The 63893-nt window shown below is 38.4% G+C and overlaps 1 protein-coding gene across 1 annotated transcript; it reads right to left on the reverse strand.

Moving 5' to 3' along the window:
- Positions 1-20356: 20356 nt before the first annotated feature.
- Positions 20357-60638, reverse strand: Ccdc168 (coiled-coil domain containing 168). Its single transcript, XM_036172987.1, is given in 9 exon segments — positions 20357-22180; positions 22182-22694; positions 23061-26425; positions 26777-27925; positions 28886-34804; positions 35033-42447; positions 59588-59630; positions 60060-60093; positions 60408-60638. Coding segments are annotated over 9 exon segments (20493 nt in total).
- Between the last annotated feature and the right edge of the window lie 3255 nt (positions 60639-63893).

Genomic DNA, 63893 nt, shown 5'->3' on the forward strand with positions numbered 1-63893 from the left:
TGAGGACAGTTCAGGCCCATCTTCAAAGACAAAAAGAGGAATCAGAGCCTAAGTGGTAGAAGCTGAAGTTTCTTCTTATAACCTTCCTGAGGATGAGGGAGGCTTCACAGTAGAAGCCTGCAGCCAGGCTCTCTGATTTCCCAAGCAGGAGACAGAAAAGCATGTGTGGCCACCAATACTCCCTTTGATGTCAACTCAGTTTGCCAGGTGAGAGGAAGTCTGTGAGCTAGGAACTCACAGACAGTGTCTTAGTATGGCATCTGTGAGTATCTGTGAAAGGGGAAATGCTGCTTCAAAGATTGTGACCTGAACTGCAGCTGGATTCCAACATCACAGTCTCACAAAGTGAATATTAATGCCTATAACATTGTGAACATAACCACCTAAAGCAAAGACTTGTCTCAAGTGATTTTAGCACATATATCTTGACTGTACATCTTTATTCAAATGTACAATTGTGAATACTAGATTTAATTCTGCAGTCCAATTTTAAGTATGCATATTATTATATTTTAAAGCTTGTATGTGTTATAGGAAAATGTTGTAAGTCATTGGGTTGCTACTATTAGTTACCAAAACTTTTAGTTTGACAAAACACAGATAAACATAAAATCAGAGTTTGGGTACTAAAAAAACCAAATGATCCAATTAACTGAACAGAGAGAAGGAGAGAAGAGAAGAGTGTCATGTGGCAGCACAGAAAGTGTCAGAGCACCAATATTTCATTCTGGAAATGGACAATTAAAAGGAAAGAATGAAGCACTAGTTTGGCAATTCAAGGTACTAAAATAGCAAAAAACCACAAACAAATAAACAAAAAACAACCATTATTTACAGCTAGCTAATAACAGAACAAAGAGTGATAGAATCCACAAACTATAACTATGCTGATTAAATAATTGAGTCATGCACCAATCATCAAATGATAACATCACTAGGCAAAGGTGGCAAATTACAATGGAAGGATTGGGCTGTCACCACTTGGATCCTTTGATCAACCTTAGCACCACTGAAAATAGAAACCAGGCATTAGGTGTCTCCTGGTGTAATTCAACATGAAGCATAAAGCACCAACTATGATGTATTCTTGCCAAACAAAATGAACTTGAACTTTAACTATCTAGTTTCTACAGAGACACAAAAGGATAGAGAAGGAAATTACATTAAATCATAGGGAAGCAAAGAAACAAATATTTGGTCTTTTGTGTTGAGCAGACAATGTCAGGAAGAAGGCAGTGCTACAGGGGCTCACCAGAGGTGACTACTCAGACACTTTATAGCCAATTGAAGTCTTTATTCCAGCTGGCTGGGACCCAAATGTTTGGACAAGGTTATGGGTTTTTTGTTGTTGTTTTGTTGTTTTTTGTTTCATTTTGTTTTGTTTTTCAAAAAACACAGCCTTGCATCTCACTAGGCACCTGCAAGGGAGTGGGGAGTGGTGAGAAAGCAAATAGTTTAATAGAAGTCAAGATAAGCAGTTAGCTGTATGAGGTGATTTACACAAGCAGGCAGTTTAATAGAAGTTAAGCTAAGTTAGCTGAGGCATCTTGACCTTAGGTTCCTGGAATAAAGTTGAATAATTTTCCATGGTATTCTCAATCAAGGAGATCAAATTCTCAATCAAGTTAAACCTAAAATGGTCTCAGCAAGAACACAAGATAGAGGAAACTCTGCACTGTCCTGCCCTGTCACAGCAGTGGGGGGAGGTTTGGATTGAATAATAGAGATGTTCTTAATAACTAAATAGAATGAATAAACCTTAACTTAATCTAAATTTTTATTACAGTTAATTTTTTTATTTATTGGGGGGGCTATCTTATCAGATACTACAAACAATTTTGAATGAAAAATGAATAGTGAATGCCACCCTGTTTTTAAAAATGATAGTGTTTGGGGAGTATAGCTCAGTTACTGCTCAACCTGGTACTTGCTCAGTGTGGACCATGTCCTGAGTTCAGTCCTCAGCACCACATAAGACTAGGTATATGTAGTTGGCATTTTCTTTGGGCTGCCAACAAATAAAGACAAGGAGACATATTATTATGAATGCTCAGCCTTAGCTTAGGCTTGTCCCACTAGCTCCTTTAACTTAGTTTAACCTATTTTTATTCATCTACATTTTGCCTCAGGGATTTTTACCTTTCTTTCATTCTGTATGTCCTACTTTCATGCTTCCTCCATGTCTGGCTGGCTGGCCCCTAATGTTTCCCTGTCATCTCCTTTTCTTCTTTGGAGCCTAAATTCCTCCTCCTACTTACTCTCTCTACCCAGAAGTTCCACCTATACCTTGTCCCTTGCTACTGGCTATTCAGCTTTTTATTAGACCAATAAGGTGCCTTAGACAAGCAAGATAGAACAGCAACATATCTTTACATAATTAAGCAAATGCAACACAGTATTACATAGTTAAACAAATAATCCACAACATAGAAATGTAACAATTCTTTACATAGTTAAACAAATGCAATACATCTTTGCATAGTCAAACAAATATTCCACAACATTTCCATCTTTTTGTCTAAATAAAAAGAAAGGTTTTAACTCTAACATAATATGACTACATACTAATACAAACTTAAAGTTAATTTTGTTATACTTATATATATTTCTACTCCTGTTTGAGGTATTATGTTTATGCAACTCATTTAGATTTTAATGGATAATTAAGAAATACAGATCAATTAGTCTTCTATGATAGTCAAACTTATAGTCATGTTAAGTTTTCTAGGTATACATAGATATATTTCAGATAGATAGGTAATCTTCAAACACTTGAAAGACCTACAGAATATGTCATTTAAAATATTTTTAAAATTCAGACTTTCTGGACAGTGAGATATGTCTGCTCCTGGCAGCACCAGATTTACTTCAGAGAGGAGGATGGGCATTGAAGACACTTCATATTGAGTTTATCTTCACCTTGGCAAAAATAGCCATTTGGGCAAGAAACTGTTCTTGCCTGGACTGCTTCATCAACTGGACATGCAGGACCCATAGAAAGGTGACCATTAAACTTTGCTTGACAAAATGGTCCTTCAGGTTCCCGCTTCGCAGAGGAAACTGCCAGACATTCTACAGGACACTAAAAAATGAGCCATGAGACTCTAGCCCTAGACTCTAGTGGGCTGAAGACAAATGCCCCAACTTTACAAAGGAACATTAAGTGACTGTCCAGGCTGCCAGCTGTCTCTGTCTACTCTGCAAGACTCCCGAAAGTTGCTTGCATCCTTCTCCTGGTTCTCAGGTATTATTATATCCTTCTGAGGTCTTTGATGTAGTTGAAGACTAGATAGTTATAATTTCCTCAGTTATGATAAAAGATAAGTTAGATATAAAACCTTAAACTTACAAATATAAGATAGTTAGGATAACTTCTTTAATATTATAACTGTAATTCTTGCTTGATAATTGTTTTGTCATCTGTAATTTTACTATGTGAAAGTTAACCTTCCTTTTTAAACAAAAAAGAAAAGGGGAAGTGCTGTGGATATCACTCTGTATAAAAAAATATGCTGATTGGCCAGTAGCCAGGCAGGAAATATAGGCAGGACAAGCAGAGAAGAGAATTGTGGGAGGTAGAAGGCTGGGGAGGACAGACACCGCCAGCCGCTGCCATGAGAAGCAACATGTAAAGACACTGGTAAGCCACAAGCCATGTGGCAAAGTATAGACTAACAGAAATGGCTTAATTTAAGATAGACAAAGTAGATAACAAGAAGCCTGCCATGGCCATACAGTTTGTAAGCAATGCAAGTTTCTGTGTGTTTACTTGGTTGGTTCTGAGCATCTATGGGTCTGGCAGGTGAGAGAGATTTGTCTTGACTGTGGGCCAGGCAGGAAAACTCTAACTACAGACCTCAAAATAGTTTCTTAGATAAATAAGTTTCTTCTCTGAATTTGGTAACAAGGAAAACTATAACTATCTCATCTTCAACTCCATCAGAGACCCAAGAAGGATATAATTTTACCTGAGTAAACAGGAAGTGCAGAGCAAACAACTTCCAAAACTATTATGGTGGTATTGTGTTCCCCCAAATATTATGTGTTCCCCAAAATAAACTTATCTGGGGTCAGAGAACTGGACGGCCACAATATTAAACATGAGGATAGGCAGTGGTAGCACATGCCTTTAATCCTGCATTCCAGAGACAAAAATACCTCTGGATCTCTGAGTTCAAGGCCACATTAGAAACAGCCAGGCGTGGTGACACATGCCTTTAATCTCAGAAATCCAGCATTTAATCCCAGGGAGTGAGGCAGAAAGTAGAAAGATATATAAGGCATGAAGACCAGAAACTAGAAGCATTTGGCTGGTTTAGCATTTTGGCTGGTTAAGCTTTTAGGCTTTGGAGCAGCACAGTTCAGCTGAGATTCATTTGGATGAGGACTCAGAAGCTTGCAGTCTGAGGAAACAGGATCAGCTGAGGAACTGGCAAGGTGAGGAAGCTGTGGCTTATTCTGTGTCTCTGATCTTCCAGCATTCACCCTAATAACTGGCCTCAGGTTTATCTTATTAATACAACCTGTTAAGATTCCTGTTACACTATAGAAATGACAGAAGCAACTTGCTGCTTGGACAGTCAATCAAGGTTCCTCTGCAACATTGGGGCATCCATTTTCAGCCTACAAGCCTAGAGTATCTGGCAGTCTGTAGTGGATATCTGTGAACTTGCATCAATTCTGTTCTGTACAGTGAGTTTTTCTCCTTTATAAATTCCTTTGCCCTTTCAATAGACTCTGTTGATTTCTTACTATAGCAGTCTTTTCTGTGAAGCAGGAATTTTGAAGGACTGTCCCACCTTGTCTTGGCAAAGTTCAGCAGTTTTTTTTCCTTTGTGTCCTGCTTGTCCAGTTTGTACAGTATACTGTCAGCAGTTGAGGCAAGGGCAGTTTCCTGCCCAAATGGTTATTTTTGCCACAATGAAAGTGAATTCCATATTGAAGTTGTTCAACTCCCATCATCCTTTTATGAAGTAGATTGGTGCTGCCAGGAACAGATGCATTTCACTGACATGAAATCCTTAGGTCATTAAACATCTTAAATGTCATATTCTCTAGGTCTCTGAAATGTATGAAGATCACCTATCTATCTGAAATATATCAGTTTAGCCTTGAAAACATACTTAACATGACTACATGTTTGATTGTCATAGATGACTAACTACTAACCTGTTAATTATCCTAAATAGTTCATAATAATAACATTTAAGGACTAGAACTTTATATTACATTTTTAAATGAGCTGCACAGATATAGTACCTTAAACAAGACTAGAAACAAATACATGGTATAACAAAAATAACCTTGAATTTGTATCAATATACATAAATCCATGCCAATGTAAAATATTTTAGATAAATAGTTGTCTTTTTATCCTATATCCACACTAACTGATGACAAACATCCATAACCAACTGAATGACCAAAAACCACCCACCCCACCTCTTGGGAATGTAGGCACTATGTTCTCTAGACTGCTTTCTGGTATCTGTGGCAATACATCTCCAGGATATCTTGAGAAAATTGAGATAATGGTCAAGTCCTAAGAAAACTGGACAGCATTTGTTGTCCAGTCTCTGTGTAATGGGAAACTACAATGCTTATCTGAAGTCCTCACTAGAATAGTCTGTAAGGCTGGACCATCTCAGCTAGCAGCTTTGAAGTTGTTCTGGATGCAGAATTTTGAGGAAACTGCAACAGAGGCACCCTGAAAGGCTGGGTCACCTGGGCCACCACTTTTCATTAGTGTCTGGTTCCCTTGTTCTGAAAACACAGAAACTTTCAAAGGTAACATACATATCTGCATTAACATCAGTATGGACTATGTGTTGTACACAAACCAGTCAACAATAATTTTTTGTTTTATGTTTGAACAGGTAAAAGACATCTATCAACTTCATAAGTTTGTTTAGACTGTATAACCAAACCTTTATCCATGCCCTATAAAAGGATGGCATGTAATAATAAGTCATGAGAACCACCAAGATTTATCATGTCTCATCCAGTCTCAGAGCTGTTCCTACATCAAGAGACCAGAATATATGTCACCTGTCTTGTAGTTTTTCTGGGTTCATTTCTTTATGTCTGTAGCCAAGACTTTCAAGGAATCTCCCCCAATTAAATCTGGTCTGTATTAATTATGAAGGAATCCACAGCCTTTTGTTTCCTGTAGAAACAAAAGCATAACTTCTCCACCAGTGCAATACATTTTCTGAATTCTATTTTAAAGTTAAGATATCCCTAAAGTATCTAGGCTGGTTTAATTCAGCAATTCCTTTTAAAATCTCATGTCTCTCAGCACCTGTCATTTGCTCATCAATATTCAAACAATTTTAAAGTCAACAAAACACCATACAAGATCCAGACACTCTGTGCATTTCTCATTACCTATGCATATTGTAGCCTGCTTAAAGGTTTATTTGGTCTGGACCTATTTTACTATGTACCAGTAGTGATCTCTGACCAAGGGAGCCAAACCTAAAACTGCTAAGTGGAAGCTAGGTCCTTTGCTGTAAGGCTCTGGAGGTTGGCTCCACCCCCTCCTTTGGTGAGAGCCTAATCTTGAGCTGGTGGGCCTGGCAAAGAGCTGCATTTAACTGGGAGCTGCTTTTAACCAAGAGCCACCCAAGCTCTAGGAAGTTAATGCCCACACTGTGTCAGGCATTTTTACTTAGCTTGCTGTTTCCACTTATTGTGCTGGCTGCTCAATTGCTTTGCTGCACAGAAGCGCCTCTTAAAGGAACTGTATCCATTTATTTTTGTTGTTTGTTTGTTTCAGCTTTCTCAGGAAATTTGTTTTCTCAAGAAATATGTGGAAATTCGGGATCCATGTTGGGTACCACTTGTAGTTGGCATTTTCTTTGGGTTGCTAAACAGCTCCCAAATAAAGACACAAAGACCTATTATTAATTATGTGCTGGGGATGTCTTTCTGTATGCTGTGAATGTGTTGCTCTGATTGATTGATTGATTGATTGATAGATAAATAAAACACTGATTGGCCAGTAGCTTGGAAGGAAGTATAGTATAGGTCAGATAAGCAGAGAGGAGAATTCTGGGAAGTGGAAGGCTGAGTCAGAAGACACTGCCAACTGCTGCAAAGAGAAGCAAGATGTAAATTACTGGTAAGCCACAAGCCACATGCAACTTATAGATGAATAGAAAAGGGTTAATTTAAGATATAAGAACTAGATAGCAAGAAGCCTGCCATGGCCAAACAGTTTATAAGTAATGTAAGTTTCTGTGTGTTTACTTGGGTCAGAGGGCTGCATGCCCGTGTGGGACTGGAGAAATCTCCAGCTACAAATGGCACCCAACAGCTCGTTTTTCACCTCAAACCTGAAAATATTTAATAACCAATTCTAAATGGAGCCAAAACCAGGTTCCTGCTTCATATCTCATGCGGACAGTGAGACACTGCAATATGCGGGCTTGAGCTACTCTATGGTGGGTTCATGGTGTGTGTGCTTGACCTATACCATGGTGGGAATGAGGTGTCTGCAAGCCTCATATTACACTGTGTGGTGGATTTAGCCTTTGCTAGTACAGACACACACAAAAAGAAGTTTCTGGGCTACATGCTGCTTTGATAGAAGCATAGACCCACTGCTTCTGAGAGTTGATGGTATACATCCAGAGATGGCAGTAAACGTGCCACCACCATGTTGGGAAGCTGAGATGGGCAGAGAATCCTGCAGTTTAAAGCAATAGATTCACAATAAGACAGATTCAGATGGGATAAACCTCTAAACAGTTTATAATGTGTGTAAAAATGTACATAGGCTTAGAAGAGAGAAAGAAGTAATATATTCAGTTATATAAACAGTTTTAAAAAATAAATTCTTTAAAGAAAAAGTGAAAGTAATATAAAAAATAAGCCACGTAAAGATGGTTATTACACAGAGTCTGAATTATATTGTGTCTGGGATTTTTAATTTCAGAAAGACATTTGATTGTAAAGGCTGCTCAGGAAAGCCTTCAGCTACAATTATGAGTGTTCAGCCTCAGCTTAGGGTTATCCGACTAGCTCTTTTAACTTGTTTTTCATTAATCTACATTTTGCCTCAAGGCTTTTTACCATTTTTTCATTCTGTATGTCTTGCTTTCCTGCTTCCTCCATGTCTGTCTGTCTGGCCCCTGGTGTCTCCCTGGCATCTCCTTTTCTTTCTTCTTTGGAGCCTAAATTCCTCCTCCTACTTACTCTCTGTGCCCAGAAGGTCCACCTATATCTCCTCCCTCAATATTGGCTGTTTTTATTAGACCAATAAAATGCCTTAGGCCAGTAGGTAAAACAGCAACATATCTTTAAATAATTAAACAAATGCAACATGCCTTTGCATAGTTAAACAAATATTCTCCAAGTATATGCTCATGCCTAGCAACACAGCATTCCAGAATATAGGCAGGAAAGTCAGAAGTTGAAGGTTTTTCTTGACTACATAGCAAATACAAAGCCAGGCTGGGCTGCAAGAAGTTCTATCTGTAAAAAAATATGCATAATACCCACAAACATAGAAATTGTAAGTTACCTAAGTGGCAGGAAGGGTAAGAAGGAGGTTTTAAGTCTCAGAAGTAAGGTGGTTGGTGGCTCTCACTATTTCCCTGATCTCTAAGGCTTTCACCCCTATTTTGGCTCTTTGTTCTTTATTTAATAAGACTGCTTAGAAATTCGTCTATTTACTCACGTAGATATGATTGGGTCAAGAGTCAACACTGGCTATACTATTATCCCAACTTTGATAATTGTGCTTCAGGTATGTAAGACAGTGCCCATATATGCATAATGATCAAAGAGCATGTATTTAAGGCCAGCTTTGTCTTATACTAAGCTCCAAGCCACCCAGAGGTACCTAGTGAGGCAACATCTCGAAACAAAAAAATGATAATAACAACAAAAAAGGTTAGTAGTCTCTCAGATAAACACTAAACAGAGAGAAACTAAAAATATAATAATTCCAAGCTTCAATATAAGAGTAAATCAGCTGAGTGGTAGTGGCACATACCTTTAATTCAAGTACTGGGGAGGCAGAGGCAGACAGCCACAGCTGTTACACAGAGAAACCATGTCTGGGGTGTGGAGAGTAAATGTAAAGAAAGGGGAGTCAACAGGAGGGCTCAGCAAGTAAAGGCACTTGCTACCAAGTCTGGTAACTTGAGTTTGATCCCAGAAACTCACATAATAGAAGGATTGAAGCAGTTCCTGCAGGTTGTTCTCAGACCTGAATATGCCCCTTCCCCTCAAACACACACAAATGAACTAGTGAAAGGTGTGAAATCTAAGAGGCTGGAATGTAGCTCAATTGGTAGAGTGTTTGCCTGGCATGCATTTAATCCAAATTTGAATAAATAAGCTGTGCAGATATTTTTTATAAAATTGAAAGAATTCGCTGGACAGTGGTGGCACATGCCTTTAATCCCAGCACTCGGGAGGCAGAGGCAGGCAGATCTCTATGAGTTCAAGGCCAGCCTGGTCTACAAAGCCAGTCCCAGGAATGGCGCATAGCTACACAAAGAAACCCTATCTTGAAAACCAAAAAAGTAAATAAATAAATTAAAAAAAAAGAAAGAAAGAAAGAATTCAATCACAGTCTGTGTATAATAGTTTGAAAATCTATTAGGTGTGACAATGACATTCATTAACATTCTTGTATTTTGTAGAAGATAGTGTTCTCACAGTTTAAGGACAAGAGCATGAAAGAGAGAAAGTCTTCTATAAATTTTTAAAAACCATGTGTGTGTGTGTGTGTAATGTGTGTGTGTGTCTGTGTGTATGTCTGTGTGTCTACATATAGGCCACAGAAGGACATTTTCTTCCATCACTCTTGATCTTATTGACTTCATATAAAGTCTCTTACTGTACTGGAAGTTCACCATTTCTGCTGGGCTGCCTGGACAGCAAGTTTTCTGGTCCCTGCTGTCTTTGCCCTCCACTCAGTATAAGGCATGTGCAGCTATGCTCACCTTTTCATATGGGAGCTGGAGATTCAGACTCAGGTCCTCATGCCTACAGAGCATACACTCTGAGCTTTTGCCCAGCATGCTAAAAACAATTTAACAAAGAAAAAGAAAATAAATAGCTAAAAGAAATGTGGAGGAACAGGTAACTTTTGTTATTGAGAGAATGGTAGTGTTGGGTGATAGATAGCCTCAAGTCATGAGAAATTGAGTCAGGCTGTACTGAATAACAGTCCCTAGCCATAAAGAATTTCAGCTTGACCATTTCAGTTTCACTTGCAAAAACAATATGCTCAGATATAAAAAACAACTCACCTTGCTCCCAGTCAAAATCACACACACACACACACACACACACACACACACACACACACACACACCCAAGCTGCAATTTCCTGGTAGCTAGCTATGTGCCCAAGCCCCTCTAAATTCCCTCATCCTTCATCCTGAGGGATAATTGGGGCCCTCACTATTCCAATGGAGCAGTCTCAGCCTGTTGAAATCAAGTCTGTTTGGTTCTCTGCCTCATTTTTCTTGCACAGAGTTCACTATTATTTTTAATTTTGTGCCTGTTTAAAATACTTTATAATACATTTGGCTTAAAGTCTTTTATGATATGTTAATAAAATACAAATTAGAAACTATTGAAATGAGCAGTAAAGGAAACAAATACATTAATATAAGGAATACAGAAAAAAATTCCCAATAAATATGTAGACTTAAAGGCATTTATTATGAAAAAAGACTGAGAAAACTGTGTGATATTGTGTTCCCCAATATATCATGCATCCTAATAAATTTATCTGGGGTCAGAGAACAGAGCAGCCACTAGATACAGAGGTGAGAAAATGGTGGCACACACACCTTTAATTCCATCACTTGGGAGGCATCCAGATTCTCTGGATCTCTGTGAGTTCAAGGCCACACTGGAAACAGCCAGGCATGGTGACTCACACCTTTAATCCCAGGAAGTGATGACAGAAAGCAGAAAGGTATATAAGGCATGAGTACCAGGAACTAGGCTGGTTAAGCTTTTAGGCTTTGAGCAGCACAATTTAGCTGAGAGGCTTCCAGTCTGAGGAAACAGGATCAGCTGAGGAATTGGTGAGTTGAGGAAGCTGTGGCTTGTTCTGCTTCTCTGATTTTCCAGCGTTCACCCCAATACCTGGCTCCAGGTTTATTTTTATTAATAAGAACTTTTAAGATTCTTGCTATAGAAAACTAAATACTTAAACACAAAAGAAGTCATCAATGTCAAGTACACATATATTTAACTTAATTTCAACATTATACAATGTATATATGTATTGAATGGTACCCCACAAATACATCAATGTTCTATTTTTATATAACAGTTAAAATAATTTATTACACTTGAAGTAGTAAAAGTTGTGAAGACTGTTTTGATAAATTCATTTTCAACAAAACTAAATTCTTGTCTGCCTAGCACATTGTTAAGAAAATAAGTCAAGATGGGGATTTAGATCAGTTGTAGAATGTCTGTGTGTTGACTGTGAACTAGACAGGGTCTAAAATCCCTTAGGAGATTACCTTCCAGTATAACCACAAGGCAATGTATAGATTATGTTACCCTCTGTGCATGTGTTCTAACTTTATTCTGCTATTGGAATAAACACCATGACCAAAAGCAGCGTAAAGAAGGAACAAGTGACAGTTTTCAGGTTATAGCCATCACTGAGGGAAATCAAGAAGGAACCATGGAGAAATGATGTTTGCTGGTTTGATCCCAGGATTCATTCTTACCTAGTTTTCTTATAGGACCCAGAACTACCTGCTTATGTAATGGTGCTGCCTATCCTGGGCTGGCCCCTACTACATCAATTAACAATCAAGACAAGGTGATCCATATGCCTCTGCATATGGGAGAGAGATATGTAGCTGGGTCTGTTTGAGGGGCCCCTGGCAGTGTGTTCAGGATCTATCCCCAGTGCATGAGCTAGCTTTCTAGATTCCATTACCTATGGTTGGACACTTTGCTCACCCTTGATGCAGTGGGGAGGGGCTTGGTCCTGCCTTGACTGTTCTGGAGGAGGAGATGAGGGGTGGGTTGTGGGGGAGACTTGGGGGTGGGAGGAGGGACGAGAGGGGGATCTGTGGTTGGTATGTAAAATGAATTAAAAAATTAAAAATAAATAAATAAATCAAAGCAATCAAGACAATCCTCTACAAACAAGCCAATCTGATCTGGGCAGTCCCTCAGCTGATATTCCCTTCTCAGGTCACTCTAGGCTATGTCAAGTTGACAGTTTTAAAGTTAACCAGGGCAGCATACCTGTGAGAGATTGTCTTGTTTGGGTTAATTGAGGGGAGAAGACCCACCCTAGTGTGTAACCCCATTTCCAGGGGTTGGGTCCTTGACCATCTAAAGAGCAGGAAGTACTAGCACTAACAACTACTGCTCTGCTTACTTCCTACAGAAGGGTGCCATGACACCAGGTGCCTCAAGCTCCACTAGGATGCAGGCCTCTTTCCTCAAATGTGAGCCAAATGTAAACTTTGCCTTATTGCTTTTGTCAGTGTATTTTACTACATCAACAAGAAAGTAAGAAAGCCTGCCTAGCATACACAGGGCCTTGGGTTCAATGCCCAGAACTACATTAAATAAAATAAAAGTTGACTTAGTTTTCAAAACTTTTTACAAGGTTATTCAGGTCTGCTCTGTTCAGATGCTGGTGTGAATGCGACTACTTTATAACCCTTTGCTGTTAATTCTGACTGATTTCATGCAAAAGGTTTTTGAAGTCCCCTGAAAACACCAGGTAAGTAAAATATTTTCTTTCTCTAAGTAATCCTTTTTCTGCTTTTTACTAGGAAAAGCACTACATAGTTTCAATGATATGATGATGAGAGTCCTTGAGCCAACTCTGTAGATACTACACCCACAGACTTGCAGTGAGGAGAGATGTTTCACTCATCTCTCAGGAGTAGTTGAGAAATTAAGGACATAGAAATAGTAGTAGAGAAATTTCCAGTGGGGGGCATAGAGTCAATAGAGAAGAAAATGGATCTGGTTTGCTTGAAGTGATTGTGTGGAGTAGGGCACCCCCTGCCCAGAAGTATTCCAGTCTGCTCAGCTCCCCCTTTCCTGGCCCTTTGGCTAGAAAGAGTAGTCTTTTCTAGGGGCTTTCTTACTTTTGTTTTTGGAGCTATTTTCTGATCCTGGGGTTCACGACTCAAGGACTAGTGGATAAAAATGAAGAAAGAAATAGTGAACTTACTTCCATAATCTTTTAAGAATCTTAAAGTCCCTGCCTAATTTGCCTTATTTTACCACCTTTCTGAGTCTCCTGATATCTGTTTTACAGATTTTGCCTAGGTTATTTAGCTATTGCTAAAAGAAGTAGGGGGAAAGAGTAGGGAAAAGGCTCTGTGGGCAAAGATGCCCAACAATAGAGGAAAACACTCAACACTGACCTCTGGCTTCCACACACATGTGCCCACATATGAACACAATATGAACACACACATCCACATGCACCACACACATATATATGCAGGAGGAAGAAATGTGGCAGAACGTGCTTACTTCATCTTGTCTGGAACTAGAACACACAACCCTAGGTTTTTATTCTTAACTGCTAGAAAGATAAAGTTACCATCAAGTGAGATGGAGAGCACAATGGATAAATAGGACTGCACACAATGTTCATTAGTTCAGCTTTTGTTTGTTGAGTTTAAAATATCTACTAATCAAACAAATAGCAAAATTGACTAGGTAATTATACAAGCTTAGAATTTAGAGAAGATAACAGGGCTAGTGGTGTCAATTTGAGTGCAGTATAATATGCAAAATGTCATTGCAGCTGTGGTATTGAAACACTGGTGGGAGAAATAAAAGAACAAACAAATTCACCTAAGAAGCAGAAAGCAGTAGGATGGGAGTGAAGCCAAAAATCTGTAATGTCACAGACACCAGTAGAAGAAAAGGGTTTCAAGCAAAAGGAGGTGATTACCTGTGTTAAATACAGCTAATCAGTGATATTTGTTAGCTGAATACAGAATGGAATTTCACAATGTAGAGTGAGAAAAACCTGAGGATGGAGGCTTTATTTCAGCTGAGAGTTTCAGAGGTGCCTGTTCATCATGGGGGGAAGCATAGCAGAGTGGAGCAGTTCATTGACACAGCAGCCAAGGGGCAGAAAGGCTGTGTGCAGGAAGGGATCAGAACAAGACCCCACCTCCAAAGACTTGTTTCCACCAGCTCCTTCCAATGAGGCCCCCCACTCCCACAGGTCCCACCATTTCTTTTCTATTGTTTTCTTCTCTCATACAATACATCCCAATGGCAGTGTCCCCTCCCCACTCCCTCCTCTCCTCCAAGTTCCTCCCACCTCCTCTCTCTCCCAGATCTACTGCTACTCCATTTCCCTTCAGAAAAGAACAGGACTCCCAAGGATATCAACCAAACACAGCACCAGAAACAATAAGACTAGGCACCAACCTTCATATCAGTCCAGTAGATAGAAAAGGGTCCCAAGAGCAGGCAAAAGAGAGACAACCCTCACTCATACTATTAGGAGTCCCACAAAAACACCAAGATAACAACCATAACATACATGCAGAGTACCTTGCGCAGACCCATGCAGACTCCTGGAGTTCAGTCTCTGTGAGAACCCATGAGCCATGCTTAGTTATTCCACTGGCTGTGATCTCTTGGTGTCTTTCACCCCCTGAACTCCAAGGAGAGGGACAGGTCCCACCATTTCTGATTTTTCACTACCTCTAACATCAAGATTTATATATCCATTAAGGGATTAGCCCATGGATTAGGTCAGCAGACTTTTGTTGCAAAGAGGAGAGAATAAATATGGGAGTAGTTGGCTGGCGAAGAAAAGTGAAGTTTTTAATTTAGTTTTAGATGAAAGAAATGACAGTACAAATATTCCAAGGAATGATCTGCTAATGGATTTTTAAAATGATTGTGCTGTGGAAAGAAATGAGAAATGTTGTGATTCCTGGAGTAGATGAATGCTATGGTTTGAGTGTTTGTGTTTCCGGGATGTTTGTGTTGGAATTTAAGCTCAATGCACTAGTCCTGAGAGGAGGATTCTTCAGGAGGTGAAACACATGTTGAGATGATGTGCTCATGAGTGGATTAACTTTTTATTAGAGGGACAGAGGAAGCTTGTTAGCCTGCATGCTCTGTGTCCCATGAGGAAACAGCAAGATGACATTGTGTATGAGGAACAGGCAGCCATCCCATGCTGAACCTGCAAGTGCATTGATCTTGAATTTCACAGCCTCTAAAGCTGAAGGAAATAAGTTGCACAAGTCAAGGTATTGTTCTCTCGAAGCCTTAAGGGACTAATACAAAAAGGCCAAAATGTTTGTGATGTCGGGGTTAGGCCATTAAGTCACTTCACTTCTCTGTTAAATACAAAGCAGGCCATCTTTGTGTGTGGTGTTCAAAGTTTGAGGAAGGAAGTGAAGGTTGGAGATATTTAGGAGAACTGGGCAAGGAGTATACTGTGGTAATGTACTAAGGCCATCCAGAGTTAGTCATAATGAAAAATGATTACAGTTAAAGAGACTGTATGTATCCAAGAGAATCTGTTGGCAGAGAGCAGTGAGTTCAGGTCTACTCCTTCATCCTTTCACGTTTCTTTTTTACCCAATTTTATATGACCCTTCATTGTCTTATTTGCTATGGAAGATATGCTTGAACAAAGCACAGAAAGTGTGGTACTGAAGGAGACACAAGACAGAAGTTACAAGCATGTGCCCTAAGACAAATGGATCTATTTTAACTTGTGAGGGAAACGCAGTGCCCTCTGCTGGAAATGGGTTGTTCTCTTGTTTTCCTTTCTTTTTGCAATCAGATGCTGATACATTTTAGCATTTGCTGAAAGAGAATCAATGTGGAATTTCCAGACTGATTCCAAAGCACGTGGAATTGTATAGTACCTAATAGGTGCACATTCCACTAAGCTATTGCATTTAAGAGTAAAACTTTAAAGTTTGATCTACATTATCTTTTTCAATCTACTAAGATGTCAAGGCATGGGAAATTTAATAATGTTTGTCAGCTTAGAAACATGCCTGTAGGTTGGACATTTCCAGGAAGGATACATTGAGGGAAGAAGGTCTTCAGCTGGAGTGGGTGGCAGCTTCCAGAGACTGCTCAGGTAGCACAGGAAGTTCAAGAAAAAGCAGTGCTGCTTTGTCTGTGAGTCTCAGCTTCTTGCTGCCAAGTGCACCTATCCTGTTGCTGCTCCTACTATCCTCCACTGAAATCAGAGCCAGCTTCTTCAGCTTCACCATTTACTAAACACCAATAGCTCTCCTGGAATCCTCTGGGCCTTCAGTGCCAGACTGGGAGTGTGAAGGCACCAAGCTCATGGGTTAAGCAGATTTGTCCAGTATGTGGACAGCCATGGTTGGACTACATACTCCATACTGTTTAAACCAATCTAACAGACCTCTTTTCATAATATATATTATTTCTATCTGTTCTTCAGAAAACACTGAGTAGCATAAGATGTAGATTCTAATTAATTTGTTTGGACTGAGGTTACTTTAACATAAAATTGTTACTTATTTTGGCTTAGAAGTCCAATAGAAAACTAGAAAAGTTCATACTCTAAGTCAGAATAGTTCTCAACCTGTGGGTCATGGCACCTTTGGGATTGAATGACCCTTTCATAGGGGTCACCTAAGGCCATTGGAAAACACCGATTAATATATGAATATCATGATTCATAACAGTAGCAAACTTATGGTTATGAAGTAGCTATGAAAATAATTTTATGGTTGGGGTCACCACAACATGAGGAACTGTATTAAAGGTTCACAGCATTAGGAAGGTTGAGAACCACTCTCTAAATCATTATTAACTGAAAACATCCTTTTCCTTAGGGAAAGCTAAGGATGAGTTCCTCTTGCTTCCTCCATTTCTTCAAAGCAATAGATCGAGAGCTTTGGGGGATGCAGTAAGCAATAGAAATCCTCAGGCTAACATTAACTGAGGATCCATTCTGAAAACCACACTCTCCCCCACTCCCTTCAGCTTCACTAAGTATCTTTAAACTGGAACATCTTCACTTTCAATGGCCTACAGCTTTACCATCCACATATGTCACTATTTTAACATGTGCAAAGAAAAGCCATGTGTGTGCTAGCCAGCTATCTGGAGTCTTGTGTTTGTCAAAGAAGCCATATGAGTCATCAGAAGACTTGGTTTGGATCTTTTTATAACCATTCACCTTAAAAGGGTAATTCTATATAGATGTGGTAGTCCAAAGAATTGTGGTCTTAGCATAGATACCAGATACATGTGTTGAAATGAGGCTAGGTTTATGTATGTGTGTGTGTGTGTGTGTGTGTGTGTGTGTGTGTGTGTGTGTGTGTGGTAAGGTATTATTCTCTCGGCCAAACTGCCATCATCTTTTTGTGATCAGTGGTGCCTATTTTTGAGAGCCATCAGGCTAGTGTACTGTTATCATTCCCTTTCACAAGGAGGGTGCCTCTCAGACATCTGTATGAAATCTTACTCTAAGTAAATATGGCCTCAGAGTCTCAGAAAGGTGTTATAGTACATAGACTTAGGGATGACTTGGGGAAGGGGTCTCCATCTATGTGGCAATGGGGAAGTCATCATCCATGATAGGTGACGATTCTCCAGTGTGGCTGCTTTGGGGTCTCCCACGCTCATAACCTCTTATCCATGTTCTGTGTGTAAGCCCAGTAAACTCATTAGTTCTCCTGGGTGGACTGTGGTAAAATCATATTTTGGATTGTCATTCATGCCTTAAGAGGAAGAGGTAGATGCTTCTAGGAATGGTTTTGAGTGCATTTGTGTGTGTGTGTGTGTGTGTGTGTGTGTGTGTGTGTATGTGTGTGTGATTGGAGAGAGAGAGAGAGGAGAGAGGAGAGAGGAGAGAGGAGAGAGAGAGAGAGAGAGAGAGAGAGAGAGAGAGAGAGAGAGAAGCTTTTCAGGACATTGATTTTCTTCTTCAACCTGACACTGAGTTTCCTAATTCAAGATTGTACTTCACTGTGAATTTTCTAACTTGAGATTATGTTTACTAATTTTTATTAGGTTCATTATTCAGGATGAGGTCTAGCCCATGGGAAACCTTTAATAAATATTGTTGCTAAGATATGGAAATTGATAAACTGATGTTATTTTATTTACACAACAATACTTATACTTGTGTTTTAATATATTTATATTTATATATAATATGTATTTATATTACATAAACATATTTATAGTACGTATACTACAGATGCTAAAGAAGTTTGAGCTTTGGGGCCATGAAGATTTGTAATATAGTTTCAGTGTAGTTCAAAGTATTATTTATTTCCTCTCTGACCTATCCTTCAAATCTACCTTCATATCCAGTGAGACTGTAGAGGCTTCAAACGTTTCTGGGATTGGGATTAGAAGGGGTTGAGTTAGAATTCATTCTCTCTGAGATTAATGGGCCATCTATGTATTTATATGACTGACATTCACTTCCTATTTAGTTATGCTATTCTGGTGTAGAAATAGTTTCCAGAGATATATCTGTCCATCGTGAACACTTCCCTGTGGTGATACCAGCATCAAGACCAGAATCTATGTGACAATGTTAAAACCGTCTGTGGTGCATGGAACTGGGAGAACTGGAGTGATGAAGAACAAACAATGGAGAAAGCTGCAGTGTTAGAAAGTGGGTTGTGGATGAGGCTTTCACCCATCAAATGTGTAAACCACAAACTGAGAAATACAAAAGGGTATAGCCTTCTAATAAGACTATACTCAGAAGAATATATATTTACTGTAACTAATGGCATAGAGATTTCTCAGTTTCCTTTGCTGTTGTGGTGACAACAGGAACTAGGAAGAAGAGTTTGTTCCCACAGTTCCAGGTAATAGTCAAGAACTGTCAGTAAATCAAGGTAGCAGAAATTTGAAGCATTTGATCACATCACTTCCACAGTCAAAAATGAGGAACACATGTATGCATGATTGCCAGTATCAGCTCACTCTCCCCATTTAATTCAGTCCAGGGCCTACCCCTAGGGAATGTTGCCACCCATAGTAGGCTGGACTTCCCCACATCAACTAATGTGATCAAGACAATCCCACAAACTAACTTTATCTAGAAAATTTCCCACTGAGATTTTTGCCCTCCCCCGCCCAGTGATTCTAGATTGTGTCAGGGTGATGATTAAAACTAACCATCAATAACTATGGGAAAAAATACAATGAGCAGGTAACTTAGATGATATTCTTATGAATTTTTTCTTCAATCAGCTTTATAAAAATTAGAATGTAATTTTTTCTCTGACTAAATATATTCTTTTGTATCTAACTTTTCTTTTATTTTTGACTTTTACTTTTTGTAGTAGTTCTGCATCATGCATGTACTATAGAGTTCTATAGAGGAACAGAACTGTTAGAATGGATCTATCCATCTATCTATCTATCTATCTATCTATCTATCTATCTATCTATCTATCTATATTTAGAAAGGGGATTTATTAGAATAGCTTACAGGGCACAGTCCAGCTAGTCCAACAATGGCTGCCTACCAACAGAAGAATCCAGTAGTTTCTGCAGTCCCTAAGACTATATTTCTCAGCTGGTCTTCAGTATACACTGGAATCCCCAAGAAGTTAGGCTCTAATGTCAGTGAAGGAATGAACTTTAATCCTAGCATTCCAGAGGCAGAGATCTGCCTGGATCTCTGTGAGTTCAATGCCACACTGGAAACAGGTAGGCATGGTTGCTCATGCCTTTAATCCCAGGAACTAATGGCAGAAAGCAGAAAGGTATTTAAGGTGTGAGGATGAGGAACTAGATGCTGGTTAAGCTTTTAGGCTTCTAGTAGCAGTTCAGCTGATATTCATTCTGAATGAGAATTCAGAGGCTTCCAGTCTGAGGAAACAGGATCATCTGAGGTATTGATGAGGAGAGGAAGCTGTGGCTTATTCTGCTTCTCTAATCTTCCAGCATTCACCCCAATAACTGGCCTTGGGTTTGTTTTTATTAATAAGTACCTTTAAGATTCATGCTACAGTGGACTTCTTAGTGCCATCTCAAAGAGCCCCTCTTTATCTCCTTTCCATCTCAGCTACCTATTCTCAATCTTTTCTACAATTGAATGTTCCTCCCACTCACCCATAAGTCATAGGGTAGGGTGGGGAAAGGGCTTCTGGTCTGTGGACCTCTCCATCAAGATCAACTGAACAGAGAGCTCTTACCTGGTAGGATGGAACAGAGCCATGCCCTGCCCCCAGCCTCCAAGAACAACTGCCTGAATCTACCAATACATAAAGCAGACAAGCTGAGTAAACACATCTCAAGGAAATATGACATTCTATTATTTTATTTTCATAGAATATCACAGTAGCAAACAGAGTTCCAATTCAGAAGAATCCACATGCAGTTGATATCAACCATAATGGATTGTATTAAAGGCCCCTGAAAATGATCCCAACAGCTTTTTGGATGAACTACATAGATTCCACGATTTTGAAATATTTGCCACTTGAGGAACTTGGAAGTTTCTTTTCTGTAAGATTTTGGGAGGAATAACCCAGCGAATGGTTTGGGGGGTAACTTCCATTGAATCTGCTGGTATACAGGCATAAAAAAAGGGCTGATTTTCTCCTCTTTCTGAATAGAAATTTATATTCTGCCAATGAACATTTGACTCTGGCATCTGATTGGTTTGTGAATTTGATTCTTTTGATTTGTAATGATATAGTCTCCTCTTCCTTACGTGTTTCTCTTCATTGTGTGAGTGACTATAATTTGAACTCTGATCAACATTGGACTTTCTCCATAAATCAGATTTAGTCTTCCTTCTTTCTTTGACTTGTGGGTACATATGAGACTTGCTGTGTTTTTTTGAAATATTCAATTTAATATTTGATTCAGTTGTTGAGGAGGTTAGAGAGTAGCTTGTTCTGCTCCACGTGGTTGTGGTCCAGTGCTTCTCTTTCTTGAATGTTATGGAAGATGATGCAGACTCTATTTCCACAATATTGGGCAAATCATGAGACAACCAGTCAGGGGACTGCATTTTGGAGTTTGACCTATGTTTCCTACTATTTCGAGACTGATAGCAAGGTTGTGCCACAGGAGAGGTGTGTTTTTTAAGGGATACAGTATGATGGCCATTTGGATCTTCACGGTAAAATGGCTTCAAAACAGTTGCTTCATCCACTTTGTGAACATCTGCCAATGAAATGCCTTTAGGTACCTCACACAGAAACTTTTGTGAATCTTGAGTTAAGTAAAAATTGGTTTCTATAAATACACATTCCTCACTGTCAGTTTTTTCATGAGCTGGATATTCTGCTAAATCCATTGAAGTCTCAGTATTTAAGCGGACATCATTGTTCCAGCCATCAGAAATCAAAGATGAATGTGAATTGGCTGAATCAACAGTATTTTGCTGAGTTCCTGAAAAAGAATGCTTGTATGAATTGCTTCCTTGAAACCATATGTGACATTGTTTACCCTTTTCTGGTGTCATTTGTAATTTTAAATTCGAAAGAACTATTATGTCATTCTGTTCTGTGCCTTGTAGACCAGGGTAAAAAGCAGGTACCTTGGTTGGCTCCTGGAATTTTCTGGTGAGTAATGTGCTTTCTTGTGGATTTTTCTTTTGGAAAGAAGTATGTTGTAAAAGATCTTTGTCAAATGAAAGAGTATTACTTTTCTTGCTATCTTCTACTGTTTTACATTCTGAGCCTAAACCCATACTTAACTTTGAAGTATGTTTGGGAAGTACCTTTGGCTTAGAGACCGCAGGGACAGAAGGTCTAGGGATCGAGTAGAGGTATTTGTATTGCAAATCTCGGTCAATTTCACAGAAAGATTTTTCATCAAAAAGTACTAAAACTCTGTTTGTTTGTCGTGGTCTGTTGGTGGTGGAATGGATACACTTAAATAAGGGTTTTGATTTATTCTGAGTATTGGCCATTGCATAAGATTGTACCACAATTCTGGGAAGGCCTATTGTTTGTATCTCCAGTGTTTTTGTAGAAAAGTGCACAAGAAGGTTGTCGTTTTCTTTCTCTGAGAACTTGTGGAGAACATTAGTCAATGGGAGATTACTCCGAGTTTCTAGTGATGTTACACTTTCTTGCTTTTTGATGTCCTTTGCTTCTGTCATGACCTTGCTGCTACTTGAAACATTCATTGTTGGTGCCTTTACACACCTGAGAGGAGGGAAAACTTTTCGGTAATTGTTTTTTAAGTTAGCTTTTTATAGTACCAGCTTTTGGAGACCTAAAATTCATTTTTTTATGTTTTAGATAAAGCCTGCATTTGCAGTCTTCTGAAGTAGCCCTTCGGGGGTGAGAGTTACACTTCTGTAAGGATGCGTTCACCATCTCTGGTAACTGATTCAGTTTTATCTCAGTTGCTTTAGAAACTAAATGCATACTTAGCTTATTTTTTAATTCAGGAGTAAACTGTTTTAAAAGAGGTCTGCGAAGCAAAATGGTAGATACTTTTGATGATGTATCTGGACTATCCGGCAAAGGAGATACCTTTGCATCATCAGGCTTGTAGGCTCCTACTTCCCCTAGTTTGTCAGGAAGAACTTGGTTTTGGATCTTATTTTCAAGAGGGGCTTCAAAGATACTTTTAAGTGTTTCATAAATGGGAAACAAATGTTCTACAAGTGTTTTGTTTTTGTTGTTTTTATCTTGAAGTGCTATGGGCACAGTTCCTGGAGCAGCTTCCCCTTGCTTGGAAAGCAAGAAACATTCTCTCATCTTACCAAATACTGGGGTCCCAGGTAGTGGGTGTAGTCCTGGTGGTGGAAAATTTATACTCAGTGTTTTTCTCAAATGAGTTTCTATAGTGTCCTTTATATCTTCAAATGGGCATTCTTGGGGTGTCATGGTGTCTTTCTGTATTTTCTCTTGCTCAGTGGTATTCATGTCAGGTTTATGTGAAATATTTAAGTCCTCACTCCCTGCAACAGCCTCTTCTCTTCTTTGTAGACACAAATTCTTTTCCATTTCACATTCAAGGTTTACTTCTGGCTCCACATCAGGAAGTTTCCATGTTTCTTGATCACTGACCACAAAGGGCTGAGAATCCTGCAGCAATGGGATTGTAAAATTCAATCCTTTTACAATTGTGAAGATGTCCTTAATGTCTCCAGCATCTGGTAATTTCTCCTGGAATTTAGTATGACAGACTTGCTTTCCCCTTCTTGGACTTGTTTTAGATTCTACTGTTCCTTCAGTGTGAGGTGGACTTACCATGGAAACACAAAGACTTCTGATAATGATCCCTGAGACATATTTACTACTTGGAATCATGGTTTTTGGTTTATTGAAGGCATATTCTAATTTCCTCCTACTGCTTGGACTACCACATCCTATTATACCAAGTATCTTTGAAATTGGGTGCTTTGGAATTCTCACAGTTAAATATTTGGGTTTCAGTTCTCTTTTCAGATTTGTTACTGTGAATCTGCTTTTTTGGCTCTTAGGACAAATAGGAATATAGGGATACAACGAATCGAGAATGTTTGTTTGAAGCAATTTTAGTCCTTGAAGGTTTTGCTTTACAGTAGATAACTCTAGTTCCTTTTTAAGCTTTTCCTGGCATGGGTAGTTGTTCTCTCTGGAAGTGACTACCCTAGTCTTGATCTCAGACTCCTCTGTTCCTAGAAGAAGAGCATAGTTTGTAGTGCTGCTGGTGTTCCCCCTGGCTTTATTCTCCAGATTGACACTGCAGCTCTTTTGCATTTCTCTATTGACCTCTTCTAGGTCTATGCCCCTGCTTCCATCTGTTTGTAACTTTCCTCCTTTCTGACTCACAGTACAGTTGCTGTCCATTTCTAGTTTCTTTTGCTTCAGATTTACATTGGAGACTATGTTCATTTCATCCCTTTCTTCCAGATGTTCAAATTTCAGTAGAGAATCGTGGGACTTCTGAGGCAATGCCAAATCACACTGTTCTTGTTCCAGAACAATTGATAGTGGATCTTCTTTACTTCTTGTGGCATCAAACTCTGCAGTACTCATGTGTACCCCTAACTGTATTTGTGGGTTGACTGTCACTACAGTTTTCTCATCCACATCTGTTTGTAAAGGCATTCTCTGACTTTTGCTGTGAACTGGAACATTAAGAAGAGGGAAAGACTTTGGCTTTATCTGGTGTCTACTCTTGGACTGAGGTGTGGTTTGCTCTTTCATGTTAACATTGTGCTCTTCCTTATTTTGAGACTTATTCAAATGGGCAATCCTTGGTTTTTCAAGTGATGCCTTTTCTGGAGTTAACATTTTGCTTATAGTGGCATTACTCTGTCTATCTTTCTTTGGCTTATCAGATTTACTTGAACCGGTTTCCTGTTCTCTCTCTGTCACAGATCCTTTTGCTAGAAGGGTGTTATTTGTCATCAGTACTTCCCTGAGTGATTTCTTTAGTGGAGAAACTGGAAACTTAGGACTTGTTTTGTGTCTTAAATTATCTTTGATTTCATTTTCCTTCTTCCAATTTCCAATTTTAGTTGAAGATTCTTTTTCATACTTTTCTGGCTGACCCTTTTGCCCTTTGAAGAGCATGTCCAGCATTTTTTCCCTTTTAATGGTACCTAATCTTGTGAGATCAGTTTTATGATCTGAGGAGACTGACTCACACTCTAATTCAACTTGTGGATGCTCACCTATTCGATGGGCACTGGTCACAGACTTCTGTGGCCTGGCTTGTTTCTGTAGCATATTATGTTCTGTTGCCTCAGCTGACTGTCTGGTTGCTGTTTCCTGGGCATCTGCTGGTTCTTGGAAATTTCCCTGTGGGTAACAGTGTGCTGTAACTCTTGCTGTGCCTTTCTGTGTTTTGTCCTGTGAATACCTACATGGTAGTGATGGCATGGACAAGAAAGACCGTGTTGCAACCACAGCCAGTTCACTTTTATCTTTGTGTACTTTTTTCTCCAGAACCTTCATATTCAGGACAAATTCCTTTGTATTAAGGAGATGTGAAATTGGTGAGATCTTTGTCCTTTTGCAATGCATCCCAGTTGTCAAGTCTACTGTTTTTTCTATCTGTTTTGTATATTGTTTTTCTTTTCTGACATGATCACACATGGTCTCTTTGTCTGCCATTTCCTCTGTATCTGATAATGCTGGAAACATTTGTTGGAGTGGGGAAGATAGTTTACTTTCTAGTCGTTCTTCATCTACTTTGACACTTTTACATAAGATAATGGTTGGAGAGGGTTTAGAAGTATAGATTTTCCTAAAGACTCGAGGTTCACTTTTACTGTTTTGTCCCTTTGATTTGGATGCATTAATATGCATCTGTAGTTCTGTTCTGTGGAGCTTCTGGGACAAAAGTGATTTCTGTGATTTCAAAGTTACATCTGTGCCTCGCCTGTCTATTGTTTCTTTTCTATATGTCTCTTCTCTCCAAGGTATATGTTCTTTTTTAACATCTTTCATGGTATCACCAAAAATGGCCTCTCTAGGTACTGTTTCTCCTTTAGTTGGTAGTCTCTGCAAAGTAGAATTACTAAATTTTGTGTCATTGAATTCTATTTTCTCATGTAATTTGGGATGAGGCAGATCTGGTAACAAAGGAAAGGATTTAGTCGGAACTAAGTCTTGTTCATCTTTAAGTCCCTGCACCTTTGTTTCTTGATAGTTGTGAGTTGTTATGATCTTTGCTATTTGCATTCCAGCTTCTTCCTTTCCCTCTGACATACATTGTTTTTCATTTTGTAGACTAATTGAAATATCTCCAGTAATTTGCTGTATGTAAATGCCTCCTTCAGGATCTGATGGTTTCTGGAAGTATCCCATGGAAACAGAGGATCTTGTTAACATTGATGTGCATTCTTCCTTGATTCCAGTGTTCATAGTAAGGATAGGTTGGTGAGACATTGCAGTGGATGACTTAGTCAACTTCTTAGTTAATGTTACTCCTGGCTTACTTCCATCTTCTTCAACCTTTCCCCCTTGCTCTCTGGTTTTCCACTGAAGGTCACTCAAATTCTGCATAGGTAAAGCAGGTGATTTCTTTGTCTTCAAATATATATCCTTGGCATGCATTATACTGTTGACACCCATATGCTTTTCTTTCCCTGGTACATGTTCTTTCAGTAATTTTATCTCATTGTAAACTTCCCTATCAGCCATCTGTGCACCTGAAAATTTCTCGAGTTGCAACTGGGAGATGGAAAATTTTACAATTGTATTTACAAGTTTTTCTTCCTGGATTTTCCTGTGAAACTCCTTGATACTGAGTGTATGTGATCGTGATAATTTCTTTCCCTTTTTATCCATTGATTTGGGGATCTTTTTGTCTGTCATGTCTTTTCCGAGTCTATTCTTTTTTTCTTCCTGTGTTGGTTCTCTTCTGTTGTTTAACAAATAACCTGTTGACTCCATGCATGCTCGTTTCTCTGAGTGTGATATATCTTGGCTTTTTGGTGGTAGAAAAGAAATTTGTGTATCTCCTAGTACATCTTCCTCTTTACTCACTCTAGTGTCTGACACCAGGAAAGATGGAGAAGGCAAAGAAGCAGTTTCCTTTGGGACCATCATCATCAGTTCACTTTTGCTTTGCTCAGCTTCTTTTCTTTGTTCTTTACTATTAACAGGTAACATTGTATCATTCAAATGTACAAGGGGGGATATTCTTGCTCTCAAAGTTATTGTATCTTTGGTGTCTTTATCTCTTATGCTGACCTTTGCCTCATCACATAACTCTTGTTGATTGGCTTTAATTATCACATTAGGTAGGGTAATGCCTTCATTTGAACCTGCATGTGTGAGTTCCCCTGTACATAATGTCATAAGATACTCATCCTGTAGAGACAATCCATGATGAGGAACAGAAGGCATGGAAGTATCATTCTTTGTTGCAAAAACATTAAACTCTCTGTTTTTTTCCTGTTTCTGTCCTATCTTTTCTTTGCTGCTCCTCCAGGGAGTCTTCATCTTCCTGGGAATACTGTTCTCATTGACACTCAACACATGAGGAGGTGCAGATACCTTTAAAACTAGGCCACTGGAGTGTGTCGAACCATCTATGGCTGAGGTTTTGACTTCTTCCTGTACTTGATATTGTTTCCTCTTTTTTGCACATTCAGCAACTTGCTTTGCAGGTGCTACTTGCCCTACAGGCAGTGATACAGAAGCATCACCTTTTGTTACAGCCACATTAGGGCGTCTCGCTCTTTCCTGTTTCTGTCCTGTTTTTTTATTGCCACTCCACCCATCAGTCTTTTTCTTACTCAAGGTGCTGTGTTCATTGACACTGGACACAAGAGAGAGTGCAGTTTTCTCTGTCTTGAAAATTGGGTCATTGGGGTGTGCCAAGTCATCCATGGCTGAAGTTTTTACTTCCTCTTCTTCCCATGATAAATGCAGTTTTCTTTTCTTTGCATGGCTACCAATGGCTTTGGTAGGTGCTACTTGCCTGACAGGCAGTGACTCTTGTGGCATAGGGCATGGCACATGGCTTTGCAATACATCTGTTTCAACTTCCTCTGCTTGGTCTAATTTAGAGGTATCTGAAGAAGTGATGACAGAATGAGTTTCTCTCGGGAGCATGACTTTTTCCTTTCTGCTTTCTTGCTTCTTTTTAATTTGTTTTTCAAGATTCAGTTTAAGTCTCTTTATTTTGGGTACGTATGAAAGGGGCGATTTATTTATGTTCACATGTTTGGTCTTGGGATGCATCATGCTTCTCTCAAAAGTATTCACTCCATTCTCTTCTTTATATGACATGTATCTTGATCTTTTTGAATCACTTATGATATCATTCAAAGAAGATGCTGTATAATTTATTTTTTCTGCATCTGAAGATATCATGCTTTGTGAGTGTAGAGAAAAGGATCTTGTTTCTATCCATGTTTCTTCCTTGGCTTTTATTTCTATATCTAACTTACTGTGAGGTAAAGATGCCAAAGTCAAACCCTTTTCTAGTTTGCATTTTCTTTCCTGCACATGTCCCAAGTTTTCATTTACATTTGTCTCTTCATCTGTTGTGTTTGGGCCATAATTGGCAGTGATACTGGGTACATGTGAAAGTGGTAACTGATTTTTATTGTAACTTTTGTCTTTGGGATGCATTACATCTTTCATATGCACATTTTCCCCTCTATCCATCCATGTCTGTGATTCACATGGTTTCCTGATTTTTACGTTTGACTTACCATCATCCTCAGTTGACTCTGTATATTCAGTTTTTCCTGTTTCAAGCAATTTCTGGTGCTGTAGTTGTGAGTTAGCTGATTTTGCGGTTCCTTGCATGTCTTCTTCTCCTGCTGTTCCAATGTCTAGTTTATGAGAAGACTTAGAAGGAAGATACTCAGGAGATACTTTCTCTTTGCTTTTCCCTTCTTGGTCTGCTTTCCTTGGCTCCATACTGTTGGGGTTCACTTTCCCTTGAGTGTCACATTTATGATTCCATGTCTCTTGCTCTCCATCTTCTGGATACCCTTCCTCTTGTTCTTGACCATCTCCACCTGCTTCTCCCTGCTCTTTACCCTCTAGATCCATTTTCTTTTGCTCTTTATCATCTTGACTGCATTTCCCTGGTTTTGTGTAGTTTAGATCCATTTTCTTTTCGTCTTTGACATCATTATTACAATTCTGTTGTTCTCTGTCCTTTCCATCCACTCTTTCATGTTCTTCATTTTGTGGATCTATTTTCCCTTGCTCTTTAAGACTTGATAATAAATCCTGGGAGAATGTTTTATTTTCTTTGCAGTCCGTATCTTTTGTATGCATTGTGACTTTCTCACCAAATATTTTTACTTCATGCTCTGTTTTCTGTGGCATATGGTCTTCTCCTCTCTGCATGTCAGTAGTGCTATGACCTTTGGCCCACTCTTTACTTACTTCACACAGTGTAGCTGATGATTTCTGGAGTGGCAGTTCTGGAAGAGAGTGTAGTGTTATACCATCTGCCTTTTCTATCCTTGTATCTGCTTTTAAACAAGAAGAAGGCGTCCATGTGCTGGTACTGGTTTCAACCACATTTAGTTCATCTTTAATTTTTTGTAGCTCTTGCCCTGGTTCTGTAATGACTAACTGAATTGTCTGTGAAACTGATGGTTTTTCTTTCAACTGCATACTTTTTTTTGTTTTTGTACTCTCCTCTTCTTTCTGGAATGCATATTTAGTGGCATGTTTTACACTGTTCAAGGCAGGTTCAAAGTTAGACTTTGTATAAATGATTTCTTCTATATCTGATGGTCTTTGGAGCTTTGGGTGATGAGTAGAAAATTGGGTTCTTATTTGCATAGCTTCCTCTCCATTTATCCTTGTGACCACTTCAGAGTAAGGAAGAGAATATATGGAACGTTTGCTCCAATTCTTAATTTGTTTATCTTCCTGCGTCTTTTTTGCCTTTTCTTCAATATTAAATTTTAACTCCTGTGATGCAGAAAACAGTTTCTGTCTCAGAGGGAGTCCCCTGGAATGCCTCACTTCCTTGGGAGCTTTTTGCAATCTATGTTTCAATGATATATGTTTTTCTTTTTCAGCACTGCTTGAAATACCATCAGTTGGCTCCTGATACTTTCCCACTGTAGATGATAATTCTGACAGTGCTGGTGATTCAAGGCAAAACTTTATTATTCCTTGTAAGTATACCTCCATTATTTTAGGATCCAATTTCAGATAAGGTGAAGAAGGAACAGAATCCCAAGATTTATTCTGAACTACATCTAGATTATTTTTATTGCCCTGGATAATTTTTTGTGTTTTATTATTCCACCATTGTTCCTTTTGACGTAGTAAACCCTTAAAAGGTGACTTCTTTCTCTTTTGAGCAATACATATGAGGCCTATTAGATCTTTCAAATCTGGTATATTATTCCTGTATTCTTTCTTATGTGGAAGATACTTTAATTCTATTAACTTGCATAAATTATCTGTACTAAATGTCTTTGAAAATGGCATTTTTCTGCCTTTCAATGACAGCAGGGGCTTTAGAGGTGGGAGGCAGCTCTCTAGTAGTCTTGATTTATCTTTTCCTACTTTTATTCTTGAATTCAAATTAGGTTGCAATAGAGGTGGTAATGAAATAAAAGATTTCTTCAGTTTCATGTCTGATTTACTCAACCCTTCTTGTAACTTACCCTGTTGTTCTGTAGTGTCAAACAGTAAAGTTAATTTCTTACTACTGGAAGGATAAGACAGAGATAATTTCTCTGTCTTTAAGGTAGTATTAGAGTCTATTATTCCTTTAAACTCCATCCCTTTTAGGCCATTCTTCTCTTCCTGTGATTTATGTTTTTCTTGTCTTACATTACTTGAGATAAGCACACCAATTTTCTCTTTATTCAATTTGAAGTGAGGCAAAGGGATGGGTTCACATGCTTTTATTACAACTGAACCTGGTTTATCCTTTCCATGTTTTATGCATATCATTTTCTCTTTTTTATAAAACTGTAGTTCTTCTTTATTGCTTGCAGTATATTCAGTGGAACTAATTTGTGGAAGTACTAATTTCTTCAAGTTTAGGGCTTTTCTTTCAGGGCATATTATGTCTTTCATAACTCGGTATTCTGTGTTACTCTTCTGTTTTTCATGTTCATGCAAAAACTGCATGCATAGTGAAAAGCAATGTAAGAACATCTTAGGCAGACACACTTCTTGCTTCTTTTCACTTGCTCTATCTGACAGTTCCTTTTTGCTGCATCTTGGTGTGGTTGAGCTATCATTTGACACTGACTTACTTATCTGTACTCCATCAGATAACTGCTTTCTTTCAGATGACAAAAGGCTTGAACATTTTATAGTTCCTGATTCCAAAGGCAGCACTGTATCTTGTTCTTTTGTTTGCTCTAGAATAATTGAGGGGAAAATCCACTCTGGTCTACATTCACACACAGTACTTAGTTCATCTTTAGATGATAAATCTAGTCCTTTTGTCCTACTTGACACATTGCCTACTTTTGACAATGCTTCCTTTGTGTGAAACTCTAAATATTGCTGGACATGAGAATAATTTTGGGAGCATGATATATGTTCCTCCAAATTCTCGAGGGAAAATGACAGGTGGTACTGGTTTTGTTCTTTTATCATGTTGTTCTGTTCTTCCTTTTCTGTATTTAAAGCATGATAGTCCAGATTAGCTAGGGATTTTAATGCTTTCTTTATCTGTGGTGTTGTAATTCGATGTATATCCATCAAACAGTGAGTATTAGACATTGGAACAGCCTCACACACACTCTCTTGATGATCTGTTCCTCCTTTAGTATGCAAGTTAACTCTCTCTGAACTTGGAGATTGATCTTCTAGAATCTTAAATTCACTTGATGCTTTTTCTACCATTGGGTTAAAAATATTTGAATTTAGTGATGCTTTTACTGAGATTTGTTTCTGTGTATTTTCAGCCTGAAGATAAAATATACAAGATAAAAAAATTTCCAAAAGTTTTTCTTTGGTCTGGGTAAAAATATTCAGTTGTTTTGCCCTCAAGTTTTTTGAAATGTCTACTTTCTGTCTGTTTAATTTTAATGGGCTGTTAGCAGATTTGGCCTTTTCTTTTCCCTTGGGGTTCATTTTAGCAACTATGGCACTGGCACCATGGTCCTTCCTTGCTGCACTCAAGCTTGGTTTTAGGTGAAGAGGAGCCCTCTTGTGGCAAGGTACAGAGTTCAGAATGATTTGAGGCCTGTGACCTGACTTTGCATGGCCTTTCTGAGCAGTGCCTGTTTTGTGTAGATCCTCTAGATCTGTGCAGAGAAATTCCTGTGCTTTGAAATCTAGTACTGTGTCAGTTTTTCTTAATCCAAATAGATGGGAAATATTTTTTATGTTATGATACATACCCACTTCCTTAGTTACCTTTGTGTTTTCCAAGTGAAAGGACTCCCTAATTGGGCAGACAACAGGCTCCAAGCCTATACTTGAAGTGTTTTCTTGTTTAGGCAGTTCTTGCACATTACCTGTCTTTTTCTGGAAAGTATCCAGCTTCATGAGAGATATGTCATGTCCTCTGGAACTTGAAATATTCATCTTCTTAGGTTCTCCTCTTCTGGGTGGAACTAAAAGTGCATGCCTGCTGGAGTCTTTCATAACTCCTTTCTTTACTCTTTGTGCAGTTGAGAATTCAAATTCTGTGCCCGATCTGGGTCTTTGAGCCTCAAGCCTACTGTAATTGGTGTCTCTAGTCTCTGGAAACATGACATGGTATGCTTCTTTTTCCAAATGGGCATTGAAGTTGATATGTCTAGGCTCCTCCACCTGTTGGTCAGTCATTAATTGATCTTTGTTTTGTGGAGTAATATCTAGTAAAACCACTTGGTGTTCATTTTGCTTTGTGGTAAATTGTGTTGATTTTCTGATAGTGCTTGATATTGAACTGTTATCAAGGGGCTGCACAGATAACATTTTAGTTTCATTCAATGTTTTCTTCTGCTTCAGCTGTGGAAGAATATATGGGCTTTGTGCTTCACCTTTCTCCTCTTTTACTTCTATACGCTTTTTAATTTGAGATGCAATGTAGCCAGAAGCACAAGAACCTTTCCAAAGTAAGTCTGCCACATCTTTTCCTTGGGGCAGCTCCTTCTGTGTCTTAATGCTGTGTCTTAGTTCCTTTCTGTAGCTATGGGCTCTATACCCTGTAATGTTGAGCAGCTTCCCAGAAGTTGTCTTCCTCACCTTCATTTTTATCCTTTTGTGACACATAATGCTTTCCATGAAATCTATTCTTCTGTTTTGACATATAACTTTAGAAGTAAGCTCATCTGTATAAACATAGTCTAGGCTGATCCCTTGTACACACAAACTTTGCTGTCTCCACAATGTGGCCACACTCCTGTTTGGCTCTGTCTCCTCTCTTTTCCTGAACACACCACTGTTCTTTATTGTGTCGACAAACTGTGTTCCAGGTGGAGAGTAATTAAGAAATGGAATGGGATTCTTTGTTGCTGTTTTAATGTCTTCCACTATTTCATTTTTTTTAGCCCCTCTACTCTTTTTTCTCCTCTTTTCCTGCTCTTTAATAAGCAAGAGTAGCTTTTCAATACTTCTTGGAATGTGATCCATATCTGAAATATATTCTTCATTTGAGACTTCCTTCAGCTGTTGAGTTGAAGTCTTTAAGGTTTTTCCACTTATTTTCATGTTTTCCTTTAGCTCTTTAGTATGAAGTTGGTGTGGTACATGAGAGGGAATGGATCCCAGAAGAGGATTTGTAAAAGGATTTTGTTTCTGTATGATAAGCCTGGGAACAAGCAATGATTCCTTTGAATCTAATGGGTTATCCATCACTTTCAGTTCTCCTATCCTCTGTGGACTTGATGGTTTGATGTCTTGTTTGGTTATGAATTCATTTGCCATTCCAAAGTGAGGAAATCCCTTCGTAGGCTGAAGAATCATTCCTGGTCTCTGCATCTCTTGCTTCAGGTGATATTCCTGTTGCAGGCTGTCTTGTGAGTCGGTATAGACTTTTGTTCCTCCTCTACTTCTTAAGGTAGCTAGCCCAAAGTTATCAGTTTCATCTTTCTGTGAAGTTAACTCAGAATTCATCTTTCTTTGTAAATTTTCTGATTTGTAAGAGTGATGCTCTTTAATTTCTTCTGACTTAACCCTAAATTGTTGTATAAATTGCTGGTGAATGTCCTTGAAAGTGCAGTGATCATGCACCTCTTTAATATTTTCTTCTAGTTTCCTAGATACATCAATACATCCTGACCATGACATTTGCCTTTGGCTGAATGGTTTCTCCAGAATTATCTGTGGAAGAACATTTTTTCTCTCTTCCAACTTGCCTTTCTTTAGTTTTATGCTGGTAAGCTTTTTAACTGGGGATATAAAGTATCCCAAGTCAAAATTACCTTTTAGAATCAGGTTTTGTATATTTCTCCTCCGTTCTAATGTGTTCTGGTGCAGCATGCTACGTCCCAGTTCTTTTTTATTGCTTCTGTCCCCATGTCCAAGAAGTAGAGGAACCGGTATTTTCTTTGCCTTCAGCTTTATTTGCTTGGCGCACACAGTACTTTTCACATTTGATGTTTTTGCTTTACCTTTCTGTCTTAAAGTTTCAGGATAGGTAGTGTCACAGGCATAAGAACTCCATGTAGGTCCCAAGAAACTAGGCTTTTCCTGTTTCTTTTGCAGGGTAAAAGACTTAGACTTTGTTTTCCAACCTGTCATAAATTCATTGTTCTGCCTTTCAATTTGAAGAGTATGTGTATTAGAGAAAAGAATAACTTCTTTGCCAAACTCTTGTCTAACTTTTGCATTTCCTTCTTGATAAATAGCTGTTTTCTGAAGCATGCTATCTTTGCAGTGCACTGTGTTAGTGGAAAGTACTTCTGATGTGAGAGGATCGGGTTGTCTCTTTTGATCTGTTCCAATTGGCAGCTGTCCACACTCTTCTTTCCTCTTCACTTTTGGATTGTCCAGGAAATTTCTTTTTGTAGATTCCTCATACATATCCCATATGCTATGTGATGACTCCGTTTTTATATGTTGAATTGGCGTACACATATAGATGGATGTCATATCTGTGTTTATCTCACCATTATCTACTTTTATCTCTAAGGTTCTCAGATTCTGTGTCTCATTTATGTTTACAGCAGCATGGTCTCCATCATGGGATGACTGTAAATCTGTTGACTCCTTCATCTGTGAAGGTATACCTTTATGAGCTGGCAGGTCAGGTACTCTCATGTTACCAATCTGCTTTTTAAATTCTTTGGAAGCAACTAAATGCCTGGCAATGGAAGTGATAATTCCTGTCAAATAAAATGAAGACTTTTCTTTTAAAAAAGACTTGCCAGTTTCCTTTACTCCATGTTTGGTAGTGTTACTGGTTGGTTCACTGACTTCTGGACAATTGTGCGGTTTATCCATATTTGAGAGTGCATCTTTGAGGCTTACGTGCATGCTGTTATTTTCTATTTTTACATTAATTTCTGGATTAGCCTCATAAATTTTACTTCTTTGGGGTAAATATTCTCTTAAAAGTATTCTCTCTGACTCCTCAAGACTGGGTTTCTTTATGAGATGTGCATTTGCTGCTAAGTTTTTTGTATAAAATGGACCCGATTCTATTAGCAGTTCTTGCTTCTCTTCCAAGCATTGCCCAGCATGTAGTTTAGCTTCCTTTGAAAAGTTGGAACCACTTTTGTCCACAGAATCATCATACTTTATTGTGCCTTCAACTGGTGACTTCCCATGTGTTGGCTGTGTATGGGTCAAGTTTGATACTCCCAAACCTACCTCTGTTTTGAACGTATCTTTCTTGTTAGAGTTAGTTAATATGAAGTGAACGGTGTTTTGAAGTACACCATTTATGATTTCACTGATCCATATTGCTTTCATTTTGGCTCTTAATTTAAATTTCTTCTTATGGTTTGTGATAAAGTATCCATTTATTTTAATTATCTTTGAAGTTGATGGCTTCATTTTCTTCATAGTTGAAAACCTCTTATTCAACATAATTTCATTTTCTGATAATTTTACTGTGTTTACCTGGCTTTTAAAGTCAGATAAAAGAGGTATGAGAAAATTATAAGGTCCCAAGAAAGTTGTGGCTAAGTTTGCTTGTAACTTTGCTTTTTCTTCTGCCATAGATCTTTGAGGTATTCTGTTAGAAAAAGCAGACCTTGCTGCTTTATCAAGTGACAGTTCATCAGTTATGAATTTGAGTGGACAACTCTTAGCATCTGCAATAGCATAAAGCAGTACCTCTTCCATGCATTCAACCTTTCTCAACCAGTGTTTACTATTATGGTGCTTTTTCTTTCTATGGACTCTCACAAAATGCCTTGCAATATTAAGCAGCCTTGAAGCTTGCCTTGCCTTGGGAGTCATATCTCTTTTGCCTGCAAACTCTAATGTGCAGCTTTCACATTTGTATTCAAATGACACAAGGCTGGGCTCCTGAAAAGGTTCCAAAGATGTTAAGTCTTTTTGTGTCCATGCTTTTTGTTCAGAAATGGGATAGTCATATTTTCTCCTGGGGTTTTCATCCCAGGTGTTATCACATGGTATGAAGCCAATCTCAGATTCTTCTGTATTTAAAAATGGAGACATTACACCCACCATGCTGCTTTGCAGGTTATTCACATTGACTGTCTGTGCTTGGCCATAGTATAGAGCTCTCTCTAACTCTGTATAAGTTGCTGAATTAATCAGTTGTAAACCAGATTGCACAGAATTAGGCCCTGTCATATTCTGAGCACTGAAACTGAAGTGCTGGGAAATCAGTGAGCCCTCTTCACCACCTTGACCTTTTACATCTTTAGTTTCATTTGAGGTAGTATCCTTGTCCATGTAGTGTATATACCAAGGTCTCTCTTTATGTTCTAACTGGTCATGAAGCTCATGACTAAATCTCGTTGTCCACATTGTATCTCTATCTTTTATTCCATCACATGTATTAAGAGACACAGGCATAGGAGAGAAGATGGCATGTAGGGATGAACCTGCCATGGGTTTACCTTGTTTTGGTGTTCTACATTCTGAAGTAATAAGTGTCTGGGAGATTGCTGCCTTCCTGGTTTTGACAGTTAGAGAGTTCTTACTCATTTCATTTCCCTTTTCCATGAGTTTTAAATTTTCTCTCTCTTTTGATGTAGGTGTAGAGAAACCCAAAGACTCTAACGTTGTTGTTGCCAGTTCCTGGGTTAATAGTCCCTTTTTTCCCTCTGCTGTTGGATCTTTCAATATTATTATATTAAGACTATCAGGTAAGACACAAGAATGTATTAATAATTCAAAAATCTGTGATTTTAAAGTTTTTGGAAGTAGATTGTTTCTATGACTACACTGTGGAATAGTCAATAACTTTGAAACAGATGTTTTCCTTCCTTTCATAGTTATACCAGTTAAACACATTTTACCTTGTAAGGCTTTGCATATAGATACCTTGCTCTTCCTTTTGGATCTTGGTACATCAGGGGTTGAGAGATTCAAAGACTCTGTGATAGTTGCTTGTAGATCATTTTGAAGCCCTTTTCTTTCCAGTCTATTCCAACTATTCAGTTTCTGTGCAAGAGTACCATTATCAGGGATGTCATATTTTGTTCTATCATTCTTAACTTTATCTATTTGTAATTCTCCTGATTGTATGGGAGGAATCTTTGAACTTGATGTACACATGGCATGCTCTCTTCGTGTTAGATCTGCTGACTGACTCTGCTGTGGAATGTCCTGATCCACCATGAACAGAATGTTCCTCCCTTTTAATTTTCTTAATTTGTGAGAGTTAGGATCCCTGCTTTGATGTGAACAAAATACAAAATGTTGGCTATACTGTGGGAATGGCTTTAGTAATGTGTCATTATCATTTTTCTTTTCTTCTTTATCTTGGAGATCAATTTCTTTGATGTCATCTGAAGTAACCTTCCCTTCATGAAGCAGTATCTTTGGCTTCCTTTGTATAGAATAGGGTGTTTTTTTGCTTGGAGTGCCTTTTTCTGTTTCTATCTTGCTACTCATATTAATATCCAGTGCAACCTTTGTCAAAGAGGATGTTTCATCTGCAATTTTTTTCTCTTGATACATGTCTTTAATTTTGGTTGAGTTACATTTTATTTCCCTGATAAGGTTTGTATTAGTGTATGAGGCTGATAATTCCTTTGCCTCCTTTTCACTGTCAGCAGCCTGTTCCTTGTATTGCCTTTCATCAGATAAATCACTTTCTCTTTCAGATAATGCATTGTCTTTGGCTTCCCCAAGCTTTAGAGGGGAAACACTGAAACAGCCCTCCAGCTTTTCTATTTGTAATTCATCTGGGATGGGGCATAAGGTAGAACAGGAAATAACTTCTGTAGGTGTTTGTGGTTGTACCTGAGTAATTGTTCTCCCTAGCTGGTTCAGTTGTTTATCTGATCTAACAAGGCCATGGTTTTTTTCTTGATACATATCAAATATAAGGCTAGGGCTATTTTCTGAGATCAGGAAATATTCTGGTTCCTCTTCTCCTTCCTCTTCATATTTCTTCATGCTAGAGGAACTACTCAAATCAGCAGGACCTGGACAGCATGTGTTTCTTCCATTTGGTGACTCTTCTTGCATTTGTTGCACTCGACCAAGTCTTCTTACTCTCTGTTTATCTGTCCATGGTTTTGAATTTATAATTGTTTTGTTGGGCAAAATATGTACCTTGTAATGAACAATGTCCAAACAGGCACCTGCTATATTACCCATTTGCTGTGGATCTTTCATTTCTTTGTGTCGTTTTAGTGTTTTGCTATACCTGAAGTTACCTGTCTGTGAAACTGGTGGTTTTATTTCCCTCATAGCTCTACATTTTTGACTCACTGTTATCTGCTTCTTTGACCTTAGTGCTTTTCTCTTCCCTTTAGGTCTAGAAACAAAGGATCTTGTAACAGAATCAGAAGACTGCAGGAATGTCACCTGCAGACTTGTTGATGTCTCTGAATCTTTTTCTGCAGGATACAGATCTAGTTCATGTTCAGAGTTTTCATCAGATTCTAAACTGTCATCTGTCATGTTTGTAAATTCACCAGGTGAAGAGTTCCCTGTTTCAGGAGATAAAATTTTAGGAACCACAGGGAAGTTTATGTCATTTTCTGTTTTGGTAGTTTTCTGTAATCCTTCAGCTTGAATGGGAGCTATTTGTAGGTTGGTCTCCAGAGCACTTTGCAGGGAATCTTCCTGGAACTTTATACTCTGACTGTTAGCAAGTTGTTCTTGACTTAAAGAGATGTGTGGTGGGTCTGGCTCATCTGGGAGAGTGTCCTTCCTTTGATCTGCATCAGCCCACTGGTGTTGGCCATGCTGTGGAGCTGCCTGTACAAAAGGGTTTTGTTTCTCTTCTTGAAGTTTCTTCTCTCTTTTGTAGAATGCTCTACTCTCAACAACACAATCAACACATATTTTGTTTACTAGTCCTCTTTGCTTTAGTAGAGCATGACAGAACACTCCCTGCAATCTTCTATGGATGGATAAGCAAAGAGAGTTTTGACATTCATGTAAAAATGCTTTAGCTTGGTTTATTCTTTTTAAGTTGGTCTTGATGTCCAGTTTTGACTTCTTTTTATTGCCTGTGATATTGAAGGTCTTTGAAGCTGGTAGTTTCACCTTATTCATATAATTGAGCCTTACTGTACTTGTATTCGTGAATCTTGTTCGTTCTTTCTTCTTTTTAGAATGAGTCAAAAGAGGCGTACAGTAATTTAAAGACCATGAGAAAACTTTTTGGGTAAAACCACAATTGATTTCCCTTGTATCATTCCCACTACTTGGAACATTGCTTTCTCTTGATTGGCTCAGAGATTTTCCCATCCATAATTTTCCTGATGTTGGAAGACCCAACTCTAATTCTGCACAATATTGGAGCTCTGTCTGTATAGATGTGCTGTTTTTTATATTTGCAACACAAAATGAATCCTTTCTTGGTGAGTCAACTGACTCCCTAGTTGCTTCTGTGAAAGATACTGCTTGACAAATTTCTTTCTCCATTTTAATCTCCTTTGCTGGACATGCATCAAATCTGAAGCTCTTCTTAACATGAGCCACTGTCTCTGGCAGCACTTGCTCCACCGCTTTCACACCACAGCACAAGTGAACTTCTAGAGTATCTCCAGCTTCACTTTCTTTATTAAGGGAATCTAAATTCTCTTTCTTTTCAACTTGGGTTTTTGGGGGTGTTATCTTGATATTTGTTTTATTATTGTGAATGATAAACCTCTGAGAGTGAATATTCAGAAGCCCAGGTGCCAATGTTACATCATGTAGCATTTGTTTAGTGATGTTTTCAAAGCTGTTTCCCACTTTTCTCCTGTGGTGCAGAATGTCACGTGCAGTGATAGAAAGCCTCAGGGAAAATTCAGTCTTTTTCACTTTCATAATTTTGTGCTTGACACCTCGTACATTTTTTGGTCCTGATGATCTTTTTCTGACTTTCAAAGGTACTGTGGCAACTGAACATATGTTCTTTTTCAAGTTTTCTTTGTCTTCTATAATATGACCATCCAATGTTTTTGTGGGATTTCCACCAAGTGGGACCCTACATTCTGTTGTTTCAATTATATACTCACTAGCAGGCAAGTTCTCTGGCATTAAAGGTGAATGCATGGGACCTGCAGCCTCTTTTCTGTCTATCAGTTTGTCTGTCCTTTGCTTCACTTCCTCAACTTGTGGATTTGTCAAGGAACGTGGACTAGTCTCCCATACTGTCTGTGTAGAAATAATCTGTGACTGTACTTCTTTCTCTTTACTTTGATTTTTTCTGTTTCCCAAATGGATCTGTCCCATTTCAAATTGGGCACATTTGTCCTTTTGCTTCAGACAGACGCTGACTTCTGCCAGTAGTCGAACTGTTTCTCTATGTTTTTCTTCTTCTTCCTCACTGTCCCACTCGCTTGGTTTTCTAACCATAGGGCTATCAGCATTCTTTACTTCCTGTCTTTTCTTTTCATCTAGTAGTTTTTCTTGTTTTAGTGCAGTGTGACTACAATTTACTGTTGGTGTGCCTGCATTAGCTTTTAATTTGTTACACATTTCCATATCAAAGGGTTCAGAAATGGCAGCCTCCATGGCATTAGGAGAGGTACCTGACATCCTTTCATCATGATGTCTATTTTTCTTATTGCTTCTAGTGCCACATTCCATCTTCTCACGACCACTTGGGTTACCGTACTCTGTAATATTAACTGTTAATGGCTTCTCTTCCTTCAGATTTATGCTTCTTGTAATCACTTTAACATTTATGTCTTTTAATTCACTTTTCTCATGCTTTTCAGGCCCCAGGGAAATAAACAAATTGGTACCCAGGAAGTTCAGAGTGATCTCCACTGAATTTTTGGCATTCTGTACACTATCTTTCGAAAAGCTCCTTCGCACGTTTGATGTACTGACTGTTAACTCCTCTACGTTCTCTGTACTTTGTATGTCCTTCTGTACTTTCATTCCTTTGTTTGATTCTATGTGGGGAAATGAAACATCTTTCTGTGCAGATTCTGATGACACTTCTGAAAGCCCCTCATGCTTTGGAATGTTCAGGTCAAATGTCTGCTGAACTGAGTCTTCACTAGACTCCTTACTCTCTCTCTTTGTTTCAAATAATGAACAAGGAGCTGCCATTCCATAAGTGTTGACAATGAATGAGTGTTCTATGTTTTCAATAATGCCCGAGCTTACTCTATCAGTAGAACTTGCGTAGTTTACTTTCTCTGTATCTAGTGACTTATTTTGCCCCTTCAGAAAATGTTCACATTTCATTAAGTCTGGTATGACTGCTACTAGATTTTTAAAGAAATACTTTTTAACATGGAGATTGATAAGCTTAGAGGCAGAAATAAGATACAAAGCTATATCTGACATTACTTTCCTTTGATGTGCTATTTTCTTTTTCTTGCACCTTAACTCTGTCTTATTTTCTGAAGTATGACATACTATAATTGGAAACACCCGTGAACAAGAGATTTTCTTTGCTTTTAGAGATGGAACTTTAAGACTGCGTTTTCTTTCATTGTCTGGTATTTTTCTCCTGTTTTTCTGCCTTTTAATGGTAGATGAAAGAGACATTATACTGTATGCATAAAACTGGTTTGATTCCAATGAAGGCATTGGCTCTTGGCCCAGTGTTACCGTTTGTTGTGGCATAGGTTCAGCAAATGAATTTGAACTTAAAGATAGAAATTCATTCTGGAAAACACTATTTTGCCCTTTAAATAAATGGTTACTCTTGTTTTGGTCATTTAAATAAACAGAATACTGGGTCTCACTGAAATGTTCATCAGACTCCGTGCCCTTGGTTGAACCTTCTGCTTCAACACTACATGGGATATGGATGAAATGTTGGCTCTTATCTTTATGGTCTATTTGTTGGGCCTGGAAGGAGTCTTGTAAGCTGTTAGAAAATGGCAGTCTCATAAAATATAGAGGCTGAACAAAACCAGGCTGGCTGCTGACTGACTCTTGGTTGTAAATAAATGGTTGAGTTTGGTTAGTAAATTGTGCTTCCTGAATCATTTGATTCTGCATAGCACTTTGGTCTGAGAAAGTATCTTGTGCTTCAGCAGGAATAACCACTTCTTCATTAGAATGTTGATAATGAATCAATGGTTCCTGATAGCTGTGGTGCAGACAATCAGCTTCCCTCACTGATATAGCTTTGGGGTTCACAGTGATTTTCCTTCTTACATTTTCTTCCACATGTCTAATTTGGTCACTAGAAAGAAATAAATGGACAGGAGGGCATGGCGTTACGTTGAGATCCTTATCTCTTGTAAATTTGAATGTGCTTTGAAAACTAAGAGCATCAGGAAATTTGTTTTTTGTCCTGTTGGTTTTCATTATTGGAAATAAATTATTAGAGGAAAATTGTATTGTTTGATATTCACTTTGTGGATCTTTTCTGTGAAAGGATCTCATGAAAATTTTATTTACTTCTGAGTAAAACATTGACAAAGATGTACTGGTCCCACCTGAAGATGACCGACTTTCACAAAAATTACTTCTTTGATATTCACATTCATAGGGTGAAAAGGTTCTTTCGCTAGTGTTATCTCCATTCTCCTCAGATGGAGAACTAGTTGTTATTCTTCCTGAAAAGGTTTCAACTCTGGAGATTAAAAAAGAAACAGTGCATGTGAGTTGTAACTTAACATAAGCATATTATAGGGTTTCACTCTAGACTTAAGGAAAATCTGTCACAGGTGAAAACAGGTCTGTTTACAAACACAAACACGGTGAAGCTACCATCCACATTTTCAAGGAAGTCATCACCTCATCATTTCCCTTAGACCAATCAGTTGATAAAACGAAGAAAAACATTTATTTAAGAGACTGAGATAAATTCTCCCTCAGTCTCTCTAAAAGTATTTTTAACAGCAGTGAGCCAAAGAGTGAAGATTATATGCTTTTATTAAATAATACATTTCTATTCTTCACATAAAATTTTTTTATAAGAAACAGTGTTATGGAAATTTAATATGTATAACAGAAGAATATCCCATAATATCAAGTGTAGTTTTCTATAGTTAATCTTGCCAGCTATTGTGAGGAAGAGAAAAGGGGTAAGTACTTCTCAGTGGACTGCTGGGTCAGAGTAATGATCTGTAGTAGTGAACATATTGTGGTGGTATTGTGTTCCCCAAAATATTGTGTGCTCCCCGAAATAAATTTATCTGGGGTCAGAGAACAGACAGCCACTAGAACAAAGCCAAAAATGGTGGCTAGAAAATGGGTCAGAGCAAGCCATAACAGAAGTTGGGCGATGGTAGTGCATACCTTTAATCCCAGCACTTGGGAGGCAGAGCCAGGTGGATCTCTATGTGTTCAAGGCCACTTTAGAAACAGCTAAGCATGGTGACCCATGCCTTTAATACCAGAAACCCAAACTTTAATCCCAGGGAGTGGGGGCAGAAAGAGAAAAGTATATAAGGCATGAGGACAAAGAACTAAAGGAGTAAAGAATGTAGTTAGTTAAGCATTTGGTTGGTTAAGCGTTCAGGCTTTGGAGCAACACAGTTCAGCTGAGATTCATGTGGAGGAGGACTCAGAAGCTTCCAGCCTGAGGAAAAAGGATCACCTGAGGAACTAGCAAGGTGAGATAGCTGTAGCTTGTTCTGTTTCTCTGATCTTCCAGCAATCATCCCAATAACCTGCCTCAGGTTTGAGTTTCATTAATAAGAACACAACAACAAAGATGTTGCAGTTTTCTTCTACTGTGGATGACTACGCAGTCAAACAAGTACTCAGACTAGCAGCATCAGCATTACCTGAGTATGGGTGGTTAATTCATATGTTGCCTTAGCTGAGCTGTGGTGCTCAGATACAAGATCCAAAATTATAAATGAATATTTCAGTGAGGGTATTTTAGGGATGAGATTAACATATGAATTAGTAAATTATAAAGGAGTCTGTTCTCCCTAATGTGGGAGGAGTCATCTAATCGGCCTTAGGCATAAAAAGCAAGAATAACTTCTCCACAGCAAGAAGAAATTTTGTCAAGCTAATCCTTAGATTTTAGGCTTGCTATTAACCATAACTTCACAGACCAATATCCTAAAGCTAATTGTCTAATGCCAGGCCAACCAACAAAAAGCAAAACCATGATACAAAATGAAACCTTAGCAAGGTGTGGTAGCCTACACTTCAGGAGCCTGAAGCAGAAGAGTCCAGAATTGAAGTTCAATCTGGGTTACACAGCAAGACCTTGTCTCAACAAAACTTATTGTCTCAAAAAAATTGATGAGCTAATTAACTAAAGTTTGGCTTGTGTAAACCCCAAATGGTGGGTTTTCACTGCAGTATGTGTCCACTGGAGCATGTCCTCTTTAAGCCTGCTCCTCCAAAACCACTGTTCTACCACCCTTCTGTTACAGTGCTTCCCTACTCAGGGATCCATTCCGAACTCCTTGCAATGCTTGAATCTGTAGACGTCACCAAATGCTGGGTACATATGATTTTTCTTCTTACTCACAATAATGCTTAACTATCAAATTGTGAACTGATTTTTGCAGTACTAGGGATTAAACCCAAGGCCTAGAACACACAAGGCAAGGGCAAGCACTCTACTACTGAGTTCCCTTAAGTTTAATTTATGTCAGGAAAAGGATCAAAAGCAACAAGTAATAGAACATTATATCACACCATAATGAAAGTTATGTAGTCTTTCTTTGTCTCAAAAGTCCTATCTTATTTTCACTTTTCATTTAAAGCACTTTGCATCTTCTCTTTTTATGTCTGAATTGCCAGCACTGACATTGGCATTCTTTGGAGCCATAGTTAAGTAAATAAAGATTATTTATTTAAAAATAAATAAAGATGTATTTATTTATTGAATACAAGTACATCAATATGAAACAATCAATCTGAAACAAAGATGGCCACTAAATTATATAGGATAATACAGCATGGATATGCTGGAGAAAGAAACAGAGCAGATTGGCATCTGTCTTAGGGAGATACCATGACAAGACACCAGTTTCAGAGGGTTAGTCCATGGTAAGAGCATGACAGCAGGCAGATAAGCACAGCACTGGAGCAGCAGCTGAGAGTTTACATCTGATCCACAGGCTCCTGGCAGGGAGAGATTGTGACTGGGGCTGGTGTGGGCTTTTGAAACCTCAAAGCCTATCCCCAGTGACACATCTCCTCCAAGAAAGACACTTTTTTTTGTTGTTGTTTGTTTTTTGACACAGGGTTTCTCTGTGTAGTTTGGTGCCTATCCTGGATCTCGCTCTGTAGACCAGGCTGGCTTCAAACGCACAGAGATTCGCCTGGCTCTGCCTACCGAGTGCTGGGATTAAAGGTATGTGCTGCCTGGCAAAAGACACCTTCCAATCCTTCCTAAACACTCTAACAATTGGAAACCAAACACTTAAATATCTGAGCCTATGAGGGACATTCTTATTCAAACCACCCCAGCACATTTCATCACACTCCTCAGAATGGCATGAAATTTAAAAGTCATGAATTGTTTGTTTCTAGATTTTTCTATTGCATATTTCCAACTATAGTTGGTCTCAAGTACCTGAAACCATGAAAAGTGAAACTTTAGAGGTGACTGCTGTATCTTTCCTTAAAACCAACCTAAGGATTAGCTCATGCCTAGGCAGGAAGGAGTAAGCACACAGAGGGGGAAGCTGAAAATCCATGTCCTCGGTTTTTTGTTTGTTTGTTTGTTTTTTTAAGATTTCCTCTTTCCTGTGAATCCTCTGGTGGGCTTTGGAGACAGTGAACCCCTTGTGCTAAAAGCTGCAGTGTCTCAAACAGTCCCATGAGTATCTAACAGCACTATGGACTTTCCCCAGTTTGCAATGGCAATCCTACTGCCAGCCACTCTTGACAAGGATTCTACTAACCTGGGACCTCCAGACAGTTTTTCTGCTTCTTGAGGCACTTATCTTAGTACTAAAATTCCTAGGACCAATAGAATAACAAAGCAACTAGACTTTAAATTTTAGTACATTTGAAGTATGAAAGAAATTAGACTATTAATCTCCAGGCTCATTCTGCACCAAGAAATGAGTGATCTCACAGAAAAACAAAACAGTTCTCTTTGTGTTTGTATGTTGTATGCATGCTGTATGTCTATGCATGTTAACATGTGTGTGGTCACACGTGTATGTAGGTACACAAACACATTTGCATACATGCATATGGAGGGCAGAGGTTGAGGTCAGGTGTCTTTCTCCTCCTCTCTCTGTCTTATGTCTTAGATCCAAAGCTGGATTGCATTTTGGTTATTTTACCCTCCAGGCATTCTCCTATAGGAATTTTAATGCAGAGGGAAAATATTATGTTGAAATGGATATCTCTACCAAATAAACAGTAAAAAAATTAAAAACTTATGTGGAAAAGATCTCTGAGTTGATTTTAAAAGGAAAATTAAGATTTCATCAATTAGCAGGAATAGACCAGCAGAAATTGTACTACCTTCAACTAATGATGAATTGACAAAATATGGGCAGAAAGTAAACCTTGGCAAAGAGCTTGCAGTAGTTTTTTGGGGGGAGAGATTAACAACAAATATAGTGTATTTTATTTGTATTGAAATGTGATTTTATTTGTATGTCAATAAAGTTGCCTTGGGGTCAGAGCAAGCCAGAGCAGAAGACCAGCAGTAGTGGGGCACGCCTTTAATCCCAGCACTTGGGAGGCAGAGCTAGGCAGATCTCTGTGTGTTCAAGGATACCGCCAGCATGGCAGATACACGCCTTTAATCTCAATACCAACCATAGAAGACCTGGAGGTCTGTACAAACAGGCAGTGACAAGGAGGTCATATGGCTGGGTTTACAACCATTGAGAAAACAGAACAGAAAGTCTTTAAATAGACAGGACACACAGAAGTAGGTCTCTTGCAGAGAGGAAGAACCGCAGAAGCAGTGAAGGGTAAGGTTTTCCGCTCTTGCTCTGACCTCGTGGTTTTTAACTCTGCAATCGGTTCTGTGTTCCTTATTTAACAAGCCGGATACATCTACATTTGGTGCCCAACGTGGCAAGAATTCATTAAAAAACCATTTGCCTTGGCAGTGGGTCCAGCTTCCCGCCTGGGCGGGCCTGGCTCCCTAGCTCCGGCTTAGCCCCAGCCTAACCCGGGCCTAGCTCAGCTTAGGACTCAGGCCCAACCTACCTTAGCTACAAGCAGTCACTGCTGCAGCTGGAGTTACTTGCTTAAAAAGCTGGTGCTACAAACAATTCAGGCCTGCGGGAGCTACCGCTAATTGCAGGAGCTAAACACAACTGCAGATAGGCTGCTTTTGGCTGAAATGCCAGCGCACGTGGTCAGTTGGAGCTTAAGGAAGCCAGAGCCCAGGCTCAACTCAGCTCAGACCAGAACATTGAAGCGGTTGGATTCAAACTTTTAGCCAGAACGTGGCTACGCTTTCTTGCTTTCTCTCTCTCTCTCTCTCTCTCTCTCTCTCTCTCTCTCTCTTCCCACCTCGGACACTAGGTAGCTGTTTGGAGATTCCCTCGGATTTCTACTGTTCTACGCAGAATTGGTAAGTCATTTATATCAGATATTTTAAAGGAAACTATTTAAAAGAGATTTTTTTCCACATTAAAAAAATGGGTTTTATGTGTACATTGGAAGAAAATTGGGCTTTGTTTGAAATTTTAGGCAGTATGGTAATGGAACAATGATATGAGAAGATTAATGTTGATCGAATTATGTACATTGTTATTCTTCTTATCCTTATTTTACACTTTAAAAAGACAGTCAATTTAAGTGCCAGGATAAAAATTTTAGAAAAACTTGTTAAACCTGTTAAAATGAATTATAGAGAAATTCAGATTCAGACAGAAGAAATTAACAGTAAAGTTGTTTCAGGATTGGATTATAAGGTTACAGAAAGAAAGCCTGTTTTCACACAATCACCCTTAATTTATCCGGTAACCATACAACAGCAACCTGGTCAAGTGACTACACAAAATATTTGGACTCCAGTTGAAATGTTAGACTTACGAAGGTTTAAGGAAGCAATAGTATCTTATGGAATGCATTCTCCATATGTAAAACAAATGTTAAACTCCTGGTCAACTTATAATAGGATTATACCACAGGACTGGCGGGAGCTGGCACAGGCGGTTCTGGAACCCGGACAGCAGCTCCAGTGGCAAATGTGGTTCAAACAGGAAGCTAAAAACATAGCAAAACAATGTAGGGATAGAGGTATACAAATCTTCCAGGATCAGCTTGTTGGAGAAGGCCAATATGCTGCAGTACAAACACAATGTTTATATGATATGCGAACTCTAATTCTATGTCGAATGGCAGCCTTGAATGCATGGGACAGAGTTGAGGAACCAGGGAAGAAAACTGAGTCATTTACAAAGGTTATACATGGCCCAAAAGAATCTTTCACAGATTTTTTACAAAGACTGACTTCAGCAGTAAAGAGAATGGTCCCAAATTCAGAAGCTAGCCAGATAATAATTGAATCTTTGGCTTTTGAGAACACAAATGAAGCATGCAAGAGAATAATCAGGCCGTTAAAGGCGAGATCTGCACCCTTGGAAGATTGGATTAGAGATACAGTTAATGTTGAGGCTCATGATCATGATAATATGTGGGTAGGAGGAGCAATTTCAAGAGGTTTGAGGAATGTTAGATGTTTTGGATGTGGAAAGCAAGGACATTTGAAAAGGGACTGTAAACAGGGCACTTCTAGAAACAATGTTTCTTCAAGGAACAATGGCAACAGAATGCCCCTTCCTTCAAGAGTATGTAGAAGGTGTGGTAAGGGAAGACATTGGACCAATGAATGTAGATCAACAAGGGACAGACAAGGTAATACTTTGCCTCAGTCTTTGGGAAACTACCAGAGGGGCCTCAGGCAGGCCCCTACAGTGAATCCAGTTCAGACCTTTCCTGCAATCGTAGAGGAGACCCCTACTCAGAGCAGTTAAATAACCAAATGCCTATTGGAATAAACCAGGCAACTCAGAGTAATGGAACAACTGAGATAGAGAGAACAGAAAGTTCAGGAGAAACCATAAAGAAAATTTTTTGGCAAACTTCTATAAATGAACAAAGACCAAAATTAACAATAAAAATAAATGGTGTTTTGTTGTCTGGTCTGGTAGACACAGGTGCTGATGTTACCATAATTGCACCAGAATTTTGGCATCCATCTTGGCCTCTTCAGGAGGTAAATGTTCAACTGTTAGGAATTGGAACATTATCTCAAGTTAAACAGAGTGCAAGATGGCTCGAATGTATGGGCCCAGAAGGACAGAAAGGCAGATTAAAACCATATGTGGCTAACATAGCCATGAACCTGTGGGGTCGAGACTGTTACAACAATGGAATACTCAGATTAACATCCCTCCAACCTCAGAAATAAATCATAAACTAGCACATGTTTCTGAGAGAAATATTAGAAGGTATTATTCTAATGAGTGGTCACCAGCCATCCATATTATACAAGAACAGGGCACAAAAACTGATGATCTTCCAAAGACACCAACAGCTCTACCTTTAAAATGGTTAACAGACAAGCCTGTATGGGTTCATCAATGGCCTTTAACAACAGAGAAACTCCAGGCTTTAGAAGAGCTGGTAGAAGAACAGTTAAATGCTCAGCATATTGAAGAATCTACCAGCCCATGGAATTCTCCTGTATTTGTTATTAAAAAGAAATCTGGTAAATGGAGAATGGTAATAGACCTTAGAGCAATTAACAAAGTAATTCAGCCAATGGGCTCTCTACAATCTGTAATTCCTTTGCCTACTCTGTTACCTAAAGGATGGCCTCTCATAGTTATTGATTTAAAAGACTGTTTCTTTTCAATACCCCTACAAGAAAAAGACAGAGAAAGATTTGCTTTCACAGTGCCTACTTACAATAATTCTCAACCGGTTAGAAGATTTCAATGGAGAGTCCTCCCACAGGGAATGTTGAATAGTCCAACCCTGTGCCAATATTTTGTACAACAGCCCTTGGAAGTGATCTGTAAAAAATTTCCTAAATCTATAATTTATCATTATATGGATGATATTTTACTAGCTGACTCAAGTGCAGATACTTTAGAATGTTTGAAGAAGTAAAGAAAATATTGCCTTGCTGGGGATTACAAATTGCTCCTGAAAAGATACAAAGAGGAGATTCTATTAATTATTTAGGATATAAAATACAGCTACAAAAAATTAGACCTCAAAAGGTACAAATTAGGGGAGATCACCTACAGACTCTTAATGACTTTCAAAGATTACTTGGGGACATTTCTCATCTCTGAACTATTGTTGGGGTAAAAAAATGATGAACTGAATAATTTGTTCAAAACCTTAGAAGGTGACAAGGACTTAAATAGTCCAAGAGAATTATCACCTGAAGCTGAGAAAGAATTGGCCTTGGTAGAAAAAAAAGTACATGAAGGACATGAAGATCGTATTGATCCAAAGATGGATTGCATTTTGGTTATTTTACCTTCTAGGCATTCTCCTACAGGAATATTAATGCAGAGAGAAGATATTATATTGGAATGGATATTTTTACCAAATAAACCAAATAAAAAATTAAAAACTTATGTGGAAAAAATCTCTGACTTAATTTTGAAAGGAAAATTGAGACTTCGTCAATTAGCAGGAATAGACCCAGCAGAAATTGTTGTACCTTTAACTAAAGAGGACATTGAAAAATTATGGACAGAAAGTGAACCTTGGCAAAGAGCTTGCAGTAATTTTTGGGGAGAAATTAACAGCAAATATCCTAAAAGCAATAGAATTGATCTTATAAAGAAAGCTGATTGGATCTTGCCTCGAATTGTACGTGAAAAACCCATATCTGGAGTTCGGACATTTTATACAGATGCCAACAAACAAGGAAAGGCAGGTTACAAATCAGAAAATTTAAGTAAAGTGGTTCAAAGTCCTTATAATTCAGTTCAAAAATCGGAATTGTATGCTATTCTGTTGGTATTAATGGATTTTTCAGAACCTCTCAATATAGTTACTGACTCTCAGTATGCTGAAAGAGTGGTATTACATATTGAGACTGCAGAATTTATCCCTGATGCTTCAGAATTAACTTCACTATTTATTCAATTACAAGATACAATCAGGGAAAGGAGTCATCCTTTATATATAACTCACATCTGATCCCATACTGGTCTGCCAGGCCCTCTAGCACAAGGTAATGATGAGATTGATAAATTATTGATAGGAAATGTGCTGGAGGCCTCAGAATTTCATAAGAAACATCATGTCAATAGTAAAGGTTTAAAAAAGGATTTTTCCATAACCTGGCAACAAGCCAAGGAAATTGTAAAGAAATGTCCTACTTGTTCCTTCTACAATCAGACACCATTACCAGCAGGATGTAACCCAAAGGGTACTCAGAGGAATGAAATCTAGCAGATGGATGTGTTTCACTTTGCAGAATTTGGAAAATTGAAATTATGTACACCATACTATCGATACTTATTCAGGATTTCAATGGGCAACTGCTTTGAGTTCTGAAAAAGCTGATTCTATAATCACTCATTTGCTAGAAGTTATGGCCATCATGGGTATACCTGCACAAATTAAAACTGACAATGCTCCAGCATATGTCTCTATTAAAATGAAACAGTTTTTTGCTTATTATAATATAAAGCATATTATAGGTATACCACATAATCCTACAGGCCAAGCAGTTATAGAAAGATCCAACAGAACTCTAAAGGACATGATAAATAAACAGAAAGGGTAACAAAAACCCCCAGAAATAGACTGCACAATGCCCTATTAACTTTGAATTTTCTCAATGCTAATGAGAAAGGAACAACAGCTGCAGAGAGACATTGGTTAATAGAAAAAACAACAGAATTAAATCAGCCTATATACTTCAAGGATGTGCTGACCTCAGAATGGAAACCAGGGCATGTGTTACGTTGGGGACAAGGTTTTGCTTTTGTTTCTGCAGGAGAAGATAAGCTGTGGGTGCCATCAAAACTGATAAAGGTTCGATTTGAACAAGAGAGACCTCTTAATTAGAGGAGGTGATAGTTCATCAACCAACATGACCATCCAGTTTAAACTCACTTATAACATTAATACATGCCTTTTCATTTAATCAGATGTAACTTGCCAAAAGGGGACTTCCCCAAAATTAGTCTTGGGGAAGGCTTTTTGTTTTTGTCTTTTAGGAGAATGAAGGCTAAGGAATCTGAAGAACACTGGACAAATGAGACAACTGAAGAAAAAGGACAAATCATCTGTCCCAGGAAAAAGAGTAAAATGGCCTATTGGTATATCATCTACAAAATTTCATAAATCTTTCTAAATGTTTGTTTCTGCTCTTCTCTAAAAAATTAATTCTCTTAGTCTTCTTGTAGTCCCAGTTCAATTAAAGCTTCAAGCTGATTTTGGAGTTGGAGAATGGCTCTCTCCTCCTTTAAACTCAAGCATGTTGTTAAAAGGAAAATGAAAACTCCCTGTATCATACCAGAAGAAAGAGCCATCTTCTGACATGGGACAGGAGAAAAACCAAATTAATTAAGGGACTATTCTATTACTAATCTCAATTCTTTGATTCTATTCTGATTCTTTAAACTTTTCTTAAAGTATGAATTTTATATCAAAATTTTTATATATATATATAAAACTTTGTTAAGATAATAATGGTCATATAGAGTACTAATTAATTCTAGAGAAAAGGCTTCCATTAGCTGCCTATACATGTCTTTGTGTTCAAGTCTCTTTTCAGTTTTCTGCAGGAAATCACGGCCAGGCCTAACTTCAACTGAAATCTCCAGGAAGAAGATGGGGCCCCACAACGACAATTCCACGTGGAAAATAATATCACTAAGCTGACAAACATTATCTACAGATCAGCTTTGGACTACAAAGTGCTTAGAGCAATTCTGAGATGGCTAGCTGAGATGATCCAGTTTCAAAGACTACTTGAATAAGGACTTGAGATAAACCCTGAACTTTGGCATTATGGATAACAAAGAATATAGTTACCTTTCCTAGAATTTGTCAATTAACCCAAAATTTTTCTTTTCAGAATAAAGATAACTTTGCCCATACCCAGCAGGAAGCAATTTTAAGAATTCAACGCCCACATTCCCAAAGGGGTGGTGTGGGGTGGGTGGTTTTTTGGTCTTTTTATGGGTATTGGGTCTGGGATAGTTTTCATTGTTTAGGAGGGTTGGTTACAAGTTGTTGTTAAGGGTTAGGAAAAGGGCTAGGCAAAAGGTGCTTGTTAAAAAAAGAAAAGAAAAGAAAAGAAAAAGACAATTACTAGTTTTAAATACTTTACATTCAATTGGATTGTTTTATATTGTATACAAATTATTATTATTGAGATCGAGATTGTTAGAATATACCATACACATATTTCTAATCTTGCTCAAGATATTGTATTTATACCATTCATTTAACAATGTAATGCAATTTGCTAATCCTTGAATGTTAGTATTACCAACTACTAGGATATATAGACATGAAAATTAGTGGTTAGTCATTACAATTGAACTTGTAATCATATTAGGTGTGTTTTTAAGATCAAACAGTAATATTTTAGATAGACAAGTCATCTTCAAACCCTTCAGAGTTCTACAGAATATGGCATTTAAATGTTTTAATAACTTAAGAATTTTTCTTTTTTGCTATGACTATGAGACATGACGGCTCCTGGCAGTACCAATCTACTTCAGAGAAAATATGGGCATTGAAGAAACTGTATATGGAGCTAACTTTCATTGTGGCAAAAGTTAGCGACTGGACAACAAAGTATCCTCGAATCAACTGCTGACAAACAGGACAGACAGGACATGAAACCAAGGACTACCAATTCTTGCCAAAACAAGTGTGGTTGTGGCTTTAACAAAAGGCATCTTCTGAAGCCAGGACAATATGGCACCATCCCTGAAGTGAGTGACCTTTGCAATCTGTAAAAGGTACCGTGCCCTTTTCTTCGAAGGCAGCTGAACAGGGAGTGAGCCAATGGCTTCTGATGTGCAATGGAACAGCAGATGAAACAGTTATTCTTGAAGAATAACTAAGCTCACCCCTCTCAATAGTAGACTGGCGTTTAATAGAGGGATGTGGAGAAGAACAGGATGTCAAGATGAAGCCACATATACATAGCCAAGAAAAATGGACAGCTGAATTAAAAAAAAAAACATCAATAATTTCCAGAATTTAAAATCCTGAATCATGACATGACACTAATGGAATTCAGGTGTTTCCGGTACATGGACTGCTCTCACCAAATGTGAGGTCAAACTGTTGACCTTGTATACATCCTAGTTCACAAAAGAGTCTGTCAGATACACTAAGCCTATAGGCTGAAGATGATGCCCCAACACTGTGGAGAAACCTCAGGTGACTGTCCAGGCAGCTGGCTGTTTCTGTCAACTCATTTTTTTTTTTTTTTTGAAGTTGCTTGCATGCACTTCTTGATTTTATTTTTTATTAGGTAGTATTATTTCTTCTTGGGTCTCTGAGGGAGTTGAAGATCAGTTAGTTATAATTATCTTTGTTAAGGATTTCAGAAAAACTCACTAAGAGCTGTAAGTGTATAAATTTGAAAGACGTTATAAGACAGTTCCGTTAGCAATATAAGTTAGGATAAAAGTGAATCAGGTACATTCTGGACTTACCAATATAGGATAGATAATGGAGTTATTTTCTCTGAATTTGTCAAATGCAAATGGACTAGACATTGTTTAGGTATTTATTGTTTGTATATATGGTATATATAGTTATTGTACTTTTGTATATAGTTTTTCTTATATTAGTTATAACTTTTTCCTTTTTTTCTTTTTATTAAAATAGAAAAGGGGAAATATAGTGATATTTTATTTGTATTGAAATGTGATTTTTATTTGTATGTCAATAAAGTTGCCTTGGGGTCAGAGCAAGCCAGAGCAGAAGACCAGCAGTAGTGGGGCACGCCTTTAATCCCAGCACTTGGGAGGCAGAGCTAGGCAGATCTCTGTGTGTTCAAGGACACCGCCAGCATGGCAGATACACGCCTTTAATCTCAATACCAACCATAGAAGACCTGGAGGTCTGTACAAACAGGCAGTGACAAGGAGGTCATGTGGCTGGGTTTACAACCAATGAGAAAACAGAACAGAAAGTCTTTAAATAGACAGGACACACAGAAGTAGGTCTCTTGAAGAGAGGAAGAACCGCAGAAGCAGTGAAGGGTAAGGTTTTCCGCTCTTGCTCTGACCTCGTGGTTTTTAACTCTGCAATCGGTTCTGTGTTTCTTATTTAACAAGCCGGATACATCTACAAACAAATATCCCAAAAGTGATAGAATTAAACTTATAAAAAGAGCTAATTGGATCCTGCCTCACATTGTATGGGAAACACCAATATCTGGAGCCCCAACAATTTATACAGACACAAACAAACAAGGAAAGGCAGGTTACAAATCAGAAATTTTAAGTAAAGTAGCTCAAAGTCCTTATAATTATATCCAAAAATTGGAATTATATGCTATTCTGATGGTATTAATGAATTTTTTGGAACCCCTCAACATAGTCACTGGCTCTCATTATGCTGAAAGAGTGATCTTACATGTTGAAACTGCAGAATTTATCCTTGATGAGTCAGAATTAACTTTGTTATTTATTCAGTTACAAGAAATAATCAAGAATAGGAATTATCCCTTATATATAACTCACATCCGATCCCATACGGGTCTGCCAGGCCCTCTAGCACAAAGAAATGGTGAGATTGATGATCTATTGATAGGAAATGTACTGGAGGCCTCAGAATTTCATTTAAAAACCATCATGTCAATAGTAAGGGTTTAAAAAAGAACTTTTCTATAACCTGGCAACAAGCCAAAGATATTATAAGGAAATGTCCTACTTGTTCTTTTTACAGTCAAACTCCACTACCAGCAGGATGTAACCAAAAGGGTATTCAGAGGAATGAAATATGGCAGATGAATGTGTTTCATTTTGTAGAATTTGGAAAATTGAAATATGTACACCACACTATTGATACCTATTCAGGATTTCAATGGGCAACTGCTCTGAGTTCCAAAAAGCCCAATTCTATAATCACACATTTACTAGAAGTTATGGCCATCTTGGGTATACAAATTAAAACTGACAATGCTCCAGCATATGTCTCTGGTAAAATTATATTAATAAGACCATTTAAGTGCTTGCTTGCACTTCCTGCTTACTTAGGTAATATTATTTCCTTCTTGGGTCTCTGAGGGAGTTGAAGATTAGATAGTTATAGTTATGGTTTCCTTGTTAACAAATTCAGAACAGAAACTTACTAAAGAGGTGTAAAGTGTATAAGTTTGAAAGACGTCAAAAGATAGTTTTTCATTGGTAATACAAGTTAGGATAGAAAGTAAATTATATTCATTTTGGACTCACCAAAATAGGATAGATAATGAAGTATTTTCACTGAATCTGTCAAATGTTAATGGACTAGACATTGTTAATGTAATTCTTGACTGTATATATTGTATATCTGTGGTTGTATTGTGTTCCCCAAAATATTGTGTACCCTAATAAACTTATCTGGGGTCAGAGACCAGAACAGCCACTAGATAGAGCGGCTAGAAAATGGTGGCACTCACATTAGCTAGCTTTCAGGAGACATGGATCTCTGTGAGCTCAAGGTCTTACTGGAAAAATTCACACCTTTAATCCCAGAAAGTGAGCCTTTAATTCCAGGCAGTGATGGCAGAAAGTAGAAAGGTATATAAGGCGTGAAGACCAGAAACTAGAAGCTTTTGGCTGGTTAAGCTTTTAGGCTTTTGAGAAGCAGTTCAGCTGAGACCCATTTGGATGAAGACATAGTGGCTTCCAGTCTGAGGAAACAGGATCAGCTGAGGAACTGACAAGGCGAGGTAGCTGTGGCTTGTTCTGCTTCTCTGATCTTCCAGCATTCTCCCCAATAACTGGCCTCAGGTTTGATTTTATTAAGACCATTTAAGATTCATGCTACATATATCCTTATTGTACTTATTGTATATAGTTTTTCTTAAATTAATTATAATCTTGTTATTATTTTAGACAAAAAAGGAGAAATATGGTAATATTTTGTGCACCCCAATAAAAATTATCTGGAGATCAGAGGACAGAACCAGCCACTAGATTAGATATAGAGGCCAGACAGTGATGGCACACACCCTTAATCCTATCATAGGAGACAGATATTGTCTGGATCTCTTCGAGTTTAAGGGCACACTGGGAACAAAGCCAGGTGTGGTGGTACACACCTTTAATCCCAACACTTGAGATCACATGCCTTTGCTTGTGTGTATACAAGTGTGTACACCTTTAATGCTGCAGGCTTCAGGAATATATCATAAGAATTCAGCTGGTTATGGCAAATTCCTCCAGAGGAAGCCAAATCCCAAGGAGTTTTTGGTGTTACTTGGCTTATATATCAGCTGTATTCTGTTATGAAAATCATGTGTGCCTTCATAGTTTTCCCAATTGACTTTGCCCTAAGAAGGGCTAACAGTGTGGATTGATTACTCTCTGGGCATACACATTCCAGGTATTTGGAGAACAGCCTCAGGAAAGGCTTTCTCTGGAATCAGATATCTCCTTAGCCACTTTCAAGGACTATAGGAAACACTGCGCAGGTGGGTGCCCAACTTCCAAAGACTAACAATAACAACCCAAGTGCAAGTCTCCTGACTTAAATTCCACAAGGAGACACCGCCCAGGTGGGCGCCCAACTTTCAAGTGATAGCAGCCTACATATGAGTCTCCTGACTTAAGGCAAATTCCACAAGGGGACACCAACTAAGTCAGGTGGACATTAAGTAATAGCTTTACACAATTTAGCAGGGACCCTCCCTTTTTTCATACCAGGACTTCCAGGGCATGGGATGGAGAAGAGAAGAGAATGGAAGGACTAGATGGGTAAGAAATTGAGAGGAACAAACTGAGATGGGGAGGAACTAGATTGAAGGGCTAAGAGAGAGTACTAGAGGAATGAGATGGAAGATGAGGAAGAGTCAGATGGGAAAGTCCTAGCTGGGTAAGAACAAGGTGACAAGGACCTAGATGAGTCAGAATTAAGATGAGAGAATTAAGATAGAACTTAGAGGGAGCAATAGATGAACAGAGAGAAATCAGGCAAGAAAGGAGCTAGGCACGAGAACAGAACTGAAGCTGTGTGTATAGGATGTTATACTAGCGGAATTAAAGCAAGTGGACTATAGAGCTTGGTGTGCTGAGATTCTATTTCCATTAGTAGTTCTCTCTCCTGAGCCCCTGGGATGTATAATATTAAGACCAGTCCCTCTAATATTATACAAGACTTTAATCCCAGGAAATAAGATGGCAGGGCAGAAAAAGGTATATAAGGTGTGAGGAAACAGGAACTCATGTCTTGAGACTGAGGATTTCCTAGGGGTAAGAGCTTGTGGCTGGCTTGTTCTGTTTCTCTGATCTTTCAGCTTTCACCTCAATATTTGGCTCCAGGTGTTTTACTATGAGACCACTTAAGATTCATGTTACAAGGGAGTCTTTGGGGTAACTTAGTTAGCCAGGTACTCTTGAGTGCTTAGGATTACAGGTAGGCATCACACTAGATTATTATGTATGTGGGTGCTGGGATCTAAACTCCAGTCTTCTGTGGGCAAGCGCTTTATCCACCTACTGGGCCATCTTGAAACTCCCAAACATTCCTTTTCTTAAACATCCACAGTGTTTTTTGTTCAGTGTTAAATCCAAGTTTTGGATTAGAATGGTATAGAATGCCTTCTATGATTTAAGCCCCTTCCACTTCTTCACATCCATCTCCCACTACTTGTACCGAGTTCACTTTTCAGCAACTCTGAAATCATTGCTATTTCTTTCACACAGCTTGCTGTTTCTTATTTCCTTGTCTTTGTATATGTCCTGGAATGCCTTTATTATCTTCTAAACTCTATTTTCAGGCTAATTTACATTTGTTCTTTAAAATTGAGCGCCAGGGTCCATGAATGGTTCAGCTTGCAAAGCTGCTTGCTGCCTGGCCTGATGACCTGAGTTAAATCCCCAAGGCCAATGTGGTGAGAGGAGCAAACCTCTCCTGTAATCTGACCTTCCCATGTGTGCTCCACCATCAACCATCAGCCATGCAAATAAACAAATCAATACATAAATGTAATTTTAAAAATTGAAATCTCAACTCTCATGTACCCTTCCATGAAACCATTCTTAAAGCCCTAGGCTGGTTTAGACATCTCCTAAATGTTTGCATACTGGGCAGCAACTATCCTTTAGCTACATGTGTGAGATCAGAAGCTAGTTCAAGTGTTTGTATCCTAGCATCTAACAACGTCCATTGCATAGATGTTTAGTAATCACTGGATGAGTTTTAGTTAAAACAATTAAGATTGCAACAAAGAGCAATGATGATGTTAGTGTCTAAAGCACTTGTAAGCTGACAGATTCTAAACTGCATTCTGAATTTCAAAAGCCTCTCAGTTTTATAAGCACCTACTTCACTGTTGGCTCATCTGCAGAGATGGTAAATTTATTTACCAAATGAATTATAAGAAATTGTGGTTACTATTTTGCTGAGTAGTGGGGGCATTTTATCATAAGACTCTGAGTCAGTTAATCTATATAAGCTTTATCTACTTTAAAGGATAATTTTACCAATATATAAAAAGCCCTTATCCCAGCTTGGAACAAGGCAATGACTTAAACTTAAAAAACGATATATGGAGTAAACTATAATTTACTGTATCTTTAGGAAGATCTTTCTCTGGGATTCAGAAATAAACACAAGTCTGAATAGAAGGTAAACAAGTTATATTGATTCATCTCACTTACTTTCCTGCTGACGATGTTTGGGAAATTGACCAGGTCTCTATAGCTACATGGGAACAAAAAGTTACAGTATGAGAGGAGGAAACTCAGGCTAATTAAGTTTAATATTAAAAGATTAAAGCCGGGTGGTCATGGAGCATGCCTGTAATCCCAGCACTCAGGAGGCAGAGGCAGGTGGATTTCTGTGAGTTTGAGGCCAGCCTGATCTACAGAGCTAGTCCAGGACAGGCTCCAAAGCTACAGAGAAACCATGTCTCAAAAAAAAAAAAAAAAAGATTAAATTGTAAACTGGCCAGTCTTGGCTCATGTCTTTAATCCCAGCACTTGTTAGGCAGAGGCAGGCAAATATCTATGAGTTTGAGGCCAGCCTGGTCTACAGAGCTAGTTACAAGACAGCCAAGACCAAGACTACACAGAGAAACCCTGTCCAAAAGCAAACACACAAACAAAAAAGATGAAATTGTGTGATATTTACCAAATGTCATTCCTTTTGGAAAAACATCTTCATTCTATTTCAAGGGAGAAGATCAAAATGTTAGAGAAATAGCCCAACTATCAAAATTAATTTTTTAAAATTTATTTATTATGTATACAATATTCTGCCTGCATGTGTCCCAGCAGGCCAGAAGAGGGCACTAGATCTCATTATAGGTGGTTGTGAGCCACCATGTGGTTTCTGGGAATTGAACTCAGGACCTCTGGAAGAGCAGTCAGTGCTCTTAACTGCTGAGCCATCTCTCCAGCCCCAAAATTAATTGTTTTAAATAAATTATTCTTTTGTGTGCTTTTGAAAAATATGAGAGAATGATCCATCATTTCTTACCTTCTGAGAACACGAACTTCCATTTTCCCATAGTTCAAGCTTTTTCTTGAAGAATTCACAAGTTCTTACAAGGATTATCTCAAAAGCAACACCCAAGAAAATTAAAAACAGGATTGGTATCCAAGCATTGTTAAAAATCCACGAGTCTAGAAAATCCCATATTGTGCAAAATTTATTCTCATCTAAGATAGACTTCATTTTTTTTTTAAAGAAATGATATATTTTTGACATAATAGCCTGGTATCTCATGCAGAAGGCACTGATTTTAGAAGCCCCCCAAATACAAAATGCTGCTCTGTCCATCTATCTCATAAGCACATACAAAACTCTGCCAGGAAAAAACCAAACAAACTACTTCTAGCATCATTCAGTGCCTGTGTTCAATGGTACAGCACTTGCTCTAGGACTGAGTAAAGTAAGGTACATGTCACAGTGGGTGTTTAACTGAGCTCACAGAAACCCCTGCAGTGACAAAAGGTCATAGGTTAAACATGTACAGTCCATGTATGGTACTAGTGTTGGAAGTATGTAGGCTATTTTTTTTTAACACCTTGCACTACATAGCCTGTGCTGGCCTGGAACGGCTATGTAGTCCGGGCTGGCTTTGAACTAGAGCTCCTCCAGCTTCACCACAGGTGTATAACACCTCTGTTGGCATCATTATGTAGTTAATCTTTTTTTTTCTTCTTGAGATAGGGCCTTCTATAGCACAGGGTAGCCTGGAACTCTTCATATAGCTTAAGATGCCCTGGAACTTATGGAAATTCTTTGTCTCAGTCTTCCAAGTACTGGGATTACAGGAATGAGACATCATACTCAGTTTGCATATTTTTAAATTAAATGATTTTCTATTAATTTAACCAAAACCAGCACAGTTTTATATACAATCTCTTAACATAATTGAATTGTTGCCCTAATGAAAAAATATGTAGAGTTGAAGTTAGAAAGCCATTCAATCCAATAATTTCTCTTCCTATCAGCAATAGGGTATTTTATGCTTCTTTATAGTCAGAAAATATAGTTCTTAGAATAAATGTTAACTGACAGGTATAACAAATAAAAATACTGGATGCTGTAACTAGGTATGGTGGCATATGCCTTTAATTCCAGTACTCAAGAGTCAGAGGCAGGCAGATTTCTATTAGTTCAAGGACTATCCTGGACTATGTATGGAGTTCCAGGACACTGAGGGCTACTAGTAAGATCCTGTATCCAAAACAAAAACAACAATAAAAACAAAACTTGTGGGGTTGGGGATTTAGCTCAGTGGTAGAGCGCTCGCCTAGCAGGTGCAAGGCCCTGGGTTTGGTCCACAACTCTGGTAAAAAACAAAAAAACAAACAAACAAAACCCCCTTATTTCCCTAGTTATCTTGAATTTGACATATTCTGCATAGTTTTTTAATTTAAGTATGTACTGTTGCCACTGTGTAGAACATATGATAAACTGTGTCTGTTGATCCTGTATAACTTCTTGGAACATTTTATATTTCTTTTGCCATAGGGTTCTGTTTTCAGTTGTTCCCCATTTCAATCTATTCATACATTCAAAACCAAAGTCAGACTTTTGAATGGCCTATTGGTGAATTTCCTTTTGATCAGAATCAAGAGTGGGTCAGAGGCAGATCTAGACAGATTAGACCCTAATCTAAGCAAATAGGCCTGGAAACTCACTAAGCAAGCACAGTTTTAGTCACAGGATACTGTGAACAGTATCATTTTTGGATGTACAGCCCCTCTCCTTTGATGATGTAATTAATATTTCTTGGGTTTCATTAATTCAGAGTTGAGGAACTTTTTAGGCCTCCTCTGAGTACATCAGAATTACTGAGCTTACTTTCCTCAGTACTTGGGCACGTGAAAGAAACAACACATTCTAAACAGAGTAGACTAAAGATGTTTGTGTTTACCTTGGGTTCATTCTGATCTTGGATTTTGACTTTGCAATGACAGTCCTCCAGAGTGCATGGCAGGGATTCTGTAGCTCTAAGAAACCTTTGTAATCACTGTTTCTCAACTATGCCTTCACTCCTGTCTCCCTACACATGCACAATGGCAGTGATTTTCTATAAGAACCACTTTCCTTAGATTTTTTAAGTCTTTCAGGTTTTCTTGGGTAGTAGTGGTGGTAGATTTTCTGATAAAATTTAAAGCAGCTGAACAGATAACTTGATTTCTCTTGATGGCAAATTTTCTCAAATTCGCTTAATGTTAAGTAACTCAAGGGGGATTCATTATAGTATTATCCTCTGTACTCCATGTTCCCAAGTTTTATGGCACTGAATCCCTAGCTAGTACTCCACTGACAAGCTCTTACACAAACCACTGGCTTGGAACAGCCTCTAGAGCTTTGTGGTGTGTTTTCCTATGTAACTGCCTACTGGGATGAGATTTTTTTTCACATAAATGCTTCCTTGCATTGGAAACCTCTTCTGAAATCAATCATAAGTAAGCAGCACAAAAACACATATATTCTTCTTTTTTTTTTTTTTTTACCTTTTAGAGCTTTATTGGGAAAGAGAGGGAGAGAGGGGAGGGAGAGAGAGAGGGAGGGAGGGAGGGAGAGAGAGAGAGAGAGAGAGAGAGAGAGAGAGAGAGAGAGAGAGAGAGAACCAGAGAGACCGTGTGGAGGGAAGAGAGCAGAAAGAGAAAAGGGACACTACCCTTTCAAATAGTTTTTATTTCTTTTTTGAGCTGAGGATTGAACCCAGGGCCTTGTACTTGCTAGGCAAGCACTCTGCCACTGAGCTAAATCCCCAACCCTTACATATATTCTTAATAATCATGAAGGCAGATGTAAAAATTAGAACATCAGAGAGATAGCCCATTACCAACAGTATTTAAAGACACAGGAAGTGACTCAGGGATTCTTTTTAAGTTTAAAACCTGATTGAATGATTTCATATTTTTCAACCTTTTTGAATTTCAAGACAAAACTTTCATTTTAACAAGAACTCTCAATAATAAATGTATAAACAAGCCAGGGGTTGCTTGTAATTATGAGTTAATCTAATAGTTCAATTCAACTCAACAAATATTGATTCAATATAGTGTAAGACACTAAATCCAAGAAGTACTTAAAGGGTGAGTCAAAAGCATTCCTTGATGTGAGTTTGTAATGCATATGGGATGGTGTCAGAGTGTGACTGACAAAGGAAGAACATGCTTGTCTTCGAGTTTCTATTGCTCTGAAGCAACATCATGACCCTGGCAACTCTCATAAAAGGAAAACAGTTAATTAAGTGGCAGCTTACAGTTCAGAGGTTCAGTCCATTATCATGTCGGGAAGCATGGCATCATGCAGGAAGACATGGTGTTGGCTTCAGAAGGCAACAGGAAGTGAACTGTCTCACTGGAGTGACTTGAGCATATATGAGACCTCAAAGCCTGCCTCCACAGTAACGCACTTCCTCCAACAAGACCACACCTACTCCAGCAAGACCACACCTACTCCAACAAGGCCACACCTCCTAATAGTACTGCTCCC

Source organism: Onychomys torridus, chromosome 23 (assembly GCF_903995425.1).
Source record: "Onychomys torridus chromosome 23, mOncTor1.1, whole genome shotgun sequence".
In the NCBI taxonomy this organism is placed as follows: Eukaryota; Metazoa; Chordata; class Mammalia; order Rodentia; family Cricetidae; genus Onychomys; species Onychomys torridus.